This window comes from Melanostigma gelatinosum (assembly GCF_949748355.1).
Source record: "Melanostigma gelatinosum genome assembly, chromosome: 9".
Lineage (NCBI taxonomy): Eukaryota > Metazoa > Chordata > Actinopteri > Perciformes > Zoarcidae > Melanostigma > Melanostigma gelatinosum.
Window position 1 is genome coordinate 17908431 of NC_136642.1, and position 58304 is coordinate 17966734.

Below are 58304 nucleotides of genomic sequence, written 5' to 3' on the forward strand. Positions count from 1 at the left end.
TCCAAACCGCAGGATGTTTTATTTCATACAGCTGTGCAGAGATGATGATGTGCTTCTGTTTTGGTATGTCGAGAGAATCGGATGCGCAGGCTCTGTGACTCACACCGTGTACGTCAACACGGTGGCTCATGTAATGCAGAGAAGCATCGGTACTGAAGCGGTTGCTTTCTCTCAGGCTGTTTAGATGTCTCTGTCACACGATGACAGCAGCCAGCGATCGGCTATATGGATAAAAGTATGCTGTTTAACAGCTGGCAGCCCAAAACGGTGTCACCATCCAGACACGGCTGTGCAGCATTGTGTTCAAATGTGTCATATATACACATTTCTGTACAGGACATCAGATATTTATAGAAAAATAGCTCGATTTTGTTTAAATCATGAATCAGGAACACATTGAAAAGCTCCGTCCAGCTTTATATTAAACACCATTTAAAATTCATTATTGTCTCTCTTGCATTTGGTAGCTTTCAATTTAGATATTTTTGGCCGTGATTAAATATGAATTGATCTTACAATGAGCCGGCGAGTCTGTGCAATGATCAACTGTATGAGAACGAAGATGTGATTGATTCTGGAGCATATTTCCACGGATTTGAATACATTTAGTGAATTAGTTCTTCCCTTAAAGTAATAAAATGCTTTCTGCCAGTGTGATCATCCTGTGATTATGATGATTATCACGCAGCTCAAGTGCCTTGAGAGTTTACCTTGTTTTCCATCTGTACTGTCGCTGCAGATATCCAGCGATGCGTGGCCGTTTATTGAATATGACTTAAAGGATTTGATAAATCTATTCTCAAACCGTGCTGATAATGACAACTATATTTAACTATACAGTGACATGGAGCCCTGCTGCTGGTATGTCTTGATCATGCTCGACTGCAAAGCAGTTCTACCGCCGCAGCCTATGAGACAAATATACTTTATATATATCGCATACCAATTTACAATTTGACTGTAGATGATTCCGTCTCTCGTCTCTGTATCTGTATCTGTTTGGAAGTTGTTGTTGTAGTGGGCATGAACGTCCAGTTCCTGTACTATTCTGTTCAAAAGGACTGAATTTATTTGGGCTGGTTGGGATTTTTGTGTTTCCTCCTCGTGCTAATATTGTTTCACCAATTATAAATTTGTCTTGATAAATTCACCCATTCAAAAAATAATTTAATACCGGTAGGCCCTTTTCACAGCAGCCATTTTGACTCATTATAGCAGGATTAAAGTGTAGTACCTTTTCAGTGTTCCGGTAATTCATGTCAGCTTTCAGAGCATGCACAATAGTGGGGCCCTGCAAAATAAGGCCCCTGAATGGAACAATGTCCTGCAATGACATGTCAAAATGTCTGCTGTGAAAGAGGTGTGTCAGGGGAGCCCAGTTGGTTTTAGGCCATGCACTCTGTTGATGTACCGGATGTGAGAGTCACATTAGGCCGGGGTCATAACCAGTGTCACAACATGGGATCTGCTGGTTTTTTTTGAAGATTAGTGGCCAGATAGGACAGCTGGCGATGGGAGCAGAGCAGGCAGACAATCCACAAAAATACAATGAGTACAACAGCCGTGTGCAACCTCAGTGGGAAGTGAACCCTGAAACAAAAACAAAAGGAATATGTTACAACGATAGTTTTGTAACAATAACAAGTGTAGCAGATGACTCCGTGTCACTTGCATGTGTACTACGTGTAAAACAGACACACACTTGTGTTATCATAATCATATTGATTTATTTATGATTAATCACCTTATATGTCTCTGTGGTGAGCATTGTGCCATAGCGCCCCCTATCTCCGCTTGGCGCTCACAGCGGTGCTGGCTGTCGGCCTCAGTCTCAACAGACTCCTCCTCCGCCATTTTTGACTGTAAACATCCTGCCGATTTTAAAAGGACAGCGGTGAGCGGGAGGAAGGCGACTGGCGCCATCTTGGCTGTTTTAATGAGTACAACAGGGGAGAATACGCGGGGAGAAATCACATAATCATTGGAATTTCACTGTAAAGGGGGCACTGTCGGTAAGTGTGTTTGCAGCGGAAATATTTACGCGTGGTTTTGTGTGCTGTACGAGCTGAAATAAGCATGCACGTTTGTGTGGATTCACTGAGGCCTTCACTGTACAGGGAGCCGTTAGCCGTCAGCTAACGATACAGTTGTGCTGAATGAGGGACAAAAGTACGAGTAACGTTAGTGTTTGATGGGCGCCTCGTTCCGGCGCGCTTTATTGTTTTTTCACGTGTGAACTGTATTTTTGCCCGCTGTTTTAGGAAAGCTATATTATATTTAAATTAACTTAAATCGGTATGAATCGTTTTCGTTGCTCATTTTGTAGTTAGCTGACGGCTAATTTAGTTCATCCCACTTGATGGCGCCGACTATTTGCTGGCGCTGACCAACCTCTTGGCGCTCTGAACGCATTAACCGTATTAAGAGCCTAACGTTACATAACCACGCGCATTTCTCTGTTAACAAAATAACTATGCATTTGTGCAAATTATGAATTGATAATAGAAGAGCACGGGGAAAGTGTTTTGTTACCACTACCATTGGCAGGCATGTGCATTTCCAATGTTTTCCTCCCTGACTGGGAAATAGGCGGATCTTGTAAAAAGTCAGCGCTTGTTTTAATTAAAATTGCAATTTTTGAGCTACCGTGCTCCTTTTCCGAGTTATGTTAGCGTAAATGTTTACAGTTAGCGTTGACCAAATTAAGCACGACAAGGGACAAAATATCTTAAGGTTAACGGCATACGTTAGCCAATGAGCAGACACAAGTTTGGTACAGTGCATCTACCAGCAAGTTTGGCTTGTATTTGTTTTTAGAAACGCATCTTACACACAAGCTAATCATGTTTATTTTTTTTCCTCCAGGTGAACCATACCATAGTGAGTGTGTGAGCCAGGGGAACCGGGGCAATGTTCTACGCCCACTTTGTCCTCAGCAAACGTGGGCCGCTGGCCAAGATCTGGCTAGCGGCCCACTGGGACAAGAAGCTGACCAAGGCCCATGTGTTTGAATGCAACCTTGAGAGCAGTGTGGAGAGCATCATCTCACCCAAGGTAATGAGATGAAAGTACAGTCTCTGCATTGTGGTGCTCATGCTGCAGGCCTTGTACTTTGCAGCCTTGCGTGTTGCTCGGATCCTGAGTTGTTGCTTTGTTCTGGGTTTTTTGCCTCTCAATTATTAAAAGCAGTCATTTTCTCCCAAAGAAGAAAAAACAATAAATGGGAACTGATTACACCAGAGTTCATGCTTGCAGCTGTCTCAGTTTAACATGTTTGCTTTATTTAAAACGACAAATTGCATTGCCTTCATAATATTGTTCATGTATTTGCGCTGACCTCTTGAAAGTAGGTCATTGCTGTACATTGTTGATGTATGCTGAATGATACAGTTCAGTGTTTTTGAACAAAGGAAATGTACCCTCTCAACATGCCGTGACTTTGTTACATTGTTTCCTCTTAGGTGAAGATGGCGTTGCGTACGTCAGGCCACCTGCTCCTTGGGGTGGTGAGAATCTACCACAGGAAGGCCAAGTACCTGCTTGCTGACTGTAATGAAGCCTTCATCAAGATCAAGATGGCTTTTAGGCCAGGTAAGGACAGGTGACAAGCCAAATTAGTACTGGAGCGAAGTGCTTTCTGTAATTTGTCTTCTGAAGAAAGGAGTTGGTGCATTTTTTGCACTGACACAGGCACAAGGCTTAAAGCAAAACAGAAAATCGATGGCTCCAGGGCTTTGTTCCATCGCTGACCAGCAGTGTTATACGAGACTGTAAAGATGAACTGCTTTTGATGCGCAACAAAAAACTGACCTGGTGTTTGTGAGAGGTTTGCTCTTGGAGAACAGTTGTGTGTTATAACTACATTATTACTTGTGTCTATATTCAGGTGTGGTGGATCTCCCTGAGGAGAACAGAGAGGCCGCCTACAACGCCATCACCTTACCGGAGGAGTTCCATGACTTTGACCAGCCGCTTCCTGATTTGGAGTAAGTTAACTTCAGTGACGACTTATTTCATTTACCAATTTTTTGTGAGTTTGTGTCATTCAAGTGACAGCTGTTGTACTCATCCTAGATGTCTTTTTTTTTTTTTAACAGTGACATAGATGTGGCCCAGCAGTTCACCCTAAACCAGAGCAGAGTAGAAGAGATCACCATGCGGGAAGATGTGGGCAACCTCAGCCTCCTGCAGGACAATGACTTTGGTAGGACTATATATACTGCAAAATCATTTAGGATGATATAGATTTTAGATCTAGCATTTCATTATTAGAATAATACAACAAAAACAGACTTACCCTGTTCATACTTTATTTCTTCTTTCATCGGTACTGCTCAGCTGACTTTGGTATGGACGACCGAGAAATGATGCGTGAAGCCAGCACATTTGAGGAGGATATCATGCACGGTGCCGCGGCCTCTAACCTGTTGCTGGAGGCTGAGCCCGGCCCGGCCAACCTCCCCGACAAGTCCAACCACATGGAGTATGATGACTTTGGGGATGGCTCCCTGGGCAACAGTGATGGGGGAATGCTGGGTGAGCTGGCCTATAGTGTTCTATATCCTATATTGGGCTACCTTTATTTATGATTACGTTATTAATCGTTAATCCTAATTGTTGTTTCCCAGTGGATAAACTACTGAGCTCTGAAGACGGAGGAGGTATTTTTGATGACCCTCCAGCCATCACAGAAAGCGTCATGATGCCCCCCGATCATGGAGACGACGAGGACGACTTTGACAACCTGCAGTCACGTAAGCAAAGTTATTGTTTGCCTTATTGTAAAGCGTGTGAAGGAGAATATATGAATTTTTCTCATGTATTGTCTCTATTTATCCCTTATAGCGGTGCTATGTTCCAATAAAGTACCTTCACTAGATTGTGGGGCTGTGCATCGGCACTGAAAATGAACGCACACACACACTCATGCCTTCTGGCTTGGTGGCCAGGGCACCAACCCACCTTACGCCCTCTGTCCCGCATCGTGAACAAGAGTAGATTCCTGTTGACGATGAATTTGTCATTTGTGTGTGTGCAGCGGGTCCTGACAGCCCAGACTCCGGCCCAGCAGAGCCACTGCCAGCAATGGCCGACCAGACAGAACAGACCACACTGGTTCACAATGAGGAGGAGGCCTTTGCCCTGGAGCCCATTGACATCACTGGTAAGACCCCCCCCCCCCCCCCCCCCCCCCCCCAAATCACCTTTCTGCAGAGATGGCTGTATTTAAAAACAACAATTAATATTTGTAGAAAACAGTTGCAAGCAATGTCTCAAATGACTAAGCAGGAATTAACTTGCAGAATTGACCTACGGTGCCCTTAACTTTACCTATTTCAAGGATGGGGAAATATTAATAAAGCAACGAGGAATTAAGTATTTTATTTACTTTGACCTCGTCTCCAGTAAAAGAGACCAAGGCGAAGCGTAAGAGGAAGCTGATCGTGGACAGTGTGAAGGAGCTGGACAGTAAGACCATCAGGGCTCAGCTGTCTGACTACTCGGACATCGTCACCACCCTTGACCTGGCCCCTCCCACCAAGAAGCTCATGATGTGGAAGGAGACCGGCGGCGTGGAGAAGCTTTTCTCTCTGCCCGCTCAGCCCCTGTGGAATGCCAGGCTGCTCAAGGTGACGTATTCTTGTTAGATATGCATGCATTTGTGAATAAACGTGTACACATATTACCCACTAGTAAGTATTTGACAACATACCACAGCGGTTTGAAGCAGTATTACCACTGGGGAACGGTAGTGAGCAAGCCGGCTGTCTGACTCTCCAAGTAGGTCAAACTCGGGCACTTTTTCAATGGAAGAGGAGAGAGTAGATTTATACTATTGTGTCTTGCATTGACATTCTGTGCAGGTTGTGGGATTTAAAATGAGAACATTGAAGGAACAGGAGGTGGAGGAAGTGATTGCTTTTGTCTGTCTCGTTTTCCTATCCTCTCAAACCCACACGGTGCCCCTCCAGAATACTGAATGGAAAGCGTGTTGCTGCATAATTTAGCAGACCCCTTTCCGTCGCGCATCTTAACACACTAGTGATGTGTGGATTGCCGTTCTAACTGGGCACACGGTTAATCAGCGCATTTCTAATTAAAAGTGAATGGGTTAAGGGTGGCTTAGATAGCACATCATTAACGAGGGAAAGCGGTAAAACAATGGCTCACAAGCTTTCTTCAAAACAATCACGGGCGCTGGGAATGAACCGTGTGTGTGAGTAACGTGTCACTAGAAGCATATCAGTCCAACACGGTGTGAGCGGAGGGCATGCCACCATGGTGATGGATGATTTACGTGAATTCGGATGACATCTGAGCCGAGACACGCATACTTTCTTCTCCACGTTTTTTAAATTGTACTATTGACTTTTTGTGCTGCTGTTTGTTTGGTTTTTTCTTCTTCTTCAATAACTCCAAAGTTGAACTGTTAAACCTCTGATGTCAGATGTTCACACGCTGCTTGACACCTCTGGTGCCAGACGAGCTGAGGAAGAGGAGAAAGGGCGGCGAAGCGGACAGCCTGGATGAGTTCCTCAAAGAGCTAGAGAACCCAGAGGTGCCGAGAGAGGAGGTCCTGAGTCAGCACAGGGATGTAATTGGTAAGTCGTGCTTTTGAAGAGATGAGAGGGGATCATATCCCAGACATGGCATCAGTTATTGAATAAGGCTGTGTCATATTTCATATTCCTTTTTTTTTACATTTTCTGAACAATCTCCCTCATCCATCCCTCAGACCAGACGATCATAGAGGAGCCCAGCATGTTGGCAGCGTCTGCGATGGAGGGCAGCAGGACGACCCTGGATGAAACGGTCATGCCTCCTCCGTCGACCCCTCGCGGTGTCAAACGCAAGACCGTCGACAAAGAGGGCACCCTTCCTGTGAGTGCTCGTCACCGACATTTTATTTTTCTCTGTCAAAACACTGCTATTGAGTTTCCATGATCTTTCCTCAGGACTTCATGTGGCGGCGGCAAAGTGTAGATAAAGTGATGATTAAAGGCCTCCAATGATTGGCCATAATCTATGACAAATACCACCCCTTGATTCAACTACTTGCTGTTTTCAACCAGATTTGATTATTTCATTTTAATCAGGGCATGTTGATCTCATCTGTTATCTAATTTCAATATGACACCAGATGTTGATTTTATTTTTTGAAGCAGTAATCTTGGGAAATGCTTGAAACATAATGAAGTCAGTTGACTGAACTGTGTGTCCGAACCTGCTCTCCGTTTCCAGATGACTCCCTTGGAGCCGCAGCATGTGGCTGACCGCTCAGTGTTGTCTCAGAGGTTAGACATGAACCAGGTGGATCTGCCCCCAGAGGAGCGCAGCCTCAACCTCACCCAGCTGGTCCCTGAGCTCGACCTGCTCAGTGACAAGAAGGACAAGAAGGGCGATAGTGATGAAGAGGAGGTGAGGTGGAAATAACTGCTTTCACTGATATGCTGACAGGATGTGGCTGTATCAAATGACTACTACCAACTACAGTTTGTTTAATAACTGCCCAAACTGATGTAAAAGAAACTACTAACATGTAAATAAAAAAAACAATCTGTTTGTAGAACATGCCTCTCTGTAGCGACTTTGATTTGATTGTATGAGTGTTGCGATTTGAGTGTGAGCCGGTTGATGCTGATGATTATCTATTGTTCCCAGGATGAGGACGGTCAGACCGGAGACCAGGATCAGGAGGAGAAGAGATGGAACAAGAGAACCCAGCAGATGCTGCACGGTCTCCAGGTACAAAAAAAAAAAATTTCAAATTATTTTGAAAAAATTAGATTGTGTGCCCAGATAAAACTTTGGTTTCAGAGATTCGCCGAGAGTTGGAGGGCCGTACATCAGGAGAATTGAGCTTTATTTTCCGATTGTTTCATTGCTTATTTTCAAAAGCACAAATAAACACTGTCTCCTGAAAAGCCAGCGGGAAGGTGCCGGATTTTGAATGAATGCAGGCTTCACCCTGCTGTATCAGACCTGTGAGCCTCGGTCGGCAGAGGGGCGGGACTAAGGTCTTAGGTGGCTGCTGGTTACACAATCACGCAAAATATAAAATGCAAGCCAGGGGAGAGGGTCTCTGCAGATACAGCCAAGTAACACACTTCCAGTGACGATTCAGAGGGAATATTTTTGTGTCAATCGATACATTGTTTTAAAGAAACTTGCATATTATACCTTTTTTTTTAAACTGACACTTGTGCTTCTCTCTCTATAGCGCGTCATGGCCAAGACTGGTGCAGACTCGGTTAGCCTGCTTGAATTGTGCCGGAACAACAACAAGAAGCAGGCAGCTGCCAAGTTTTACAGTTTCCTCGTCCTCAAGAAGCAGCAAGCCATCGAGGTCACCCAGACTGATCCCTACAGCGACATCGTTGCCACTGCCGGCCCAAGATTCCAACTTATTTAGACATCAGAGGAACAGACAAACACTCTGCTTGCAACAGACATACTTTTTTAATTACTCAACTCAACCTTTTGCCTTTTTATTTTGTGAGTTCCTGTCCCATTTTTATTTTATTTTTCTCTGGGTAAGGGGAGGGAGTAGGGGGGGAATGGGTTGGAAACTTAAAAAAACAAAAGGATTTTACTGTACTTTGGGTGGAATCATGCAGTATTTCATTCGTTTGAGACGGAGTGAGGAAGAATGTTTTAACAAGTATATTTATAAAGCAACCCTTTTTCAGTCACTGATTTGTAAGCTTTTCTTCCTTTTTTCTTTTTTTAAATAAAATTTTCATTGTCTGCTTATTTCATAAGTCTTCATACCATTGGCCCTCACACCTGAATCATTGCAGATTTTAGATAAAGAGCCCTGTATTTTCACATGGAATCCTGTATTGACTCTGTACATGTTCTGGAAAGGTACTGTTTTATTGCTCAGAAGTGTAACCGCTCCCATCTTCTCCTCGTTGCACTTGTTCTTTCATGATAAACAAAATGATTAATCTGTCGAAACATTGGGAACTTATACCCGGCATTAAATATCATGTGTCAGATGTATAATTCAGGCAGTTTGTCAAATCAGTTTTATGTGAATTTGTTTTGTACCTTATGCTTATTCATATTTTTGCATTATGTAACTAGGTAATGTACTTGTTACAGTTAAGTTCAGTATCCCACCTTTTTAGTCTTCGGGTAACCTCTAGTTGTGATACATCTGTAAAGATTTGAAATAAAGTGTTTTAAGTACTTGGTAACTGGATATTATTCATTCACAGTGCCCCTCATATTATACATTTAAAGTGCCATTTGTGATATGGTCTTAATGAAAGCAGGATATAAAGATTGAAGAAACTGTTACCCTAGTTTTAACTCGCCTGTAATTTAGAGCCATTACCTTTACATTGCAGGTCCTATTGTAACAGGGGCAACTTTGGTAATAATGGTCGTCCAGGTAGTATTTGGTTCACTTTCACAGTAGCGTTACGCCATCCTTTTCTGAAGTTATACAAATAATTTCCAGTAGAATACACTGTGTATATTTATATTTATCGTGATATCATGTAAATTGGCAAATTAATACAATTATTTTTCTTATTTAGCCACAAAACAGTTGAGTTATTTAAAGAGGTAACCTCAACTTAGCCCTTGTTTCTCCACGGACAGGAGAGCAGACGCATCTTTACCGGAAACGTCCGTCACGGAACTCTTTCCTCCCTTTTTCCGCGTGTTGCTGCTTACAGATGGCTTCACGTAAAGAGTCCACTTCAGCAGCTAGCGCCGTGATGGCTTCTACAAGCGGCACTTTGGACTCTCCGGTCAAACAGATCCAAATTGAGGGATTGGTAAGTGTTACTGCAGCGCTATGTGTGTAATGTCGGCAGAGAGACCGGGTCCCCAAGTGTTACCGGAGGTGGACGCTAGCTAGCTACAGTGTGAGCATCATCATGGCGGACAGATAATGTGAAGCGGTCTTCTGATGCCTGTAGTGTATATTGCGTTACTTAAACACATACTTTATTGACAAACAACTGGCTCAAGGCTAATAATAGGCTAACTGTTTTAAATTAGCTTTAGCTGCTGCGGGGAAACCAAAGAGGCGTTTAATGCTAAAACAAGGACCTCACTAGTTGTGTTTTATAGGAGCATCATAGGGAAACAATACTGCTGTGTCGATTCTTGCGTCACACTCATAAGTCTGGTTTCTTACCAAAAAATAAGACTGAATATGAGGAATTTCGTGCTCATAATCGGAGGCATACTCGTTACGTTTACAGTCAGGCTACAGTCATTTAACTGTAGTAACTATACTAGTATTTAATCATTCATTAATCATGCCTTGGTTGACTTTCCAAATGTTCCACGTGCCTGCTTTGAGACCGAATTTATTCAGTTTGATTTGGGCCTTCCGACGAATTCTAGTTTTTAATTAATCATATGAATTACTTTCCTGGTCCCAGAACGGAAACACTGATTCGAGTAACATTCAAACGGTCTGAATACAACAATGTAAATAATAATAAATACGTGTTCCCCACTCTACAGTATGGACTGATATCTCCTCTCAGCTCACTGCTGATGTTCTCAAACTTCAGATCATTAACTATTTTGGGCAAAGAGGCGCTCTTACGTTTAGGAACATTGTGGAATTTGCTAGCCCAGTTGCATATCTTGGGTTTTTGAATTGCTTATTGGTTCTGTGTGTTTCTGATGTGCGTTTCTAATATCTGACCAGTGACTTCTTTTAACAAGTACATTATGATATGTTTTTCCAATTTAATTTCTCCCAACCTGAATGTGTTAGTATGTTTCTTCTGTAGTACCTCAGTACATACAGTAGAGGCCAAACTTGCGTCGCTGCCAGGCACTGATGTTCTCCCTCCTCCTGCCCGACGCTGCTCTGGACACAAAGCAGCTCATTTGCTCTGTGTTTCAGGACTTAAAGTTGCCAGCTGCTGCCTTCCTTTCATCTTGCTCATTAAAGCTGCCCTAGAGTCTCAGGCCCTAATTTCAAATCTAAATATTTCACCTCAATGTGTATTATTTAGCTCTCTAATGAGTTTTTTTTATTTTTATCAACCAAACCTTTTTATTTTTTTTACTCACAGCAGTTTGAAAGTAACAAAACAGCCAGCATTCGTTCAGTGTGTGTTTGATCTCATTTGGATGCAGACTGTTGAAGGTGTCTCTTTCAGGCAGAGTTATGAAACGCGCTTCACCTGAACACCATTGACATGTGGCGGTTGCTGACCCCTCTGTCAGAGGTTTAGCTGGAGGGTTGTCTGCAGACGGCATCGCCACAGCTGTGTGGTGGAATTGGATTGTTTCCTTGCTTTTTTGACGAGGCTGCAGTGGATGAGTGCTGCGCGGCGACAGGCTCCATTAAACACCGACTGAGATCGCACAGCTCACTGTATGTTTGAAAATAACTTACTTTAATTTAGTCTGACGTGTGACGCACGTCAAACCCAGTCCTGATTCACATATGAATGAAGAAACAGCCAGAGAACATTTTACAGACATCTTGGCTTTGTGGTTTAAAAGCCTTTGGGCGACGAAAAATTGCAGAAAATGTGTCAAAATGAGGTACATAAAAAAAAAAAAAAAAAAAAAAAAAAAAAAAAAATCTTTTAGTAGTGTCAGACATTTCTCTTTTGATTTTGATTGTTGCAATAATTTTTTATTGCAATTATTTTTATTTTTCCCCGGGCGCCTGTCATTGGCAGCCCACTGCTCCCTATATCCAGGGATGGGTCAAATGCAGAGAAAAATTTCCCCCTTAAAGGGATAAAGACAGTATAAATTCTATTCTTCTATTCTATTCTATAACGCCTCCCATTGGCTGTTGCCAGGGGTGGCTGTCAGTAGTCTTGGACGACTTCACACAAGTAGTCTGACATGGCCCGACAAAAACAGACACTCTGAGCAGTTAGTGTGCGAGTGTGGGAAAAAACGATTTGTGCGCACCGGCACGAGTTCTGACACCGTTTTAGTGCCAAAATAGACGGAGTCACTGAGCTCCCACGCTAACAAATCCATTGTTGAATCTCGTATCGCCTCTCTCTCGCTCGTGCTCATTGGCAAAGAGCAATGTAGAACAAGACGTTCAGGCACTGACCGTTGCTCTCACCGGGTAAATTGACAAGGCGGCGGCGGCGGCAGCAGCAGGTCTAATCAACTGTAGCCGCTGAACTCTACCTGCGTACGTGACTGGATGGCAAGTGAAATTGAAAGTTGGCTGATGCTGGGTTTGTGGGCTCAGCTAATGCTCATTTGTGAGGAAACGTCCGCTCTGTAACAAATCTGTACAGTTGGGAGTGTAGCGGGTAGTTCAGTAGTTACAACAGACTGATACGTCTTCTATCTAGTAAAACAATGGAGCTGAGTGCATCACGTTCAGTGTCAGGAGTCAAATCCTCTCCAGTTAAACTTTTATTCACTAACTTAAGCATCAGTTTCTGAATCAGAACTTCCAGCATATGGTCAAACGTGAAAAACATGCAGGGGCCTTCTGTCAACTGTTGGTGTTGTTTCAATGTCTCAGGTACATACTGAATCAATATTTCATATCTTCTGTTACTATGAACATCAAGTTTTACTTCAAGCGTTGCCACAGAAATGTCTTTTGCGACAAATTGAGTTGCAGCGTATCTAATTTTGAAGTTGTAGCGATAGGTTCTGGACCTTTTCATAAGGCCACTAAAAACTAGGATTGCAACAAAACTGATATCAGATAAGGGTGTGTTAGTGACTCTCGTAGCTGGACCGGGTATCGGGGACAATGAGCTATGGCTACTTTGTATGGGCCGATACCTAAAGCTCATGCAGGTATCGGGACTGAGAGAGTTGGATCGGTGCGTCTCTTCCCCAAACTGTTTGTGTCCTCAACCGTACGGATTTCAGCTGAATCTTTTGAGTCACATTCATTTGTGTAAAAGGTTGAACACTAAACCTTTATTTTTTTTCAGATCTGATAGAATGCCATCAAACCCCGACTCCAACAATTAACAGCCTCTAAACTGTTCCCAAAGCGATGCATTAACGATGCACAACGCATGCTTCATGGTCATCCCGAGCTCTTGAGTGATCTTGTGCACACTGAATGTGTCTTGTCAGGCCTGTGCTGTCAGATAAGGTGGGACTCCTCCGCGGTGGTCTTCGTCTGTGGCTTAATCCAACTGAAGCCACACCAAAAACCCTTTATCTCTCTCAAGTATATTATTCCAGCCAACTTTGAGTGTAGAGTTCGTCTACACATCAGTGCCGCTGAAAGAAAAGTCATTACGGGATCGTCTCTCTCTCTCTCTCTCTCTCTCTCGCTCATACTTTCTCATCAGATGAGCCCCGTTGTGACGGGAATATGAGCCATTTAGTGAGCGAGAGAGAAGATTTATGATGAGAATTAAAGGCAGCCAACAGGGGATTTGGGCCGCAATTGATTTTGCACAATTCAATTTTAAGCCTGTTGATTTATAACACGCTGTCCACGTATCAATCTTGGGCCTCTCCATGTGAGGTGAGCTCACTGGGCTAGCTTCTGGTGTGCTAGATCAATAACATTGTATGCGTCTTGGTTGCGTGTGTGAGAGAGAGAGAGAGGGTAGCAGGCAAAGAGATTGCTGGTGCATGTGTGCGTGTGCGCATGTGTGCGTGTGCGCGCACATCCAGGTTTGTACAAAGTCTGAGCTTTCCAGGCTTTGCCTACAATACCTTATGGCATTTACTCAGCACCAGGAAGCCAGCACAACAAATCCACTGAAACCTTCCTTCCCCCTTTTTTCCCCTTCTTTTTCTTCACATTACCTCTTTAAAGCTATTCTGTAGATTCAGGACAATTTTTTTTTAAAGCTCTCCTGGAATATATCTTCATTTATTTGTCTTTGTGCGAGTTGTTTTTGGCCAATTGTCCATCTCTCACCCCCTCCTTTTCCTGACACTAGTTCATGTCACACACACACACACGAACAGATTGCCAAGAGTTAGATGGCTGAAAGCATTGTGTATCTGTGGCTATCTGCTCTCACTGATGGAGGAAGACTAGAGAAGCTGTTTGCTGGCAGCAATAGGAGCCAAAGCTCAAAGGGGTGGTGGGGGGATCGGCACAGTCCACTCTGAGGACTTCCAGTAACCCTGTTCTCCCTATCCCTCCCTCGCTGCCATCGGCTCACCTGCTCCCCTTCTGCTCTCTTATTTGTCATCACTCCCTTTATCCTTCTGGTTTCTCACCCTTACATTTACTCTCGCTCCCCCCTCCCGACCTTTTGTTCAGACCTTCCTCCCCTCTCAGTCAGAAAAGCCAAGGCAGGCAGGCAGGGAATGAGATTTGTTTTTCTACCCACTCCACCACCACCCCCCCCAGCTCTTTTACTTGTTGCATGACAGGTCCAGCACTCCGCTGAAATAAATCATCTCCCGTGACAGATGCGTGTGTGTGTGTGTGTGTGTGTGCGCGCGCGCACGAGCACGAGCTAGTGAGACGAGTAAGGGCTCCCTCATGGTGATGATGTGTGTTTTGTTGTGAGCATGGCCCCAGGACTGCCACCCTGCTCGCGTATGTGTGTGTGTGTGTGTGTGTGTGTGTGTGTGTGTGTGTGTGTGTTATTAATGCCTCTGGCTGTGACCTGCCCACACTGTTATCGGTGTGATTTATGCTCTCCCGCTCCACACAGTGGTTTCAGCTTCTCGTCCTGTTCATTTAAGACGCTTTGCCTTATTCTCTACTCCTTGCCTCGGCCGTTTTTGCTGGTCACGGTTTCCAATGATTGGTAGGTGTAGGTGTGTGTAGAAGTAAGCCATAGTCCTTACCTGCTCTCCTTGGTGTCGGTGATGCGGCATTGGAGCTTAAACCAGCTCTTCAATCATGTGGAGACTTGTCCTATTGGCCCATTTATATCCGGCATTAAATATTAAACGCATACCCTGTCCAGATGAGGCGCGGCAATGTGGGATATGAGACGACAGGTCCAAATATACCCTCCTACTGTATGTGGGCGGAATTTTCCTTAACATTTCACTAGATTCATGTTTTTACTCTTTTCTGTGTCCTCCGCACTTTTGTGTGGGGACATGTAGATTATAAAAATGCTGCAGCCATTGTAGTTCAACATAATCTAACGAAAGGAGATAAAGTCCTATTTGACAATTGTGGAAACGGCCTCAAAGCTTCATGTCTTAGTGGGCAGGTCTCTTGGCAGCGGTTGACTGACATCCGAGGGCCGGTTCCGCCCAGAAACGCTGTCAGTCCTGGGTCCTGGTGGGCTACTGACAGAAGCTACTGTCGTATCAAATATGTACAGTACAGACTTTATACATTAGATTTGATGTGGTTTTAGAAATGGTCACCGTTTACATATTTTGATCGCCACAAAAAATGAAGGGATCCGTATCAAGTTTGTTTATGTACGTTTTATTTTTGTTGAAAATCAGTGGATGTATTGTTAGCGAAGTTTTAAAATTCCAAATATATGTATCGGCTTCAAAGATTATGTTTTTCCCGGTCTAGAGTAGTTAGCTTAGCTCGCTAATGTCAGTGCTGACAACTTGCATTTCTTTGTTTTGGTTATTACAATTTGAACGCACACACACACACACAAGCCACTTTATTAGGTAATCCTTGCCATCACCGTGTTGGACCCCCTTTGTCTTCAAAACTGGCTGAAAACTATTACCGGTAATATTAAAAAAAACTAAAAAGATTCTGTCAAGGGGTTTATAATTACTATGGCCTGAAGTCACTCTTAAGCTGTGTAATGGGCTGAGCAGAGTAAACTCGGAAAAGAAAATATTTGTGATAACAATAGTCTTTTCTTTTTTTAAATCAAGTTCTAAATCCACATTATCTCGTAATACTTTTTTATCCATTAGAATATTGTTTGAATGAGTTCTGGAATAAATGCCATGGTTTTGCCACGATTCCCATTGGTATTCATTGCAATAGTTTAATATTCTTCATATGTTTTGTGATAAAATACAGTGTGTAGAAGACCACGGAAAGAAATACGGCAATTCTGAAGCTGGAGGGATGAAGCACCCAAGCGACTCGTAAGAAAAACCACAAAAAAACGCGCCTCAACTAAACTAACCCGAAAACAAACCAATGAGCACAAATCAACACGACGAGCAGCGACGCAATTGGGAAAACATGAATCAAAGGACGATAAAACACAATAACAAGCGGCGCTGTAACAGGCGCGGAATGCATTAAATAACGACGGCCGTGATAAATAAATTTGCCCCGGATCAGAAAATGAAATCCCGTCCTTTTAGAAACTGTGATTGGAAAGAGCGTCGTCACCCCTTCTTCCGGTGCGGTAAGTTTTGGTTCTTGCTGTTTTCACAGGTGCTGCTGAAGATTATCAAGCACTACCAGGAGGAGGGCCAGGGCAGTGAGGTGGTGCAGGGCGTCCTGCTGGGCCTGGTGGTGGAGGACCGGCTGGAGATCACCAACTGCTTCCCCTTCCCCCAGCACACAGAGGATGACGCCGACTTCGACGAAGGTAAACCAGAGCCGTGGTCCCTTTCCCCGCTGTATTCTAAATGACACCACAAGCACACAGTCTGAAGTGAATACCTGCTGAGCACCAGTAGAACTTGTCTGTAGTGGTTGAAGTGATGCGGTGTGCGAAGGCTGAATTTTAGGAGACGATGATATCTGAACGCTTCAGTAAGAAAGAGGCTTTGGTCTTGGCTTGAAGATTATTTATTTACTGAATGACAGGACGAATAGGGTTTTAATTAGAGTTCTTGAGTTGACGTACCGAATGCCACTGAAGATATAAGGATGGAACATTTCTGTGAAATGGTAGTTGGTTGGTTATTTCATTTGACCGCGTCCTTGACGGGTGAGCTGAAAACATTCTGACATTGAGCAATTTAATTCATTAAAAACATGCACACAGAAAGCAGCTTGGTCATGAAATGCAGCCAAACTGTGCCTCGGAACAGAGCTTTTCTCCAAAGCCCAAACCAAAGGTCTGATGGGAAGCGATATAATGACGACCCGTGTTCTCACAATGCGTTTGTGGGTGATGGATCACCATTCTTAGCCCATTAAAATGCCACAAACCGTAAAGAGAGAACGGACCATCGAGGCCAGCAGCCGTGATGCAATCATATCGGCAACTTTTTGAATGTCTGCGTGCGGGTAAGATGTCCCCGGGGCACGGCGTTGGAGGACAATGCCGACTTTTAACTAAGCTAACTAGGTGGCGGCCGTCCTACGCTGTCAGAGTCGGGGTTGATGTGCGAGGGCAGTGGTGCAGGGATGGAACGTCTCCATTGTTTGCTTTACAGGTGGGTGGTACGAACGTGCACAGGGTCTGATTCAGGGTTGTTTTTATTCTCGCACATGTGCACATGCGCCGATGGTGGCTTAAGGTCGTTAGTGTCAGGATCAGCTGTGTGTGTGTGTGTGTGTGTGTGTGTGTGTGTGTGTGTGTGTGTGCGTGTGTGTGTTTGTGAGCGTCCTGGCTTGTTGTGGTGTTGACTTTTGATGCTTTGGATTTTCCCGTCTGTCACTCCCTTTTAGTAAACAAGGGCTCCCTACCTTGCCAGGAACGCTTGGAAAGCTCACAGAACTACAACAGCATTCCTGTTCACCTGGCTTTCTTTCTTTTTTTTTTTTGCAAAAATCTGTCACTACGCAACCGAGTTCCAAAGGGGAACGTCGTGTGTGCCGTTTGTCGGGGAAATGGTTTTGAATCAACAGTGCAAGAACTGACTTCAGAATGCTCCTGTCTCTGTCTACAAAGGGTGTTTTCAGAAAGGATTCATGACTTTATCGACAAACTCTCTTTCTCGCTCTCTCCTCCCTCACATTCTTCTCTGTTGCAACTAGTTACAAGAGGGCAACAGTCTGCTGATGTTCTGGCAGAAGACAAGTGTTTTCTTGAAGCGAGAATAGGACTATGCATGTGAACTCTATCTAGTATCATTGATATTCTACTAAAGATCCAGAGCCCAACTGTGATAAATGATGGGAGGCCTCGGGTGTGTAACTATCCTACGTTCAGACGTTGGGATGCATATGTAGATAAATTGACTTGATCGCTTCAAAGCTAACATTGGCTGAAAACCAGACGCCTCTAAAATGGTGTTTATTGCCACATCAAGCATGACAAACGATGGGAAGCAACACTCTGGGTAGTGCTTTTGCAGTTTTCAGTAATATACTGCAACACCAGGGTCAGTATCATCTGCCTAAATCCAGTGTTTTCACTCACCCTAACACTGGACAGCTGTATTTTTATTTTTGTCTTAAACCAGGAGGCGTTATCGTCGAGGCCAGTGTGCTTCGGGAAGTTGCCGCTCGCACTTGCGATGTTGTCACTCGTGTCTACAACGGCTGTCGGTAAAGTTTCAATCAGCACTTCATTATTCTGCACAACACTACCTTTCTTTCTTCCTGGAAGTGAATGGCCTGAAGTGGGTATATGATTGGGAAATGTTGCAGGAGAGTGGAGGGAAAACACTCTTGTACTCTCTCGAGGCGCAGGAGGATATTTGGCCAAATTGTTTTAGACGGTTGTATCGTTTCTTTTGATGAATGCCTCATAGAAGGTGGTCTGAATCTCGCCCTATCGCGGCGATCGTATCGACTTTCTGATGCATATCAGTGAATCGCTGCGCCTCTAGATAAAGCTGGAGTGAGATTCAGCAGAGCGGCATGCACCGTCTTTACCTCCAATCGGGCATCGTGGACACGTTTAAATCTGTCTCTGCGCTGTGTGTTTGTGCGTTGGCCAGAACGTATGTATGTGTGTTTGTGTGTGTGTGTCTGCATCATCTTACAGGAACAGCAGCAGTCGAACTTCATTATGATTACACTGTAAAAAATTTTGTTTTTTTAAATACTCTATTGATCCGCGGTTCACAAGTGATCCGAACCGTGAGGGCTGATCCTCACGGATCGATCCGTGATCCGTGACACCACTAATGGCCAGTTGTATATATGTGTGTGTTCTCTTTGCGTGTGTGTTTTTGAAAGCATGTCTGTGTGTGTCTGCTATGCTGCCATTTCATCAACAGGTGCCAGTGTGGAGCTGCGCTTGTAGGACAGTTCGAGGCGGCGAATGTGCCCGACACGAGGGAGAGAAAGATGGAGAAAGAGAGTAATCGAGCGCGCACACCAGAATCCGCCCTCAGATCCAAAAACACTACGCTGAACCCCAGCCCGCCTATTTCCCATGTCCTTGCATACTTTCTCCTTGTATCATTAACACAATGTATGGAGGGAGATGTGTGGAACTGCAGGCACTTATTCTCTAGGCATTTTGTGCAATAGAGGCAACGCATGCAGCATCTTAATAATGTGCTCTGGCCTTCCTCTTTTGTTGTGATATGAGCGATAATATAAAGCAGAGGTGTCCCGGCACAGAGACCGGGGACGGCTGCATACGGAATATTTACATCAGACCTTGCAAGCTAGTAATTGTGACCCTCTCCTCTCACTGTCGTGGAGAGGTGTTATGTTCATGAGCTGTGAAAATTATTTGTTGCAGAAGAGAAGAAATTGCAGCAACATGCACAACATTACACCCTTTTGTTATGGTTCCTATAGCTGACATAAAGCGGTAGCTTGGTATTAACATTAAATCATATGGTACTCCTGAGAATCAGCACCGTACTCTGCAGCCTCTCAGCTCATTGTTTTAGTGCGGTCGACTCTCTGTGGCTCTCACCAACCGCTGCAGTCTGTCAACACGTGGTTTACGTCTGTTGGGGTCAGCACGTCTCAATTGGGGTCAGCCATAGTTTGTTCCAAATTGATTGGTGGTTAGGTTTGACCATATGGCTTCAGTGTGGCATATCCCCCCCCCCCCCCCCCCCCCCCCAAACTTTACAGCGTGTAGCCGTTCCTTTTTATAGAAGTTTTAAAAATGTAAATGACGGTTGTTGTCGGGGCATAAAACCAATGATCTGTTGATTTTTACGAATCAAGACCCGATAGTTTAACAATGTAATAGTGCTGAAATGGAAAAAAAAAAAAGTTTTAAAAAGAATCATGACACCCTTATCGGTTGAACAACTGATGAAGCGCGGCTCGGTGCAATTATCAGGCTTATAAAGCATGATTGGGCGTCCCGTTTGACTCGTAACGAGTGATTATATCAAAGTAAGCGTTGCTCAGTACCACCTTTGGGAAAAATCCCTTTGATATTCAACCCGTGTCACTAGCATTCAGCAGCAGGACGAGGTATCCTGAAGGTAGAACAAAATTAGCCGGCTCCCCCCCGTCCTCCGCCTCCCTCTTTTCCCTCCCCTCTTTTTCTGTAACTCACTGCAGGTAAGAAAGCTGCCTACGCCATCCTCTGACCATTTCCCCATCCTCCTCCTCTGCTGCCGCTCATTATGCTTACTTCCGTCCGTACTTTTCTTCATCCCGTCTTTTCCTTCGTTCGGCACCACATTGTCTAAAATCTACCCTCACTACCTCTGTCGGTCTCTGCCATAACCATAGGAGGATTTATAAAGCAAAAATACTTCTAGAGACAAACGTTTTTAGCGTCCAACCAATGTCCTTTTGAGGTTATTATGTACTTAGACACTGACAATGACGTCATACAAAATATGTAGGTAGTAGATATTCTGTGTATGTTGATGTCGATATGTCTATATAAAGTATTTCCTTCTGCTGCCCCATGCCAACCTCCCAAAGGGGGCTGCCAGGCCCCCCTTCCTGGGCTTCAGCGAGTCGTCACATTGACTCAGTCAACAGTAATCACACTGGTGGAACAAACACATTTTTAATGGAACTCGTTAATGCAATGTGTGCTGATTTCAGTAATTAGATGGCCCCCCTCGACAACACTCGATGGTCTTATTGCTGACCGCGGAGCGTTTCGTTTGGACATTTGATTTGACAACATATTACAACGCTGTAGCTATTCCGGTCCTAACAAGACGCTTAATTAAAAACGAGCATGGGAAGTTGCTCTTGATGTATAAACAACCTGTAGTCCTTAATGAGGTTGATTTTGCTGATTGCCACCCTCTTTTCACTTTATTTGTTTGTTTGTGTCACTCTCGCTGCCACTGTTTGAATTACTCGGCAAACCAATTAACCGCACAACTTCAGATTGAAGTGAAATTGATTGGGCTGCGAGATAGTCGAAAAATGGCTGCGGACGCTAAAGCACTAAAAGGAGGAACTCGATCAAGTCCTTCAAAAAAAATCCCAGGATTCAGTATGATAGAAACAATTGTGCCTTATTAGGGACACAGAGCATGTTAATAAGATCTCAGTATGTGCTGCTATCATTTACACATTTAGCGATTTCAATTGTGACATTTTTGGGGAGAAGTTACCAAGCAGCATCGGCAATACCTTGTGTGTGCATCGGGCTGCAACCTTCGGTCTGAAAAGTGAATCGAAGTGCCGTCAACTTGCATTTAATCTAAAGGCCGGCGGGGAGCGACTCCACTGGTTACAGAAACTAGCTCCGATTTATTACCTCGGTAAACATGAATTTATGGTCTCGATCGCTAGTTCAAAACAGCATGGTGTCTTGTTGCTACCTTTGGGGTGGGACAAATTGCATTTTCACCATCTATCTCACCATACGATGAAATCACAACAGTCCCCACAAAGCTCTAGCCAACGTCAACCCGAGCAGAGGCCTAACGACCAGAATAAGTGCCATAGGTGGTTGTGAGGGGAGAATTATATTATCTGTGTAATTGTATGCAAACCCTTTGCATTCCTCTTTATTACTAATAATCAGTTTTGGTAATGCCCAATAAAACACAACCTCATGAAGAGGACTCATTTATGCAGATTGTTCTCCACTACTCTTCATTGGCTTATTCAACAAAGGTGGGGGAAGAAGTGGCATGTATGAAGGAGCCTCCGCTCCCTGTGAAGTCTTTTTGTTCTGGAAGAAAAAGTTCTTCATTTTGAAGTTAAATGCGCTGATCTGGTGCAGTTTGAGAGCAAATATAGAAGCTGGATCGATGAAGAACGTTGTGCTCTTGTTCTAGCAGTGGTGGAATGTAACTAATTAACTAGACATCAAACTAACTCGTAACATTACTTATGGCCACATTCCATTTGTCGGTGCCCCAGCCCACTGGTATGGTTTACTGGAAGCTGAACAGAGCAGTCGTCGATGATCTTGGTTACACCTGTGACGTTCATGCTGTTACTACTGAGAAAAGTACCTTTTATGCCTCTGGCTGCCACATAACTCCACAGCACAGTTAATCCACTGCAATGTTGAACAGTTTGCAGGTTTTTTTTTTTTTTTCTCTTCCTCTATTGCCTCTGTCAGCCGTACATTTTGTGGCCAAAGAGTTCAATTTTTGTTTCATCAGTCTGCAGCACTTTGTTCCAAAAAGGCCTCTGCTTCATCAGAGTGTTGTGTAGCATACTAAAGGCAAGGGTGCCCTTTGATGGCGCTACAATGTAGATCATTGTAGTGCGAGCGACGTAGTACGAGGAGTGTGCAATCTAAGATGCTTGCATTGACATAACATGCAATAACTATATATACCATTTATTATTTACGTGGATGTAGCGCAGGGGCTCAAACCAAGTGTTGTCTTACAAATGAGATGGGCTGTGGTGCATTCTACGATTGTTGGTTTAAAGAGAATACTGTGGCTGTGCATTTATCTCAGTAAAGCAAAGGCTACATCCACACCAATACTTTCTCGTTCTAAAGGAAAGCGTTCGGGCACCGTTTCAGACATTTCGTCGTGAAACTTTACTTTGAAACTCTACAGTTTCAAAGTAAAGTTTCACGACGGTATGGGTCAAGAAGTTAGGTCAACACGCATCTCACTGGTTCCCCCTCGTCTTCCTCAGGGGTTCTAAAACACCACTAGTGTGGACGTAGCAAAAGTTATGCGTTTGAAAAAAGCCTCTTCAAGCCATTGACGGACAACATAACACCTCAAGTAAGGCGAGTACTCCGTCTACATAGTTGTCATACTAGTACTTGTGTTGGGTGATCTATTTGAATCAGTACTTGGCGTTAGCTCTGTGAAAGTGACATTGGTGCATCACAAAAGCAAAAATGACACAGCAAATTCTGGGATCAACCGCCAAGTGCACTGAAAAGAGTGCCTGAGTTACTGATGCATCTCCCCTCGTCATTCTAAAGCCTGTTCACTGTGTGTTAGAATTCAGCACAAAAAAAGCAACTTTCTGCTGAGAATTTCCCTTCAAAACTGTGACAAATTAAACTTTTATTTGATTTGATTATTTTCTCAGATATGAGTTTATTATAGGCAGTTCCCATCAGCCTGGCTCTGCTAGTTGGATCACGTTTTGCTATCTAGCTGCGTTGCTAAAATCTAAGCTACTGTCAATGTCTTCCTCTTTTCCCACCTGGTTTCCAGACATACACATTTTAAAATATCTTTGCCTAATGTTGTCGTTGTCAGAAATACTAAAATGCGATGGGCCGTTTAGGATGAGACCATTAATTATTATTACTTTTTTTTTCGGCGGCTAACTAGGGAGCTTACAATATGACGGAGAGCCGAGCCCTCGGTGGAGGGAGCTCGTGTTTAACTCTGCTGTGGCTTCGGCTGGCAGGAAAGCTGCAGCATCTGCTTCAGATTTGTTTGGCTCTTCATCCGTCATTGTCCATCCAATGGTCCTTGACACCTCCTCTGAATATTCTCCTCCTCTTGAGATTGGAGATGATTGCAGTCTCCTTAACTTTCTTCTCTTGTATTATTCATAAGCTAGCTAACGTGCCCCTTGTGATATCACAGAAAAACCCAATTGCAAACCGACGAAGCCAGTCTGGACTACACTTGGCCAAGAGTTACCGTAACTTGTTTTTCTATCAGTCTGCGGAGTTCAAAGATGCTCCTCATTGTTGGGAACCAACATACTGCCCGTTAGTTTGAAGTGTGTGACAAGTGCGTTTGCTACTTCTGAATAAAAAGGCATTACTTTTAGATGTGGAGCACCACCGTCATAAAGCTTACGTTTGTTTTTTGTTTCAATCCCAAAAACGACTGAACAGAGTTTCTCTCTCGATGGTAATGGTGAAGTGGTCCCAAAAACTAAATTGTGTGCTTGGGTTCTGAAGGACTTAAGATCGAACACGAGGAAAACAATGCAGGTTGGGACTTGAAACTCATCACGTGTATTTTGTTCCTACTTTTGCCAGAATATCGGTATTTGCTGGACACGGAAACGAACATGCTGAGAAGTAAAAGTGGGAAAAAATAATAAAAATCGGAATCTTCTTAAACCGAGACAAAAGTGAAAACACAAACGGAACTAATTAAGGCCAATTACATCAGCGTTCTCCTCCAGTGGGGTCTGCGAGGTTAGGCTGTGGGTTTTTTTTCGGAACTTTAATTGTAGTCCGTGGCAGACATTTTCATGGTGGGTTAATTGAAGTCAGGGGGATTTAAAACACCTCTGCCAATGTGTCCCTCTCCTGTCCAGATAAGGTCTTCCTCGAGGTCAGCCCTTCAATAGATCACTCCACCTGCCCCAAATGGGAAATTGATTTCCTCCGTTTCCCCGTACTCTCAGTCAGTGAGGCTAATTAGAAATCACTTGGCAGCCCACTTTTAGGGGACACATATAAACATTGAAGATATCATGTGCACTGGTATGTATCATGATTTTGGGGTACTTTACTTTATCCCAAGCGATTTAAAGATTCCCCCCCCCCCCCCCCCCCGTCTCTCACCTCTCCTCGCTCTGTCACTGTAGTGCAGATCTGAGACCAGCTGTTAGCAGAGAGCTGGGGGGATATCTGCTTTTGAATGCTCACCCGGTGTAATAAATCAAGTGCGTGGGCCCCCCGGGGCCCGTCACCATCGCCATCAGTGCCACTGTTTTATTCATCCGCTCCTTTGTCTCATCACGATTCTGCCCCACATTAAATTTTGTGTGTGGACTGTGGAAGGAGGAGGGGGGCTGCTGCTAATCCAGGTGGGCTGTAGGGAGGAGGGGGAGGATGGAAGGAGTGAACGATGTGACAAGGGTGGGAGAATTGGAGAAAAGGGCTGAGGTTTGAAGTGTTGGGGTGGGAGATGAAAAAAGAGAGGACGCTATGAGGGGGAATTTAGAGCAACACAGCAAAAGGGCGCGAGATGGGGGAGGGGGGAGGAAAGGGAAGAAAGATGGACGGCAATCGTAAACGGCTCTGAGAGAGATGGGCCAAAGAAACGGTCGGAAAAATGTTGAGGAAGAAGAAAAATGGCGATGATGAGCAAATGGGAGAGCTGAAGAGAAAAGGGAGACGGTCGACAACCATTTTCATGACGTGATCAAAGGTGGTGGAGTGAACAAATGGGAACCGCTGTGGGAGACAACTGAACACCAGTCAGAATTGTAGGGGCTTAATTCCTCCTCTAACCTCTGTCTTGGCAATGAATTGTGTGTTCTTTTGACTTTTCATCTTTTACTGAAGCGTATACGGGGGAGGCTAAAGGACCGACTCCTGCATGCATTGAGTGTAGTTGCTGGGATAATTAATGCTGTTTAAGGGGAAGGAGTTACTAAACATTAAGGCAATTCTTTAAAAATATGTTTGGCATCTTTCTCAATAATGTACTCATGTTTTTGATTTGTTTTGCGATGGCACATCAGCACACGTCTTTTATGCCTTTCCCAATGCACCGATTGTTGTAACTTTTATTAAAACGGATACATGACATGGTAAATCTATGACTGAGGGCCGCTTTAATTCAATAAACGCAACAATATAATCATGCTATTTTCAGGAATTTGTTATTGTGGATTAATCATCGTAATTGTAACTGTGTTCATAATGTGACTTTGTCAGAACGGACCTGGTTTGCGTCCCTAGGGCCCAATGCAATCCGTTAAGCAGCTTGCTCGTTAATGAAGCCAAAGGCTATTCATTTTCAGAGCAGCCGATTGGCGTTACGTTATCGCTCACGTCGACCAATTGTGTAACTTTATCACTCTGTGACTCGAGGACATACCTCAACGTTTTTAGGGCTACATATATTGATATGCCATAAAAAGTCAAAATACCTCCCAGCCCCCTATGTTGAACGTGTATTGGCAAGTCGATCAAGTAGATTTATTCTGACTGTGTCTCCCATTTAAGAAGATGAACATGCACATGTGGAGCAAACGGTCGCACCTTATTTCCCCATCCACACGATCTCCACATTCCCAACAAAGCCCTGTGACAAGCGGTGCTGTCACATGTGCATAATGGTGAACCCGTCCGTGTGTCATGCACACAAATCAGCTGCTTCTCTGCGCTATCACTATCGTGTGTGTGTGTGTGCAAATGGAGGCAGCTCACCGCAGGGCTTGCTTAACTAAGATTAATTGCACCTAATCCACTGTGCCAGGTGGAACATGGACCACACTGGGTGCGCTCACACAAACACACAGACGCAGTCACACACACACCCCATTACAGCCTCGCTGCTGAGAATTAGCCTCGTGCCTCTCCCGACACCCCGGACCACAACTCGATACCACCATTTACTTCTCGACAACTGGCGCATTTATCACCGTTCCCTCCTTCTGACGGAGGAAATGCCCCGACAGAAGGACCAGCTGTCTGCTCTCTCACATCAGCAGCAGCTGACCTTGACAACGCGGAGGTGGAAAGTGTTTGTTCTCTTTTCGAGGTAGAAGGAAAAGAACGTGCTTGAATGCAATGTCTCTGACTGTGGTACCCAAGAAGCAGCATGTCTGTAGGAACGCGGTTCACCGAATATGCGGAAGTGAGACGAGATCAGCAACGTGTTTTGTGAGGTGATGTTAATAATTAGTCGTGATGTTCATTTTTATTTATTTTTTCTTTGCATAGTCAGCTCTACAATAAGAATATCCTTAAATACAAACCTGTTTATTAAAACCATAGCTAGCTATGAATATATTATAATCCTTTTATAATTATCACTAATGATTGATATGACATGTCATAGGTCTGCTTTCCCTTGTGCCGTCTTACACACACACACACACACACACACACACTCGCGCACACAGTTCTGTGCTCAATTAGCAAATAGCATTCACAGATGAAAGACAGGCGGACGGCTTCCATGTACCTTTTGCACTTTCTCCCATCTCCTCATTTCACTTCTGCTCTCCACCTCTCTATTTCTGTCTTGTGTATTTCATAATGATGTTGAGTGGTAGACCTCATTAATCTTGTGACTGTGTTGTCATGCAGATAATGCATATAGGCCGCACCAGCTGATTTTTAAAAGAAAAAAAGAATTTGTACATAGATAAGCCGCACTGGTCTATAAGCCGCCGGTGTCCCCGTTGAACAGCAAGATGCTTTTAACAGTACTAAAGTTGTCTTCTTCTCTGAACATCATAGCATGTCGCTAGCTTCTAAGCTAATTTTAACATTACGGCCAATGGGGAAATGCTAACCGCGATTAGCATTTGCGAATATATAATATATCTTTGTACATCTTTTCATGCAGACATACTTGCGTTACAGACTAAGGTCTCTCAAGGCTACCAAACGAAAATCAATGAGTCAATAACTTGTTGCTCATAGCTCTGAATAGCTGTTGTGCTAGCAGCAACTGGCCAAGCCAGTTAGCTGTAAATGCTATTCAGAGCTATGAGCAACGTAGACGCGCTGCATGAGAAGAGCAGCTTTTTCTCAAGTCTGCCAGTGGATCGTAACAGCGCGAAGCAGTGTGAAAGAATCCACCATCACCAACGGGTACCCATTGGCGGTAATGTTAAAATTAGCTTAGAAGCTAGCGAGTCGGACATGTACTGTTAAAAGCATCTTGCCGTTCAACCTTTTTTGTTAACAGTCCTAGTGAGAGGTAGGTCAAAGGTACTTCATCCATATTGTAGCGACCCTGTCAGTAACAGCTGGTAGCAGAGGGGTTGCTGGTAGCAACTGTTCTGTGTCGGGAGCTAGTAAATGTTGTGTGAGACCGGAACCGGAAGTTGCGGTTGTTGTTGTGGCGGAGAAAAGCTACGGAAAAATCCGTATATAAATCGCACCGGACTATAAGCAGACGCCTCAAAGCGTGGGGTAAAAAGTAGTGGCTTATAGTCCAAAAAGTACGGTACATCAATGCTTCCCTGCCTTGTTTTTCCCCCTTATGTACCCAGTCAGTCCTGTTGGATGAACTCAAGGGCCCCTTCAACAGCACCGCTGGTCTGTTTGTTGTTTGTCTAAAATGTGGTCACTGTGAGTTGACTTTGAACTGGGTTATGCAACACTACTTATCTATATGTATCCAATCTATAGCATCTTCTTTCAAATGATATGACTACCCTTGTTTGAGAACCCCTGGTCTGCACATTAAGAACCTCTGAACATGGGTGGTTCTATTGTCTGCTGTTCATTTTCTTTTCTTAGGGTTTAGCTTACCTTGCATGGCAGCTGGACTCTCGCGATGGATTCTACCAGATGTGTGTGTTTTAGCCGGTGACCGGACCAATCAGCATCCTGTGAGGAGCTACTGGCTGCTATGGGCGTGGCTTAGGTGTGTGTGTGTGTGTGAAACGACAGAGCGCAAATATCGGCACTGAAGGCTTTTTCTCACTGCGTTTCCGCTCTTTTCCTGACTCACTTCGGCATTAGTTTTGTTGACAGATGGTTCATCCGGTCACCTGCCAAATATTTTTTGAAAGTGCACGCTCTTTCTTTTTTTTCTTCCCCAAAACAGCTTCCAGTGACTGCCTCTCAGATGGTTCTGTGTAACAAATCATCTGGTGGGTCAGGTTAGGGTTTAGTGTGAGTTTGAGAATCTATAATCTCTATAATTTTCTCTCAGCTATGTGCTTTTTTTGTAGCGGCTCACCTCAAGGGTGCAGGGCACCGACGCTGCTGTGTGCATTCGGTGAGTTCAGATCTTGAGTGTCCTTGAGAGAAAACTTAATTTCCTTTCTCCCCCCTTTCTGTTCATTGTGGAGTTCATTGTGCTTTTACTCTCTAGCCTGATGACATTTCAGTCCACAAGGATGGAGCGGTCCCCTCAAAAATGTATTATATTGACCCCAACAATGCACAGGGCATCAATGAAACAGCGTCTGAACAGTGTTCAGAGGGTTGAGGACGTTACGGTTCACCAGTGATGTGATGAACTCGGTAGAGCGGAAAAAATGCAATAATATCGTCTGTCCTCCGCTCCTGTTTAGGGACTCCCGAGGAGTAGCGCGGTCGACGGAGGCTGAGTAAAAAGCAAAGCAGCAGTGAAACAAGGCAGAACAGGCAGCTGGTCTCAGGGCCTTCAAACGTCAAGATTTACTTTGTTCTCCAAGCTAGAATATACCAGAGGTGGTGTGTTCTGTTGTATAAGAGGTAATGTTTGTAGAATGCTTAACGGGATTGTCACGGAGACTTTTAAAGCAAGCAAAATAAATGTGTAAATACAGAGACGGTAAGAACCACTCTCTGTATATATCTTACGAAGCAGCTTGGGGTTTGTGTCGAGGTTGCCGGCAATGGGTCAAGAAGATGGACTCATTAACTTACGGCCTGGTGTGCCGAGTCCTGAGGGTGAGGTGGAACGACACACTTCTCCACTCAGCAGACCGCTGGTAGACTATGGTGCCTTTGGACTGTAATGCACCTAAACATTTGTTTTGTTTTGTTTTCCCTCTCGGGGTCTGAAATATTTATGACATGCCAAGATGAGCATGCTTTGCTGGCACCACTGGCAAAATATGAGGAATTAGTCATTTAGAGCAGCCTGTAAGGCCAGCAGTCTTATCAATCATCCGAAAATGGCCGTTGTTTTTGTGTTTTTCAGTGTCTACTTTGAGAGGATATTGATGGGTCGATGCAAAGTCAAAATATATTTTGTCTGTGCAGGGTAAGCGAGGGAGGAAAGCCAAGCCTTCTTCTTGACTTGTCCCACGCTGAACACAACCACTACTCATTAGAGTGCACTTCAATCACCGCTGTATGTTTCTGTTCTGAAACCAAGCCTTGAAAAAAATGTATATATATTTCTCCTCGCCATTTCTCTTTAAATTGTCCTTTTTTTTTTATCCGTGATGGATTTAAAGATCCTCATTCTACCTTTTATTACCTAAGAGAATTTTCATGAAAATGTAATCAGGTTATTTTTGGATGGAGGTCTTATTGGGCGTCGAACCTCATTTTAAGACTATTCAAAATTTCCATTCACCAAACGGAGGAAGTAGAGGAGGGAAATGAAGGGTAAAGGTAATCTAGCTCACCAATTTCCGACCTCCGACATTATTTTATTTTTTTTCATATTATTCATCTGCTCAACTTGACATTGGTGGATATAAACGTGTGTGTGTGAAAACACTGCAGCAGGTGAGGCCCAGTCAGCCAGTCATGGTGGTGATTAGAATGGGTTGTGATACGTGCGTCCTCGCATTCAGAGACTCTCACACACTCGCCCACATCTTGCTGCCTGCGCTGAGATGTTGTGGCCTGCAGCAGCATGCGAGGTCTGATGCAGTTCACCTCTTGTGTCATTGAGTATTAGAGTATGGACTATCTATCTGGTTCATTGCACACACACACGCGCACACACACACACGCGCACATATGCACACACTGGTAGTGCCGTGTTGATTATGACTCTTAACCTCATTGCCCAAAGTGAAGAGTTTAGCTCGCAGCTGATAAATACCTCCACTCTACCATACAGAGACGCACACGCTCACTTTAGATGTAAAGCTTGAGTACGTGGCATCCTCGGGCTTCACGCATCTCACACTTTCTCTTTCCCGTTGCGCTTTCCGGACACATATGCACACACACACTCACCGCTGCTCACAAACACACACCTGCTCTCCCACATTTTGCACCTTCACTCAGAATCACGTCCCGTTTCACCTTCTCTTTTGCCCATACTATTTTAAATGCACTTTTATTTTGTCTTAGTCTTACAGCCCCTGTCCTCTCCCTGAGACACACACACACACACACACGCACACAATCAAGCAGCGCGAATGGAATGTGCAGACTCATTCCCTGTCTGGCCTCAGGACTCAGATTGATAGATGGGAGCGGAGGCAGGGCAGCAGAAATGAATGAGGAATAGCAAACGGTGGCGCATGCTCCCACCTCTGCGCCTTGATGATATTGTGAAATTGGCTATTCTCTGGCTTATTCTGTCGCTAATGTCCACACAATGTTAACGGCTGTCTTTGTAATGCGACAACGGGGAGCAAGATGGGGTTTTTGCTTCTTTTTTCTCCCCAACAGAAAATAGAGAGGGCTTGTCATGCTGGCACCTATGTTTCTTAGGATGGGTGAGTCTCACCCTGGACAGGACATAGACAGAATCCAGATGTCTAAGGTGGTGTTGTAATTTGAGCACCCTCCTCCCCAGGGCTGTCACCCATAGTGGCTGCTAATGTAGTTAAAGAATGGGAGAGAAGGAAACTCGCTGATTTGCTTGTATTGCAGCTGTCCTCCCATCACACTCTTTGGCCATAAGAAGACAAAAGAGGCCGACGCGTTTGTCTTCTCTCTCCCGGTCATGTATGAATGTTTGATTCTTGAGGTCATAGTCGGTCTTTAATGTCTTCTACAATTTACAGCTTTAGTTATTTTTTTCAAGCACAAAACAATAAGTCAGCCAAGAGACTATACTGCTGTGAATACAATTGTTTTATTTAAACCTACCCTTTTTTGAAACCAAATATCCTGAGAGTTCTCCGGAGGTTTGTATTGTGGAGCGTGCCTACACGTGTATATACCCGCCTACATCACGGGGGTCGCACAGTTTGTTTTGCCATCTTCTTTCACAGCGGTTGTTCTTTGTTTTTTGAAACAAACAAGGTAGTGATCCCGTGGCATTCACAAGGCTCTGTGTTGTGTATTAGATCTGCGCTGGATGAGCTGGCTGGCTTGCCACCGGCTTGTAGTCTCACTCAGACAAATCTCGGTTCAGCCGTCGGCCGGTTGTCTGTCTCCCGTCTATCTCCTCCTGACCAGAGTACAGCGCGTAGTAGTTTGTCTGTTGGAGTATGGAAGCTGAGTGTCATCCAGATAATAAGAGTACAAGTCAATCTCCTTACTGCCTTCAAAGAAACATTCAATCACCTGTTGTTTTTTTTCATATATTTTGTGTGCTGTAGGATTTCATGCAAATTAGTTACAGACGTGTACAATGTATGTATACAGTACGGAATGATAATTCATTACAATACATATTTGCTGCTTTCATTTTTCCTCAGCATCGGTTTAGAGTAGTATCTGCTTAATAAATGTCTATTTTAGAGTTAAAATTAAATCGAAGTGTAACGATTCATCTTAATATGGGTTTACAATATTCATTTAAAGCCTCTAAATTGTTTGCTTAAGCTGCATGCCTACGGCCATTTTTTCAGTAGTTAATGCAGTTAAACGCAGATATCCAAATACAGTTGAACTTCAATTATCAGCCAAACCATTTGGCTCAATCAGCTGGTTCTCTAACAAATTGGAAAATGATCTGCTGAGAGCGAAATGTTTGGTTTCCCTGCAGAATAATCACTCACTCTGCCTTTTCACAGTCTAGTCGGGGTGAACCAAAACGCAGCTTCTCATTTATAATACAGAAAGCATCTTCAAAGTCTTTCTGAAATCAGATAAGCAGGTTTATAGAGAAGCAAATCACAAGATTGCGAGTTGTGCATACTACCACTGACCAAGAAACGGTCAGTTATTCATTAATGTCTTTTGACGTGTTGTCGTACAACTTCAGCATCACAACTGTACTCTGCTCACTGCCTCAAAGGGAACATTTAATGTGGATTTCACACATCAGTGCTGACTGTAAATATCTTCGATTGAAGCGATAAATTCTTCAGTGAACGAGTTCGCAGCTGCAAAACCCGTTTTTCTTCCTCCGTCCGGCGCCGTCATTTGATGTGAGTGACGTAGTTCAAAGCGAGGACGAACTACAGATGTTTTTCAGCTTGGCTTTCTGATCTCTGGGGAGCCGGGGGAGCGCATGCGGTAGACGCTGCTTACAAACAGAACTTCCTAAACCTGTTGTAAGGTCCATTGTGTACATAAAGTAAAAAAAAAAAGAAAAAACGGTTCTCTTAGTTTGTATTGCAAATAAGCTACTTTTCCCATAGTGCAAATTGCATCCCATTAACAGTCGAGGATACATTTCACGGTGTTTTCACTAACTCGGATGTTCATATTTATTCGAGCTGAAGTACACAGCAAAGGAAAAGCACCCGCATAATGGCTGCTGGTGCTTTGGCCGTGCAGACGGTTATGACCAGGGAGGACCCCGGCCGCTAGAAGCACTCACATATTGCATCCGGGCAAATGGAGGCTCTGCCGACACGGCTCCGTGAGCAGGAGAGCTACATTTCAACCCTGATTGGACACCAAACATAAAAGTTTTTTCTTTTAACTGCAACGACCACAGATTCTGCTGAATATAGATAAGAGTATGATGATAATGTAAATACCATGCAAAGTAAATACTGTTAAATTAAATGAATTTAAGACGTAAAAAAAGAGAGGAGTTGGCAGTAACATGCCATTGTATCGACTAGATTGACAGACTGGAGGGCAGAAACGTTGCGATACGTGAAGGTATTAGTAAAAAAACTAACATTATGAAGCCAACTGACTTGGCATATAAAGATATCGTACTCATTTAATTTATCAAGAGCTAAGAAGGGCGTTAGCGGTCGGATTAGACATGAGAGATAGCCGATTGTCTTTTCCTGACTCTGTTGTCAGTCCTCCAGCCTCCAGCTTTCACTTCAGAGACGGATCACTTTGTGCACAATTTCCCAGCTAATGACGGGGTGTTGGGGCATGTATACGCATCGGTGCAGCTTGAGAGGCAAGTACTCACGCTGATTGGCATCGGAGTGCAGAGACCGATACAGTAGTAAGGTGGCGGGAGGCCGTCCCTCTCCGCCGACCTCTGTGTGTCTTGAAGCCTGCTGCCCGCCTTCCCCCGGGCAGAGCCGCTCTCTCAGACAGACCAACTCTGCCCGTCACAAACACTGGCACAGTTCCAATCCGGCCCCCTTCACTCTCCTGCTCTGTGACGGGGTGAACGGAATGAAGCGCCCCTCTTTGATGTGTAGGGTATGGATACCAACCACCCTCTCACCTGCTCCCATGTTTCTATTCTCACCTACTTCTCATTTGTCACAGTAGACTCAGAATTACAAAGAAGACACTAAGAAGTATACTTCCACACATATACCTCTGGTGGGTTTGCTACTACGCTTGAAACTCACAGCTAAGAAACACACGCGCGCGCGCGCGCACACACACACACACACACACACACAGTGTTAGACACCGGCTGACACCCTTTGCTCTGTGGTTTGTCACAGAGTTGCTACACGGTCTGCAATCTCGCTCTTCCCCCTGATAACACCCAATCTTCCTGAATTCCTTTCCTTGCTTCCCATCTCCTCCCCCCTATATTTATCCCGTTAATCTGCTCTACTCTGCTTTTATCTCTCTGACAACGTCAATCACGAAATAAAAAAAGGCCAGATAAGGCTGGATAGGTGCAGACACTCCATCCCGGCATGGACAGGCCGTGAATAAGGCCTCTTTGTCCGTCTGTCCCCATCCAGTGTTCTGATCCAGATGTTCTGTTTTTTTGTCGGCACCTCAGCGCTGCCCTTCATCTCCTCATGATGCACTCATGCAGGGGATGAATGTGTAATTGTGGGCAGACCGTTGTTTTCAGCGTGGAGTACAGCCGAGGCAGTGGAATAAAATGACAGCGAGTGGAAAAAGAAAGTGTGGGTGTGGGAGGTTGGTTAATGACTGGATAAGTGGAAGCGAATAAACCAGACTATGTCGCATGCGTGACTGCTCTCTTTGTGAGTGCCGCATGTACTGTGACGAACTGAAATGTGCAGGTGTTTCTGACTGAACTCACTCCCTGCTTTACATAACATCACCACCAGGGGTCAAATTCAGGCAATCAGAAAGAACCCTAAAGAGGAGATTGCATTTTTCTTCACTCACTCGTTCCCATTTCTTTCTCTTCTCCTTGCCCCCTCCCCTTCCTCGTCCATTTCCCCCTTTATTCCTTTCTCTTCTCCCTCACTTCTTCACTATCCTCCACCTCTCCATCGTCTTTGCTCCGTGTCTTTTTCGTCTGCTTTCCGCCTCTCCAGTTTGTTCTTGTTAACAGCCCCAGCAGGAGAAGGATGTGCTCTACAGGCTGGGGTCTAGGGGGCCACAGCTGCCCGATAATACCTGATTTATCAACCTCCTCCAGCCAGCCTGCATGGAGATGCTGTTTTGCTCTCTTGCTTTGGTTGTTTGTATTTCTGGCTGCCCGTCCTCAGGATGTGTGGTGTGATGAAATGGACTCTCCTTGTGATGTATCTAGCCTTCTCTCCAGTAGCTGAAGCCTGTCTGTGTATCTCTCTCTCGCTATCTCTCTGCCAGGATATATTTTCTGACATAGGGAATGAAAGGGCGACTGGTGGTCCCGGTAGATGTTTGTTTTAGGAATCTCTACCACAACCACTTGATAACAGAAGACAAAGCTTTTGTTTTTCTCTGTTTCGTTGCATTCTTTGTTGCTTGATTGTTTTCTCACCGCCTTCTGTTCGTACACCATGTCCAGTTACAGATGGAGACCAGATACTCAGACCCCCCCCCCCCAAATCCCCAAGCTGATTTTAATGAAGTTCATTCTGAATTAAATGTTTTCTCTCTCCCTTTCTCTGTCCCATTCCTCTCTCGACTTCTCGCTCTGCCTCTAGTCCAGTACCAGATGGAGATGATGCGTTCTCTGCGTCACGTCAACATTGACCATCTGCATGTGGGCTGGTACCAGTCCACCTACTATGGCTCCTTTGTCAGCCGAGCGCTGCTCGACTCCCAATTCAGCTATCAGCACGCCATCGAAGAGTCAGTTGTACTCATCTATGGTAAGTAGACTGGAGAATGACTGGATTTATTTTCTCTATAACTGTATTTGCAATTGTTAGGACACAAGATAACTCCTCGAAAATGTCCATAGCGGCCTGTCGCACATCATGTGGTCTCAAAGTCTTTTTTGGCCAAATACATTGCAAATACCTGGAAGTAAAAGGAATGCCGAATTCTGTTTGTAACGTTACACCCAGGCAGCAACCTCCGCTTCTGTCAAGTGAAGCCAATGCCGAAGTGCTTTAAGCTTACGTTCTTTCTCATGGGCGTCAGGGGGCGGCGACTCTGGTTACAAAAACAAGTCAGGTTGAATGGAAGTCTATGAGAAAATGACCCAAGATGGCGTCGGCCAAAATGCAAGAAGTCGAGGCTTGAACTACCATAAAAACCCACAAAAACATGAGTAGGGTATGCAGTTGTAGGACAAAGTTCAGTCCAGAGGTCTACAGGGGTCCACCGACAGAAGGCAGGGAAACATCGACCGGATTAACACGGTAGCTGCTACCCGCTAACATGACGCGTGTTGGCATCGTGTGCCTGCACCTGCTCCACAGTAAAGACCTTTAAGACGGCCCATAATGCCATCCCAGATGGTGTAAGCCTTCTTTCAAATTACAGCAATATTACAACCTTCATGACATCAAAATAAAACCTGTCACTATTAAACACTGCATTTAACTCCCCGGGGTCTAAATACATGATGATTCACCACTACATAACCACTCCAAGTGCTCATTGACTTCAGAGGCGGTATATTAGTACATTGGACATGGATTGGTGCACATTTAAGTAAATTACAATCGTATTTAATCGTTTTGTTAGACTTTAACACGATCAAGTATAGACGCGGTAGCTCCTGCCGATGTTGCACACTTCGTAATGTGCTGCGTTTACCTCCTTCAGGTTCATGAACTGAAAAGTAAGTACGCCCAGAGTGACACAAAAAGTCTGAGAAGCTCACTGACCTGAAATCTCAGTCGTTCATTTAAACAGCTTCGTGTTTATCCGCTCACTTGTAGTCACGAATGAGGCAGCAACCCAAATTTTCATTTTTTTTTAAAAGAAAAATGATAACCAGCTTTGGATTTCATCAATGTTTCAGTGCCGGTGAGTGTAAAGGAACTCTCCTCGGCCCTGTTCTTTCTCTCCGCAATCACTTCAGGGTTGTCATGTTCTCTGATCGTACAAATCCGTGACAGGCAAAGATTAATTTCAGCCAGCTGACATATGAACCCCTCTGATCTCGTCCTGCTGGCCCGTAAGACAGGCAGTCAGTCCTTTCTCTTTCTAAAGGATCGCTCCTGTTAATGTCAGTCAATAACGCTGCTCTTAATGGATCAAAGCACCTCAAAGGACTTGCCATCATCTCTCTTGAAAGACAAAGGGAGGGCAAATTGATTTCTTTTTTTCCTCTCTTGGTCATTAGCTCGCCGGTCATTTTATGCCGATTGATGAGTCAATCAGGTGCCTAGCTGGTGAGTTAATGGCTTCCGTCCAATGACGGCGTAGTATTGCAGTGGGTGGTTAAACCAATTGGTTGAACATGTTCACCATGACAGCAGTTTGTCTTGTGTGAGGTGAACAGGCCAATTCAGGAGGCTCCTATGAGCTGCATTTTGATTTAGTCAGCAAGGAGAACGTTGTGTTAATCCACTGTGGCTGTCACCAACTGCTGTTGGAACATGACTCTTCACAGTTGGCTCCTGGGAATGGTATAAGTCACACAAACAATTTCTGGTAGTTTGGTGTCTGTCAGCCAGTCTGAGCCGCTATCACCACTTTCTTTCTCTCTCTCTGTAGCATAAACGGGAACGTGGAATAGAATTGGACGACTGAGCCATTCCTCTCAGCCGCTCGAGATACTTTCACATTTTCCTGTCTTTTTAAGTGTTCCTTTAGCTTGACTCTTCAGATGGTTGAATTGGTTTAATATAATAGCGAGCCTGCTGTGTAAATATCATTTTGCAATGGACCGACCACTAGCTCCTCCACTCCCCCTCCTGACTGCGCCTGTACAGACGCGAGTGTTTTCCATCCCTAAAATGGATAGGAACAGAATTCCTGTTGAGTGACTGACTCAATCAAGTGAGGGATCTAATGGGGGAGGGACTGGATGGTTTTAATGGTAGCTCCTCTCCAGCTAGCACCTTTTTAACAGGACTTTTTGTCTTTACTTGTCTTCACTGAAGACACTTCTGGTCTTCACTGAAGACACTTCTGGTCTTCACTGAAGACACTTCTGGTCTTCAGATCAGTTGGACTTCTTTCTATGTTTGTAACGTGCCACTTTTGAGATGTGTGTAAATAAAGTGTCGCGCTGTATGAATACTCTTAACCGCTGGACACTGCTTTCATGTTGAGAACGGACAACAGACATTCTGGATTAGAGACAACGTTGTAACTTTGGCCTGTGATGGTGTGCAGAATGCCAACACACACGTCACTGTATTCCACCAATAGAAAGCAAACTTAACTGTTGCTGTTGTCATATTCTATAGATTCCCTTTGCAGATCTCGTTAGGTTTAATTTATAGTAATGTGTTAACCTTCTGTCTGTAACTTCATCACCAGGCTCTTGGTTAAACAACATATTAAGCAAATGATTGAGTCTTATTGCGCCACATCACTGAACCATATCGTGGTATAATCAAGGTATACAGGAATCCTCTACTCCTACATACACTCTCTTACTATGTTCAATCATCGTTGTGATTGTGTGTAACTGAAGCAACTCTCCCTCCAGACCTGTATAAGCAATATTGAATAAAGGATGCATGTCAGCAGGTGACTGTAGGATTGTCTATGGAACCTTGAGAGCCGGAGGAGATTAGAAGTTTGTTTGCTCAAGTCAGAGAATCTGATTTGAAGGAATACTTGATCATTTGTATATCAATTACTAACCCTGTGTTACCTTTTTAAAATTCTTGAAGAAAACCTTATCTTTTGTTCTCGCAAGCCTCCACGCTGTACGGAGAATATGAAAATTATGAAATTAAGTAAATGGAGACGAGGTTTAACAACAAAACTATATCAAAGCGTCAGCTTACAAACTCTCTCACAACTTGTCAAATAATCCAAGACTCATTTATCTTGTTGTATGCTCACTACTTCCCAAACACGCATGCATTCTAGATAAGACCGTACTACACTTGAGTCTCACGCCTGCACAGTAGCATGCCTGCATGTTTAGACAAAAAATGCATGTTTGTGAAGTACTGAGCAGACAACTGGATAAATGAGACTTGGATTGTACTGCACGGAGTTGTGTGAGAGTTTGTGAACAGATGTTTTGGTGTAGTTTTAGCTGCTGTGAAACGCCGCTCCATTTACTTCAATTCATCAAGACCTCTCCCCGTTTTCGAGAGTCTTCATTCACCGTGGAGACATGTGAGGAAAAACTAAAATTCAAGGTAACACATGGCAAGTAATTTATGTGCAGATGGTCATGTTGGAGGTGAAGTAGTCCTTTTTTAAAGTGCCATTTAACATAATTTTTTTCAACTGTCATAACTCGCTCTTGTCATTCTAGACCCTATAAAGACTGCACAAGGCTCCCTGTCCCTCAAGGCCTACAGGCTTACCCCCAAACTCATGGAGATCTGCAAAGAGAAGGATTTCACACCTGAGGCGTGAGTAGATCATAGCGGAAACACACAACGTGCACACAGAAATAAATCTTGTTTTAATCATAGGCTCATTGGCTAACGCTGCTGGTTTGGCCGATCACTCGTGCGACTCTGCTTATTCAGTGGAAGCAAATATAGGCTTGTGCATCCACAGGGGAGGCATTTAGTAGCAGTTGCAGATTGATGCTGATGATGATGATTTATCAGTTCGCCCTTGCCTGTCAAAGAAATGTACCATGTTTACGCCTATTCTGACCGCAAGGCTTATGGTAATTGCTTTTAAATTGCAGCTAAAAGTGAATGTAATGAGGGGACTATTTTCCAGGCAGTTGTGGGTAGTCCAAGTGCTCAAACTCACACATGCATAAATGAGCGCATGAAGAGACTCGCGCATCTCTGCACTGACAAATGCAAGTAAACAGCTCCACGAAGAAGTCCCAGAGGTATCAAATTGCTGTCCATTCAGGGCCTCCCGATATGCACTTTTAAATTCACTAAAAGCGTATTTGCAGGAAGAAGAGACAATTTAACCGCATAATTTCCTTTCCTTTCACATTTCCTCTGTACTTCTCCACCTGCGTGTCTCTATTGCCAGCAACTCCGTTACTGTCCCAGTGTTTTTGACTTCAACTCGGGATCCTTCTCATTTCTTCAGCGTTTCATTAGTTCTTATGATTTATTACGGCTCCAATCTGTAGCTGTCGGTGTTCCCACTAAGCTCAGTATCGAGATGAGGGCAGCGCAGGGCAGGAAAGGACAAAATCTTTCCTCGATGCTATTATCTTCCAGAAAAGACTGGAAATCTGAATATCAACAATATTTTTTCCCCTCCGAAGATTCAAAACTTCAAAAGCGGTTAATTTCTTCCCCCCCGCACAACATTATGTGTCAAAAGCGCTCTTTCATGTTGGTGTTTTTGATGTTGTATAACCTTGCATATATTGTGCACCTCTCTGAAATGAAAGGCAGGGATGGATGAGTGCTGAATAGCCCGATCCCTTTGAACTGCCCTCAAAGTCCGCTGGGCTATGGAGGCAGTGGTCAATAGCCTCCACTTCAGCACACAATATGAAGCATCAAATTAGTGGGCCCGTGGAGGCGACCTTTGGCTTTGTCCAGTGGGGCCCAACTTGGAAAGAGCGTGGCATTAAATGCGCCCAAGTCCAGTAGGGTTGAGCATTTTGTCCTGCCCGGAATGTGCCGTCTCTTCTTTTTCCTCGTGGACAACTTTTTATATATCGCTCTGCAGGCATTTTGAAAAGGTCATAATTTCAGGAAATATTGTTAAAGCGCTGCGGATGGTGAACTGTGCCGATATGTAAAACAAACAGTATTTATGGAATATCATTATAGATTTTACTTGTGGACTGCTGCTATCCATATTCTTTTATTTTTATTTTTATTTTTATTTTTTTTGTTCTTCCCACTCAGAGCCTGAGGCCGGACTGTCCACGTCCGCTGCCTCAGGGTCTCCTCTTAAAAGGTCGCCTGAGGTGATGCTCATTTTTCAAAACGACCGTATCAAAATCAGATGATGCTGCACACACCTATATTCATCACATGGACAATCACATAGTGTGTGTGTGTGTATGTATATATATATATATATATATATATATATATACATATATGTATGTATGTATGTATGTATGTATGTATGTATGTATGTATGTATGTATGTATGTATGTATGTATGTATGTATGTATGTATGTATGTATGTATGTATGTATGTATGTATGTGTGTATGTGTGTATGTGTGTATGTGTGTATATATATGTGTATATATATATGTGCATGTGTATATATGTGTATATACGCGCGTGTGTGTATATATATATGTGTGTGTGTGTGTGTGTGTGTGTGCGTGCATATACATTAGTTTGTAGCTCATGCACTGTGCACAAGTGACAGGCTGAACCAAGGCAGTCACTCAATGTTATTGGATTTATGTGAGACATTAAGCAAAGTTTGAAGTTCCATTTCGTGTTAACAGGCCCATGTCAGAGAAAGAGAGAGCGATGCAGCTTTTTCTCCCGAGGAACAAGAAGAGGTGTTTAAAAGCCGGTGCGTTGCACGCGTATCAGTGGAGCCCATAAAAAAAGTAATTTAGGCGACTGGGTCTGACATTTGTCACGGCGTGCTATGTGGACATCCTCTCGTGTCACAACTTTTTCCGATGCCGAAATGCAACATTTATAACATTACTATTTATTTGACTTTTCTTTGGCTCGGGTCCAAGTTACTGTAAGTTACAAGCCGAGCGGTAACGGTACAATGCTCTATTGTGAGCACATTATACGAACACCAGCTGACCTCAGAAGATCTCTGCCCTCCGCAAAACGGATGTTAAAAGCACGGAGTTGCATTTGAGCTCGAGGTTGAACAACTGTTAACCCCGACCGACTCCGTTAATTTACAATGTCTTCAAAATGGCTTTGCATCAGCTAAGAGCAGTCTTTTTAAGCATTGGGTTTGTTTGTTACAGGCTAATTTCCACCACGGATGTGTGTTGCGTCCTGTGTGTACTTTTTGCATAAAAGGACAAGTTGTCCCTGTTTTAAAAAGCATTTGTTGTCTCCGACAGAAAATTATGTTCTGCTGCTTTTAGTATAAAAGTATGGGTATGTGTCAGCACAATAAAAAAATTAATGTATTCCACTTTGGGCTGCGTGATGTGGTTGAAATATTAATGCGATTTCCCAAAATGATATGCAAAAAAATACACGGTAATACTCTTTTGGGTCTGTCATGTGTTAACTGTGTGTAACTGTATTCTAAAGTCGATGATGATGAAATGTTCTTTTGTGAGTAACTCTTCTCCCGCCTCTCTATCCTCCGTCCTGTCCTTCCCTCTGCAGCTTGAAGAAGGCTAGCATTGGCTTTGAGCATATGTTCGAAGAGGTGCCCATCCTCATCAAGAACTCCCACCTCATCAACGCCCTGATGTGGGATCTGGAGGACAAGTCCACGGTCGCCGACAAGCATGAACTGCTCAACCTCTCAAGCAGGTCAGACGTGAGCTCATGCAGCCATTTACCAAGAAGGCCTGAGGCCAGACACCGTGATTGTAAAAAAACGTTGAAAAAGAGTGAATGCACATTTGCTGTCTAAATCAACTATTTCCCACATGTTTTTCTCAGGACTCCCAACATTTACAAGATATTTCTGCGTGGTCTTGTGGGGCATTGTGTGAGTTTATCAACATCTGTCCTCCATAAAACAGCACGACCGTCGATCTCGCTGTAAACATGTCTGTGATCTCACAGATTTTACTGCTGCAGATACTCATGAGTGATTTTAGTTTCTCCCTCAATTATCATTCCCAAATTCTCTTTGTTTTGTTCATTTCTGAGTTTCGGCACTCCTGTTTACAGAACATGCTAATTAATAATCTTGTATTGCACTCGGAGAGACCCGTTTTGAGATCATAACGGTAGGACGCTTGTCAATCTTGGGACCTAAGAGTCCAATTTCGTTAATTGCGTTCATGTTTCATGCAGTATGAATGCATTTCAATATCTTCTATTTATATGACACTGCCTGCATCAAGGTGTTTTGTACGCCCATGAGCAATTTAGGGAAAATTCTGTCCTACGGTTCATCAACAGAACAGGAAAACAGCTTAAATATGGAAATTCCATCTCCCCAAACCATCAAATACGATGCAAAGTGTCCCCTAAATCCAATTCATTTGCACATGGTTACCGTAGAACTGGGCATACGTAGAACTATTTAAGAATAATGTCTTCCTAGAAACCTCTTACAAGCTTTACAACCATGGCATGTCTCGGCTCTTTAAATCGGCATGCCTTCACAGACATGAGTTAAAGCTACTTCTAAATTAAAATTGATTTGACATTAGGGCACACCTGGGCATTAGTCTGCGTCTCCTGCACTGTTCTAAAGTGTACCACATTGGTGGAAGCAAAAAAAAGTATATTGATGCTTATTCTTATTCTTGGTTTCATTGCTGTTTTCACACACTTCTAAAGAGGGCTAGTTTCAATTTATATATTTTTATCAATATCACAAACATCCCATGAAAAGACCGAATCTCACACTGCATTTATCTTACTTGAGAGGAATAGTTTGTGTTGCCAAAGCTGACGTTTCTGTGCCACTGTCTTCCAAAACCTATTAAAAATGCATAAAAGTGCCGTATTATCATTGCGTCGGGTTGACTTATTCCTTCATTACAATAAACATGGCCAGTGTAGTTCATTGTGAAACAGCCACGTAGTGATGACCTCAGCTGCACTTCTGATGTCTGGGAAGCAAATACTCACACGTGCTTTGGTCGTTTGCTTTACCATCAGTCATTAGCGTCATAGCTTTCCATTAGAGACGTACAATGCGTGGGTCGGATTCGGATCATTTTCACACAGCTGAACAACACTAATGACGAACGGGTCAGATTTGGTGGACCTGCGATGTCATAAACTGGCTGAACAACACAAACTACACTGGTGTTAGCCGTACTGAAGGAATACGTCACTCGGTGCAGGGCTACGGCTCCTCTGTGTGGTTTTAATCGTGTTTAGAGAATAATGGGCTTCTACGGCTCGTAGACGTAAACTGCATGTGGCTTCACAGACACTCCTCGTTAGTGGGAATGACTCTTGATTGGCTTTGTTGATGATAATGAAAAGATTAAAGATAACACCAGCCTGATCCTTTTTAAAGCCGACGTTAACCTGCTTGGACTACAGTACCAGATGGGCGAGGCATGGAAATGTTTTACTTCCACAGTCGGAACAATTCAGTTTGTATTGTACATCTTAGCGGTATGAAACAACCCCCCCCATCCAGTCCAAAACTAGGTACAGTAAATGCCACGTCTAAATGTCAAATGTATATTTATTCAGAAATGGCTCCAAAAACAGTAACCTGCCATCAAACTTTGTCTTCCATCACTAATTAGCACAATGTGACCGAATATCACCCCACCATATCAACTCACAGACTGGCACTTAAAAGTCTCGCATTCAGATCTCGGAGGCTCTCGGCATCAGTCTCGGGAGAATTCATCAGCAATCATTTATGGAGATAAACCGCTGCAATTGGAGCAACAGCTGTGAAGCTTCCCAGGGGCAGGTGTGACAAATTAGCACAATAATGACTCAAAGTGCTGATTTTCACTCTGTTAGCTCGCAGAGCACTCTGCGCTTACTTATCCGCCGCAGTGTAGCGCAGCAGGAGCCGTTGTGATTCTTCTCATCTGTGTCCTGTAACACAAATACGTCATGAATTAAATGAACATTCCTATGTACTGAGCTCCGGAGGATGCATGTGCCCGGCCAACGTCAGTGCGGCACCAGCACAGTCATTTGTCAGAGTTGTCAAATAGACAGAGGGAGAACACCTCACTTTCCTCGCATATTGTTCCAATTTTTCCCAACGACGACTCTGAAGTTGAAGCGTAGCGTTTGATATGACCCGAAATGTGGCAGAAGCAGCCTGGCTCTCCCCATGGGTTTCCCGGCACGACGATCCGATGGGATGTCTGGCGAGATGAAATTGTTTCCTGATGTTGTCAGATTGCTGCGCAGCTCCGTCCTTGTATTGAATTGCGGCGTCCGTCTCTCTACATCGTCCACTGACAGCCCCGCCCTTTTTCTCCTCATTTCCACCCCTTCAAAAAAGGACAACGATAATGTGTTTTATTTAATGTTTTTCCTTTTGTCTCATTTTCCAATCTGCAGACCCATTTGTCAATGTCATCTGCGTCTAAGGCTGAGTGAATGCAGTTTCACTCCAGCACACAGGGTTGTTCTTACCACAGATGATGATGTTGATCGTGGTGATGGATTGCATGAATGTAAATTCATTTATGTAGCCATTTCCCCCCCCAAAACAGCCTTGAAATGCCTCCAGTATTTGCAAATGTTACAAAGCAGCCTATATTCAAGTCAGGCTAAGCTTTTTGCATGTGGGCCGTTTAACATTGTCTTCACCCGTGTTAAAGTTTGCCCACTGTGTAGTGATGGACGTTGTTCATTATAAGTCATCCTTTACACCCCATATTTGTTTTTTGTTCGGTGTGAACGAGCAACTCCTCGGTCCATCTCCTCCCGTCTGCTTAGTATAATTGACCTTCCGCACAGAAATCCTGCACAATGGAAGCATAGGTAAACAACATGGCTTTCTGCTCTTCAGTACTGCCCTGAATGTTATGTATTCAGTAAGGGAAAGGGTGTTGTTGAGTGCAGGGAGAAAAGACGCGAAATGTAAGGCGTTGTTAGAGCTGCAGCTGGAAGAGGAATGAGAAATGTGAAGAGGCATAACTCGGAATCTGGCCACAAAGACAGAAACGTTGCCTTGAAGGAAATACGCTGTGGAAAAGATTGTCCATGATAGAAAAACTTTGTCCATTGAGATGGACTTTGAGCACATATATTTGTTATGCTCATACAGTTCTGTGTCTTTGTTGCAATGAAATAATGATAATGTGCAATAAGCATGATGAATTTCTGTCAAACCCACTATGAATATTAATGTCATGCATACTTTTTATCCTACATTTTCAGTGAGGTAATACTATAAACTTACGTTGGGACACTGTTGGATCGAGGCGCTTTCATGTCCTCTTTAAAACCCGATTATTCTGCATCAGGAGCAAACCGGAGATCCATATTGTGCCTCAGTCCATCAGTTAAAAAGGCTCCATCAGAGTAAAACACTCCTCCTAAAAATGGAAGTCACTTCCTTGGCAGCTTTGTTAAAGAACTCCCATCTGGACTTTCAATTGACTGAATGCCAGCTCATTTTTGCTCACACATCAATACAGCTTTAGAATTTGTCCTCTATTGTCCTGTGCGACTATGAGCATGTAGGCCCGAGCACACGCGCAGCACACTGCATGGGCTGCCATTGAACCTGACCTTGAAACGGAATCGGTGATGATAGGCAGTCCCTCCGTAGACTTTGATTTCTAATTCAGGATTGATCGGAGGGCTCGCTGACCTGCCTGAATAATTCAACCCTTTCGGAGCCTATGACTAGACGCTGTGTAGTGTAGAATGCATTATCCGCCGTGCAGTTTTTCCATCCACATGTAACTGTCAAATACCAATCATATTGAGGCTTTTATAAGCGTACAGTAACAACTGAGCATGCTCAAAAGAAACGGTGAAGAACAGAGCAATCTCAATGCAATTGAAAGTAGCAGGAGTAGCAGCAACCCCTAATCGCCAAGCATGTGTCAAGGACGCAGAAAGACACTGCGAAATTCTGAAATACAAAGTGGTAAACAAAATCCAGTACACTGAATCACACACACACACGCACATTTCTGTCCAGCTCAAACACTTGACGCATGCATAAACGACAGATGTTTTGAAGGATCCTGCTCCGACTAAATGTTTTCCTCTGCATATATTATGAATGCACACCACACAAATTAGCTACCATATTGCTCGATGGAATAGCTTTAAATGGGCTTTTCGTCAGGGAGAATCAATTTTGACACAGTGAGAGGGGCTCGGCGGGGAAGTGCTGGGGCGAGATTTGGTCCTGGGCCATCGGGTTTCATGTTTACAGCTCACACTGCAGTGGAGGGTTGACAAACTGATCACACAACAGCCCTCACAGCCAAATACAATGGGACCGCCAATGGTTCAGCACTCTACACTAAGGGGAAGACTATCTGAGCGTCTGAAGATCATACACACACACACACACCTCATACAGGGGCCAAGCCATGATATGGTGTTGCAGGTTGTCATGCATGTGACAACAACATAACGCTGTAAGTCATCAGAAGCAGTGTTCATAGAATGATCTGCATGCGTGTGGTTGCATTAGTTTTATCTCTGTGTGAGACAGCTTGATTGACTTGATCTGTATGTGTGTTTGCATGTAAATGTCATTAAGGTGTCATCAGCTGAAGGCGGTTGATGGCAGCCGGATGCTGAGATGATGGTGATGAGTGGCTTTAGGGTGTGCATATGTTTTGCATATGTATGGGTGCTTAAATGTATGCATACGGGTGTTTGACAATGTCCACAAACTTTCTACTTCCTGGCATTTCTCTAATACTTTCTGACAATAATACTAAACATTGGAAAGCATTAGTACGCTGTTCAATGCTTGCTGTTTTTTATAGTTACCAACAGCAAAAGGTGAAAGAGTCAAAACTACAGTACCTTTTGTAAGATGTTTGAGAATTATATAACTCTATAACAATTCCCTTTTTAATTCATTTCTTATCACCTTTATAGCACCGAGAACACTAAATGTGGAGCCGGTGAAATGAATGAATTCATACTTCATACTTTAATATTGTGGAGCCCTCGGGCCCTTGTAAAGGTGTTCATACATTGTTTCAAATGACACATGAGGACCTTCAGTTGAATTCTGCCTGCAGCAGCATAGTGACAAAGTTTCACTACGCCTCCGTCAAACAGCAAGAGACTCATTTTAAATAGTGAAGAACAGAGTTTGCTCTTTTGCAGAGGCTTTCCACTCGTCCTCCACATAGTCACACAGCTGAAGTATACACACAGCCAAAGCATACACAGTGCTGGCAGTCCTTGCGGGTACAAAATCCCATTTAAATAAACATTCAGAATCTGTTTTCCTACAGTACATGCTGCATTATGTAGCACCCAAACATTCCACAGAGGAAAGTAAAAAGGGGAGGGGGGGGGGGTAGCTGAGAGACATTGTGTTGAAAACGTGGCTCATGGGAGGACAGAGAAGGGGAATGCTGCGGTAGAGTTGTCAGCAGGGCAGCGTTGGAGGGGGGGGGGGATGAAGGGTGTGATACCAGAGCAGAGAGATGAAGCCCAGGAACAAGAGGAAGGGTCCTCAGGTGTGAGCACTCTAAAACCCCGGAGAGGATTCATGTGGAAGGATCTGTCTGGACTCTTAAAAGTTTCCCTTCACACTGGAATGTTTGTGGCTCTCGCCAGATGAGCTGGAGAGATGAAGCGGGTGGGACACCTCCAACTTGTTTGCTGTACAGGAGAAGGTGGTCGAACTGTATAGATTGACACCTGGCTAAAGATTTGCATCACGGTGCACAAGAGATGATCCGGCTGATCGGATAGCCTTCGGACTGCACTGCATTTTGTGTGCATTTGTGCTCAGCATCGAGATGGATGCAGAGCACAAGTTCACACCAGCAAGCGCACCGTATACAGCCAAGTATCAGGGAAGAGTTGATGATCAGATGGTAGTTAACTGCCGCCGCCGGTGTGCGTGGGTCAATGCTTTGAATAAAAGCGTGGTATGAATGCAGCATAATGTGTGTCTCAAAAAGTAAGTGAAATTAAGTTTTAATTAAGAAATAATAACTTCGGCTAAGGGTTGAATGAACTCTTGAATGTCACTGTTGATCTCGAGTACTGTTGATCTCGAGCACAACACCGTGTGATTGACTTTCTGACGTTTCTCTTCCAGCAACCATCTGGAGAAGAGCCTTCAGCTTCTGATGGACAGGGTGGATGACATGAGCCAAGACATTGTCAAGTACAACACCTACAGCCGCAACCTGAGCAAGCAACAGCAGCAGAAGCACCAGGTAACTGTCGAAGCACGCACGCACGCACGAACGAGCTATCGTGAACTGAAGCGCACACACCGCCTACAGACACTATGAGCAAGCAGCAGCAGAAACATCAGCTTACCAGCATGTGTATAAGGGGAAAAGGCACACACACCCACACACATATGCACACGGGGGTATTCACGCACAGATGCACCTGCAGACACAAAGTCAGCAGGAAAACAGCAGGTACGTTTCTCTCAGCTATGGACACAACCAATTGTAGCTATAATCACAGCAGGCAAGCAGCAAGCTCTGGGTAACACACACACACACTCTCTCTCTTACACACAGAGAAATATAGTACTTCAGGCCAACACATGAATATACATGCACCTACTGAGGAGCACCCAAAGTAACTACAGTAAACCGCAACGGTTAAAAATATATAAACATCTGTAACTATACCCACATTAATACACAGGCATGCTACTCAGCAAGTAACGCTGTGTTCATACATATTCAAAGTAGCAGGCAGTCTCTGGCCTCTTACTGCGTACGACATGAGCACATTTGGCTCTCAACCGGTTGCTGCTTGCATTTGCGAGGTAGTTTTCTCAACTCTTTCCCCAGGGGTTGCGCTAAGCATCTTTTTTGTAAATCTCTGTAGTTCAGCAGGCGCCTCTGGTCCCGTCCAAAGAGCAGCCGATCTATCGCTGTCCCAGCTTTTGAGTCTGCTTCTGTGTAATAGGCTCGCAAGAAGCATCTAAAGAAAAACATAATATTAGCATCTTTTAAGAAACTTCAGCAGTGTAAAAACAATCCAAAACTTGAGATCATCAAACGAACGTTACAATTTTTTAACCATCCGATAAGGCTCATGATGGTGATTTGAATGGCAAGTATTTTTGGACATGTATTACTTTGCGTTTTTGTCTCCGGTGGGTTTTCCGTGGTTCCGTTTTGGATCCAAACGTTAATGCCGGTGTATATACTGTCAAAAAAACATGGACTACAAAATGACTGCTTTGATTAAAAATAGAAGCCATGTTAACTTTAAAATATAAATGAGTGGGCAACAAGCAAATCAACACCACCATCGGTACTAGTAGCTTGAAGCACAGACACCGGTTCAAAGGTCCTTGTTGTTTTGAGCTGACGCTAATGGGATGAGCTTGACAAATGTTAACCCTCAAATACCTCAGTGTTCATCCCTCACCTCACTGCACGTGCTGGCAAGCGCCCACTGAATATCAGCATCACTAAAATTTCAGACACGTTTCTCCGTCATCTGCTGCTTTATTTCTTCTTCTCAATGAAATGGTTGTTTTCATCACTACAAGGGCTACTTCTGTGATACAGTAATGTATGTTTCCTTATGTGAAGAAGACTAGGTTCAGGAGGTTAAATACCTTCGAGTCACGCTCAGACGCCACCGATCTTCAAATACCAGCCAGGGAGAGCTGTTCCATATGAACTAAAAGCTGTTATTATTAATAAACGGTCTGTGTTTATTTTAATGAGTAAGTGAAAGTCCTCTGTTTTTAGTATTTTGCGGTACCAGCGAGACACATCACAAACTCCAACTTAATTTAAAAGCAGCAGCAGTAGCACTTTGTGAAACACAGTTCCACACACTCTGTGCACAAGGACTCTCAACACACACACACACACACACACCACCTACACACACACACACACCACCTACACACCAACGTGACCAGAAGCACCGAAAAGACCAGAACAATCGCACACACAGAGGAAGTCAGCTGCGTACCATCTGCAACTGTAACCTCAGCCAGATGCATCATAAACATTTGGCAACACATGCAAAAGGCAACGAGTCGCACACATGACTCAGGAAAATGGAAGCGTTGAGGCGCAAGGTTCACTCACGGATCTTCGTGCGCACACACACACACGTACGCCTACGTTCAAACAGCTACATTATTCCAACGTCACTCTGCGAGTGGAAATGAGTCTGAAGTGATAATCCGGGCTGACTCACCGCGGCTTCTGCTGACAACCGGGGTAAGCGGGGGACAAGCGGGTAAGTTCACACTCAATAGTCGAAATTACGACAAACGCGCATCTGTGATCACAAGTAGTCTGCCGCATGCACACGAGGCTCTCGCGACCCGGGCCACGGAAAATAACAAACACCTACGTAGACACACAACCCGGGGCCAAAATCACCTACACTCCAGCCATTATGATCCATCATCCTCTCCTACCGACCTTCTCATCAGCACAGCCCGCAAGCCTTACAACCCCCCCCCCCCCACACACACACACACACACACACTTTAATGGTGTCTACCGTTTCCATGTTCCACCTTATTCCCTACAATGAACAAACAGCGCACACAGAGACAAAGAAAGCGAGCCTCTATTACACCTTTCAGAGATCAACAGTACTTGCTCCATGTAATCTTCAGTTATTGACCCAGCTGCTTCCCGGACAAATGGAACCTTATTAATCATCATAGAGAAGTTGCAAAAAGGCGGTGTGTTCAGAGGGCTCCATTTTTCATTTATAGCGCTCTATCTTGTGCATCAACCACAACCATACACTGCCGGTCAAAGCGCCCCCCAGACGGCTATGCAACCCAGAAAAAGGTTCACGCTTCATTGCTTTTCAAGTGTGAAGGTTCTACATAACTATGTCACCAGGGGACTATAATCCCATTCAATCTGGCATTGAACAAATCAACAACTGGATGTGCCAGAATTTTCTTCAATTAAACAAAGATAAAACAGAAGTAATTGTTTTTGGTACCAAGGACGAACAATTGAAAATCACCGCTCAGCTTCAGTCACTGATGTTAAAACCCACAAACCAAGCCAGAAATCTAGGTGTAGTTATGGATTCAGACCTCAACCTGAACAGCCATATCAAGACAATTACAAAATCAGCCTACTATCACCTGAAGAATATATCAAGGATTAGAGGACTTATGTCTCAACAGGATTTGGAAAAACTTGTCCATGCATTTATCTTCAGCAGACTGGACTACTGTAACGGTGTGTTTACAGGTCTCTGTAAAAAGTTTTTCTACTCCACATATCTGGAACAAAGTCCCAGAAAGCTGCAGGTCTGCTGAGACCCTCAGCTCATTTAAATCAAGATTGAAGACCTTTCTGTTTGCTGCTGCCTTTAATTGAACCACGTTCAATTAATATATTAATCAATTTCCTGCATTTCTGCATTTTACTACTGTATTTTATTTCTTACACTGTTCTTAATTGCTGTTAAATCTCCTTTTCTTTTGCCTTATGTTTTGATGCTTTTAATGGTTTTAAAAGGACTGCACAATATATCGCCATTTCCTCCGGGACCGAGTTCGTGCAAGGCGTACACTATAAAACGCAGATCGGCAGAGATCTTTTCCAGACGTGGTTTGTGTGCGAGTAATTGCAGAATTGCGGCAGTGTATGGTTGATTGCGTGCAGCGTAATGTCTCTGGGAGACATCGATTATTGTTTCAATGTATGTTTTAAATCTCCTTTACTTTTGCCTTTGTGCTTTTAATGGTTTCATGTGAAGCACTTTGAATTACCTTGTTGTTGAAATGTGTTATACAAATAAACTTGCCTTGCCTCTAAATTTGGTAAATAGCAGGTTCCCCAGGCACAATCTGTGGCCAAGTTAGTCTTTGTACCACGGAATTTATGTCTCACTCCTCGTGATTTATTTATTTTTCAATTTTCTTTTTCTTATCTTTTCCCATCGATGGACACGGGCAACACTGTGCAGAAGCTTAGATATGGAGCAATGTGTTACTCCTACGAACCGAGGAAACATGATTCACGGTTAATGATACGATTCAGCTACTATTGGATGACTGCAATATTTTGCTATGTCATTTTTTTCTGGGCGACACCATTATTTTGATGTATAAACTTAAAATATAAAAGCGAAAGGCAGGACAAGTAATGGCTGAGAGTGTATTTGGTTATAGTAGGTGCTAAATGGACACGAAGCGCCCCCAGACGGCTATGCAACCCAGAAAAAGGTTCACGCTTCATTGCTTTTCAAGTGTGAAGGTTCAGTGGTCTGATGTGGAGACCGGTGGAATTGCTACCTGAAGCGGACATGCATAAATGAAGTGTTTAAAAGAGACCTGTTCCGAAGATGGCCCGAGGATTATCAGACCACATCGCTGGACCAAAAGTCTAAATAAAGCAACCGTATAATGATAATCATCATAACCATAATCATGATAATAATATACAGCCCCAGACATAGAATAATACTTTTCCAACTATAATGTATGTCATTCAATAGAATACTTTTTCTCCATAGTGACATACTGATTTCCTGAATATATTTACTCCCACAGCGATTATGCTGTACCTCATGACCAGAGCTGATACTGCTCTGTATTAGACTCTGATTCAACAGTAAGTGTTGCCAGTTTGCCATTGGCAACCACTTTGGGAAATTGGCAAATAGCTATTGACTTTTTGTCAGTGGCAACCTGTTTTGAACGTGCAACAAAAGTAAGGACAGCAAACCGATGCATTCTGATGCTGCATAGCGTGTCGTCTGCTCTCCCAGTCTCTGCAAGAGGGCGTTCAGCCGTCTGCACAGAATCAACACAGATGGATGGACACGCTGGTGTGGCGTCACTAAAGAGAGGGACACAAATCAAGACTCCAATGCTAAAGGGCCAGTGGATCTGTGGTGAGAGTCGGCACCGAGGTCCAGAAAACCCAAATTTGAAAGGGAGAGAAGTGATGAAAAAGCAACCAGTGACTTACTGGATTTATTTCTGTAAAGAACATGAACTACAAATAATTCTGTATGGTTATTATAATAAAGCTTTCATTGTCTTATGTCACAATTTCATTGTTAAAAATGACTTTACTGCATCAAAATATAAGCTGACTAGAAATGACCACTGATGTCTGGTTGCACATCTGGCCCTTTTTAAAAAGGTAATGTCGAGCCCTGTCGACTGAGTGCAGTCCGACGCTGGTCCCCAACAAAGTCCTCAGAACAAAGTGGCCCTCTAGTCCCGACACCAAAATGTATATTTTTAACCGTCATACGAAAGCCAAACACTGCACACGTTGCCACACAACACACCATCCCCAGCAGGAGTCGTGGTGTTTCCAGCAGCGCGCGGTAAAATCAAAACGGCGAAATCTTGCTGCAGTCTGTAAAAGAACTGACGTGGGACCGGATTGTGTTCCACCAAGACAGCGACCTCAAACGCAAAGCCAAAGCTACATAGGAGTCCAGACCTCAATCCAATTCAGACTTTGCAGCAAGACTTGAAAACTCTGTCCCCACGCAACTCTGCAGAGCCTGAGCAGCCTGCAAAGACAAATTGGGGGAAATAACAGCGAAAGGTGCCTCTAGTTAATGCTGACTTGAAAGAGTTTTTTTAATTTGCATTCATTTAGATCCATTTACATTTTTCTGTTTACTTTGACTTCTGATGAAGAGAGGTAAATACGTTTTAGGCATTGTATGTATTTATTCGTGCAAGGTGGAAGTGCAAAACAGTTTTGTTTGCTTGCTTCTAAAATTAGCATATATTAGCTTTTTGGTTATGCACAGTCACGCTGAGACGCGTTGGCAGGCAAAAAACAAAACCCACTGGATGAGTAACGTTTCATTTGAACAAATAGTGGTACCTTTTATTCATCGCTTATCTTTAGACACACGTACAGGTGCATTGTGGGACGCGTGGTTTAAAGTACTAAAGTTGCTCCCACGTTCGTTTTTTCCTTATCTGCCGCAACCTCCTCTTCCACTGGCTTGTGTCAGTCTCTCCTCCATCTTGCCAAATTAACAAGGCTTTTAGGATCTCCAGAGACCCGGCACCTCGCTGATTTACCGACTGTCAGCCCTCTACAAATCACTCCATCCCTGTCAGCACTTATAACTCTTCACTCTCCGTCTGGCTCCCCTCTCTCTCCTGTCACCGCCATGCTTCTTTACAGCTCACTTCCTTCCTGTTAATGTTTCCATTGTCTTGTCTTTCTTCTTCTTTTTTCTCCTCACTATCTGCTGCCACTTTGTGCTCTATGCATCTCTCTTACTATATTTCTCGACCTGATGTTCCTCACTTTCTTATTAATACCTTTTTTTCTCACTTTCTCTTTACCCCCAATGTAAATGTTTCACCCTCTTCTCCTCATATTCTCACCCTGTCCTCGCTCGCCTCACCCGTCTCCGTTTTTGTCAATTATTTTCGTCTATCTGGCTATTCCATCTTACATTTCTCTCTCTCTCAATGTGCTGTTCTGTTTTTCTTTCCTTTCTTCTCCCCCCCCCTCTTCTAATGCCCCCCATCTTTGTCTCTGTGTCCCGCCCTCCAGTACCTGCAGAGACGTCAGCAGGAGAACGCCCAGCGACAGAGCAGAGCCGAGCCCCCGCTGCCTGAGGAGGACATCAGCAAAATGTTCAAGCCCCCTCAGCCTCCACCGCGCATGGAGACGCTGCTTATTGCAGGTACGCACGCATGCACACGCACGCACGCGCGCACGCTCCAAACTCTCTCCAAACTCCGTCAGCCGCCTCTGCTCCCCTCACAGGAGCTCAGGTTCTGTTTTGTAATTATCTCCGGCATTATCTTGAAATTACATTCATTTAAAGTTTATTGACTCAATCTCCAACTCGACAGCCCCTTTCCCTGCTGTTTCACGCTGTTCAGCTCTCCCCCGCCACCTGACAACATTCTGATCCTTCCGTTTACTCTGTTCCCCACTAATTTGATGTTTTTCTGTGTTTTTCTGTGCTCTCCCCCCTCTCTCTCTCTCTCTCTCCCCCCTCCTCCGCCTGTTTGTCTGTGTACAAATGTATGTATATTTCTGTGGGTGTGCTTTTGTGTGGGGCCGTGTGGATGCATGCGGCTACCATCCAACAGGGCAAATTAACAACTACTGCCAGAACGTGAAGGAATTCACCTCGCAGAACCTCGGGAAGCTGTTCATGGCGGAGGCGCTCCAAGGCCACAACTAGAGGGGAGAAAGGAAGGAGGAAAAGAGTGCGCAGGGGGGGGGGGGGTAGAGAAAGGTAACGGAGATGCAAAAACACCTTGGAAAGATGACTGGAGGACCGCAGCGCCTTTATTTGTTTTCTAAGAATTCATTCATTGTTTTCATGCCCAGCTCCGTCTTGAAAACAAAATTGTCTTTGAAGAAAATTTGATTTTGATTTGAATAAAAGTCTGGCGTCTCTACAGTGAGTCTATGTTTTCACAGTTGAACTGTATTCAGATCTTGATGGTAATTGCAGCATATTTTAATTTTGTTTGTGGACTTGGGCGTCATTTTGTGTTTTGCTGTAGAAAAATGGTTAGTTTTTGTGCGCAATATTAATCTGTTGAAACGGAGGCTTGTGCACCCAATTCTAAATAATTACACAATACGATGGCACTTACACTATTTTATTGCTACATGCTTTTCAAACATCAAGCAGGTGGAACCAATTACTCGTGAATTTGCCGAAGTGTCTGTTTGCATAGTGGGCACTGATATCCTTGTGAGCGGAACTGCAGCAAGAAGTATCGGTGAGAGCGGAGTTACATGACTCAGCTCCCACTGTCTCACTGCACCAAATAGTCCGTTGTTTTTTTCCTGGAATGAAATTACACGATGCATCAGAATCTGCTGTTCTTCCACAAAGATAGCAATTAGCACCTGTTCATTTCCAGGATGCAAAAATAATGTCCCAATGGTGAAATTTGGCTTGAAACAAAGATTTTTCATTTTTTGAGTAGTGAAGACAACATTTGAAGAAGGAACTGGAGGTGAACCAAATCAGACTGATGGAATTTGTCATCTGCTCTCGGTGGCATTCCTTTATTTGTATTGTTTTGCTTGTAAATGCCAATAAACGAGAAAGTGTTTTACACAATAATAATAACAACGGGGGAGCCAATAAGTGTTGAAGTTTATTCATAAAAACACACAGGCAGAACGATTTCAGAGAAATGTGAGCAACGGTTAAAGACGAGCGTCGCGGAGCGTTCTACATGATGAGAGTTGTCTGCTCTTTCACGGAGGGTTAATGTTGTGTTGCGTCCAGCTGAAGGACGTAAAGAGAGATGATGCATGCGCGCTCATCGCGGAGTTCCCCTTCTTCAAAACTTTACTGTTTTTCAGTCAGTTACTCTTGCGTTTATCAATCAAACGATAATTCACCTTTTTATTGCATTTGCTGGCTTATCAGAGAAGGTCACGCACAGCCTGAGCAGTGTTCAATTCAATTTATTTTTGTATAGCCCAAAATCACAAATTACAAATTTGCCTTCAGAGGGCCGTTCAATAATTGTGGAAGTCAGACGGAGGGATTTGTCTTCTTGTGACAAATCGTCAACATTGAACTTACTGGACCTCGTCCAGAAATAGGTCCATCTGTGTGTCCACAATTTGTATACAGACCTCAGTTGCTGTTGAGGTTTCCTCTCAACAGTTTTGCTGATGTCTCTTGTACAATGTTGGTCTATGGAGAAAATGCCTTTTGTGAATCTTTTGGGATTGTTTGATGCCATCCATCCCACAGGTGGCCACTGAAAAGAATTGGAAGCAAGGCAGAGTGGCGGCACCGGATTCAGTTCTTATGCATCCATGGACTGTTTTGCAACGGTGCTTTGTCGCACATGCTCATGTCAATATGCTACCATACAGTGATGTCACTAATGTGTAGCAGGGCTATTGTTTACTATGTTCATCATTTTAGTTTAGAGTGTTGGCATGCTAGCCTTGCCGTCCATAGAGCCCTGCCACTATTGTAGCTAAAATTAAAGACAAAGTCCGCTAAGACATCTCAAACAGTTGGCATAGTCTGTTGATCTACTCTGCTGGTTTCGATCAGATTTCCATTTGTAAGACTGTATATTCTGCATACACTAGTGGCAACAGAATACTGCAGGCTGCTCTTGAACGCAGCATTTTTCTTTAAACGCAGGGATTTCCAGGTGCGTTTAAAGCTTTTGCTGCTGATCTTGTGCGACCATGAGGGGCACATTTAATATCAATAGGAGCCAACACTTGTGTTTTTATCAGATATTTGTGTTTATGTATCTGTTACCAGAACTTACAAGTGCTTATTAATAAGCTCATAGCCTTTGATTGCTTGTGTTATTATTAAGTATGTTTGTCGACCTGAGAAGGCAGACTGAGGTACAGTTGGCATTAAAAAATAAAGTCCCTGCTTATTCGTGCAATAAGATGCTTCACCTTACCTAAATACTAAAACCACACCAGCGCTGTAAACTATGCCGCAACCGAAGTGGAATTACAATAAAAAATAACCTTTCTCCATTTTTTATGGTACAATAACATATTAAGCCCAGAGGGGGAATTATGGTCGTCCTGTACCCTTCACACATTAAAAGAGTGTCATCCTAAAACAAACTTCTGCTGACACTTGACTAAAACATAACCTGCAGCTCGATGCAGCATCTGACGTGTCCGTCAGTAAC

General features: G+C 43.9%; 2 protein-coding genes across 2 annotated transcripts; both read left to right on the forward strand.

Annotated features, from left to right (window-relative positions):
• The first annotated feature begins 1885 nt into the window (after positions 1–1885).
• Positions 1886–9203, forward strand: LOC306781734 (double-strand-break repair protein rad21 homolog A-like). The gene is made up of 14 exons (XM_079274735.1): positions 1886–2012; positions 2866–3054; positions 3462–3591; positions 3887–3986; positions 4098–4204; positions 4339–4536; positions 4629–4754; positions 5039–5164; positions 5407–5630; positions 6449–6602; positions 6737–6882; positions 7243–7419; positions 7663–7746; positions 8222–9203. Exons 2-14 carry the CDS (start codon positions 2911–2913, stop codon positions 8411–8413), a joined length of 1908 nt encoding a protein of 635 aa, XP_079130861.1. The 5' UTR covers positions 1886–2012; positions 2866–2910; the 3' UTR covers positions 8414–9203.
• Positions 9204–9647: 444 nt separating this feature from the next.
• Positions 9648–56057, forward strand: LOC306781760 (eukaryotic translation initiation factor 3 subunit H). Its single transcript, XM_079274771.1, has 8 exons — positions 9648–9791; positions 16286–16442; positions 35579–35746; positions 39277–39376; positions 42233–42382; positions 48777–48897; positions 55195–55327; positions 55743–56057. Exons 1-8 carry the CDS (start codon positions 9690–9692, stop codon positions 55835–55837), a joined length of 1026 nt encoding a protein of 341 aa, XP_079130897.1. The 5' UTR covers positions 9648–9689; the 3' UTR covers positions 55838–56057.
• Positions 56058–58304: the final 2247 nt, after the last annotated feature.

Excerpts from the sequence above, each read along its gene's own strand:
- LOC306781734 (XM_079274735.1), top strand. The coding sequence starts at position 2,911 with ATGTTCTACGCCCACTTTGTCCTCAGCAAACGTGGGCCGCTGGCCAAG. Across the intron at positions 6,603-6,736 it reads TCAGCACAGGGATGTAATTG|ACCAGACGATCATAGAGGAG; the intron begins GTAAGTCGTGCT and ends TCCATCCCTCAG. Across the intron at positions 7,420-7,662 it reads GCGATAGTGATGAAGAGGAG|GATGAGGACGGTCAGACCGG; the intron begins GTGAGGTGGAAA and ends TATTGTTCCCAG.
- LOC306781760 (XM_079274771.1), top strand. The coding sequence starts at position 9,690 with ATGGCTTCACGTAAAGAGTCCACTTCAGCAGCTAGCGCCGTGATGGCT. Across the intron at positions 16,443-35,578 it reads TGACGCCGACTTCGACGAAG|TCCAGTACCAGATGGAGATG; the intron begins GTAAACCAGAGC and ends CTCTGCCTCTAG. Across the intron at positions 42,383-48,776 it reads CTGCTCAACCTCTCAAGCAG|CAACCATCTGGAGAAGAGCC; the intron begins GTCAGACGTGAG and ends TTTCTCTTCCAG.